The sequence below is a fragment of the Mustela lutreola genome, chromosome 9 (genome assembly GCF_030435805.1).
Source record: "Mustela lutreola isolate mMusLut2 chromosome 9, mMusLut2.pri, whole genome shotgun sequence".
Lineage (NCBI taxonomy): Eukaryota > Metazoa > Chordata > Mammalia > Carnivora > Mustelidae > Mustela > Mustela lutreola.
Genome location: NC_081298.1, coordinates 14949770 through 15020467, shown reverse-complemented (window position 1 = coordinate 15020467; position 70698 = coordinate 14949770). Strand labels below are relative to the sequence as shown.

The 70698-nt window shown below is 45.5% G+C and overlaps 2 protein-coding genes and 3 long non-coding RNA genes across 6 annotated transcripts; 3 read left to right on the top strand and 2 right to left on the bottom strand.

The window, feature by feature from the left end:
• The first annotated feature begins 10424 nt into the window (after positions 1–10424).
• On the top strand, positions 10425–12161 carry PI3 (peptidase inhibitor 3). Of its 2 annotated transcripts, none has more exons than XM_059133448.1 (3): positions 10425–10507; positions 11524–11757; positions 11993–12161. In XM_059133448.1, exons 1-2 carry the CDS (start codon positions 10429–10431, stop codon positions 11754–11756), a joined length of 312 nt encoding a protein of 103 aa, XP_058989431.1. In that variant the 5' UTR covers positions 10425–10428; the 3' UTR covers position 11757; positions 11993–12161. The 2 variants fall into 2 exon arrangements, with proteins under 2 accessions (XP_058989431.1, XP_058989430.1); XM_059133447.1 differs by having other exon boundaries at positions 11989–12161.
• Positions 12162–14164: 2003 nt separating this feature from the next.
• LOC131807564 (uncharacterized) lies at positions 14165–30796 on the bottom strand. Its single transcript, XR_009344544.1, has 3 exons — positions 30607–30796; positions 20776–20837; positions 14165–14883 (listed from the first exon to the last, which is right to left on the bottom strand). It is a non-coding gene; the product is annotated as an uncharacterized LOC131807564 (long non-coding RNA).
• A 114-nt stretch (positions 30797–30910) lies between these two features.
• LOC131807563 (uncharacterized) lies at positions 30911–32216 on the top strand. The gene is made up of 3 exons (XR_009344543.1): positions 30911–31157; positions 31286–31444; positions 32032–32216. It is a non-coding gene; the product is annotated as an uncharacterized LOC131807563 (long non-coding RNA).
• An 11688-nt stretch (positions 32217–43904) lies between these two features.
• Positions 43905–46785, top strand: LOC131808106 (uncharacterized). Its single transcript, XR_009344679.1, has 4 exons — positions 43905–44326; positions 45211–45365; positions 45760–45909; positions 46539–46785. It is a non-coding gene; the product is annotated as an uncharacterized LOC131808106 (long non-coding RNA).
• A 20072-nt stretch (positions 46786–66857) lies between these two features.
• Positions 66858–69288, bottom strand: LOC131807550 (antileukoproteinase-like). Its single transcript, XM_059133021.1, has 4 exons — positions 69129–69288; positions 68300–68461; positions 67652–67801; positions 66858–67064 (listed from the first exon to the last, which is right to left on the bottom strand). Exons 1-3 carry the CDS (start codon positions 69208–69210, stop codon positions 67653–67655), a joined length of 393 nt encoding a protein of 130 aa, XP_058989004.1. The 5' UTR covers positions 69211–69288; the 3' UTR covers positions 66858–67064; position 67652.
• Positions 69289–70698: the final 1410 nt, after the last annotated feature.

Below are 70698 nucleotides of genomic sequence, written 5' to 3'. Positions count from 1 at the left end.
CAAACCAATAAACAAAAAGAAATGCTAGGTCAAAAGGAGTGATTGCTTTTCAGGCTTTGAATATCCAGTCAAAATGCATCTCAGAAAGGAAGTAAATGAGTGTATGACAACCTCCAGCTTGCTTTTGTCTCTTGCTTTTGTCTGCCGGGGATCTCTTCCTTTTGGGGAGTCATTGCTCCCCAGTCCCGTGATTCTGGTTGGTTGCCAATCACCAAGTACTTCTCCAGTCACTGGTGAGGGCACTTGACTCCGGTTTGAGTAATTGGACTCTTCTCTTACCCAACCCGCTCCTCCATTCAAATACTTCAGGAGGAGGCAATGCTATAAAGAGAATAGTCTAAAATTCTGTTGTTGCTTACAACCAAAGATCCCTAACATATATACTCACTAAAGAAAGACAGGATGCTAAAAGAAAAGTATATAAAATCTTTGCCAATGGGAATGTATGTAATTTTATTTCTTTATTATTTTTAATGATTTTATTTATTTATTTATTTGTCAGAAGGAGAGAGAGTGAGCACAAACACTGGGAGCGGCAGGCAGAGGGAGAAGCAGGCTCTCCACTGAGCAGGGAGCCCGATGCGGGGCTCTATCCCAGGACCCTGGGGTCATGACCTGAGCCGAAGGCTGATGTTTAAATGACAGAGTCACCCAGGTGTCCCCCAAAGCCATGTTAATTCTTTAATCCATCTGACATTTATGTTGGCCCTGTGTGTGTGACATAGGGGAATATATGTTTTCTAAGTTCTAATACCCTTTTTCTCAGTTTTTTTCTAAGCAGCTGCCTTGGTATCATTTAGTGAATAATTCAAACTTTGGCCATTGGTTGGAAATCAGAACTTTATAAAAAATGGAAGTCTTATATGTAACAAGGGACATTTCTAGGTTTTCTGCTCTTTTCCCTCGACTAGTTATTCCTGGGCCAGTACACCTTTTATAACTGTAGCTTCTTCAAGACATCTTCAAGAGAGGTGGTGTCCATTACCCCTTGCTAATCTACCTCTTCAGTTGTCCCTGACACAAGGGTTCCATTCTTCCAAATGAACCTAATAATCTTTTTTTTAAAGTTACAGGAACAAATGTGTTGCTTTTTGTTAGACATTTTACCATAAAAATTTTCAAAACTACACAAAAGAACAGTAAGTACTTTTATGAAGCCTTGTCTTCCCATCACGCAGATTCAACAATGAACATTTTTCCCCCAGCTTTGGTGAGACATAATGGACCCATAGCTCTGTGTAAGCTTGAGGTGCCCAATGTGGGTGATGTGATACATCACGATATGCGGTACTTGTTGCAAAAGGCTTCCCAGGAAAAGATTAGTTAACACATCCTCTACTTCACCCAATTACAATTCTGTGGTTGTTATGGTGTGAACATTAAATTTTACTTTTTTTTGTATTTATATGAGATGATGGTGTTAACTTACTGTGGTCAACATTTCATGTTCTATGTAAGTCAAATCATTGTGCCATAAGCTTAAACTTCTATTGTGCTGCTTGTCAGTTGTATCTCACTAGAACTGCGGCGGCGGGGGGGGGGGGGGAGGGAAAAATGAGGAGAATTCAGCAAGGAAAAAGAAAAGCTCTACTCTCTTAGCAACTTCCAAGTATAGAATACAGGTATTGAGAGCTGTTGTCATTACATTACTCCCTGGAACGTAGTCATCTGATAAGTGGAAGACCCAACAATTAACATTCTCCGACACTTCCTTCCTGAATACCCAGCACCCCTTTCCTGGCTGGTGTATTTTAAAGTAAATCCAATGCGATGGGTGCCTGGGTGGCTCGTTGGTTGAGCCTCTGCCTGGTGATTTCAGTTCAGGTCATGATCTCATAGATTGTGGGGTCAAGCCCCTCATGGGGCTCTTCGCTCATTTGGGAATATGCTGGAGATTTTTCTTCTGTGCATGTGCACATATTAGCATTCTATCTCTCTCACTCATTAAAAAACAAACAAACAAAAAACCTTTAAAGTAAATCCAGCACATCTCACATTTTACCCTTAAATACTCCAGTATATGTCTCAAAGAAATAGACATTTTCTCACATAACCCTGATACTGTTGTCATACCTAACAAAATTAACAGTAATTTTTTAACATCTAACGTTCTGTTTGTATCCTGTTTTTCTTATCATCTCAGAAATGACTTTGTATGGTTGTTTAAGTCAGAACGCAAGCAAGGTGCTCATATTGCGTTGGCTATAGTGTCTTCTGTTTCTTTTAATGTAAGAACATTCTCTCCAAATCCTGTTCCTCCTCTTCCTTCCCTTTCTTCTTTTCCTTCTTCACACTATTTATTTGGTGAACAAAACAGATGAAGAGTTCTGTAGTGTGTCCCACACCACTTTCCTGTGATACCTTTCAACATACTTCTCTATCCTTTGTATTTCCCAGGGATGGACATTAGCTGTAGAGGCTTCATGGGGTTCAACTGTCAAGTTTGACTGTCAAAAATATTTCTCAGGTGGATGCTGTATGCTTCCTGTCACTTCACTTCAGGAGGAACACGGGCCTCGCTGACCCCTTTTAGTGTGGTGAAGATAGAGCAGTGCATTGTAGGAGATGTCTCCTAAGATTCCACTGAGAAGCTGTGCTCCCCAATTTAAGAACGGCAGACAGATTGTGGGGTCAGAGTTAGGCACCCTATAAATGTCTGGTCCCGGTCAAAAATTCACCTCATGATTTCAAAAACCATGGATGAATATCACCCGAATCAATGATTTCATTACGGGTTGCAGAAACCAACCAGGTTTTGGTTCATAATATAAATTATGGTGGCGAAGATGGACATCTTTACCTCACAGAGGCTTCATGTTTTGGGAAGAGCGTATGTTTAAAAAATGTCTTTTGTTATGGAAAATTTCAAAGAATGTATCTAGATCTTTTTTTTTTTTAAATGTCATGTAGTAAAGTTTTGTAAATTTTTTCCCCCAAAAAATTTCTGTACATTTCTAGATGAGTTTATTTGTAGGTGTTTTATAGATTTTGATAATGTTGGATAGGAATTTTTTTTTTTTTTTTGCTATTTTCTAACTAGTTCTTGGTAGTGTTTAATGATATGTGTTAATCCAACTTATTTTACCCAGAGAAGTCCTAGAATCCTTTAACCTCTTGATGTCTAAGCTGTGTGTTTGCAGGATGGGGAAAATAGGAAGCGCCCCCTAGGGGCTGCTAACGGGAAAATGAGATAGTGCATGTACAGTGTTTGGTACTGAGCCCGAGACAGAAAATATTTAAAAATATGAGTCAGGGTCAAGACTTACGCTAACTTTTTTTTGGCCAGGCCTGGAGGTCAGGCACTGGTCCTGGCTTGGACTCTAAGCTGCCCTGGTGTCAAGGTTCTTCCCCAGCCCAGCCCACCTTTTTCCCCTCTGTCCCCAGAGAACCTGGGGAAGAGTGGGACCAAGGCTTGTGTCTTCCCCGGGGCGGGGGTAGGGAGAGGCATGGGGTTCTTTGCTTGCCCAACCCCATCCTTCCACCTCTGCTACCCATCGGCCACCCACAGCAGGAAGCCAACCCCCCAAAGGTTAAATTTTTTTAAAAGTTAGCTTCAGAGAAATGCGAACACTTACGTTCACTTCCGTGTAAAATCTAAAAAACAAACAACAGCACCAAACTCAGAGAAAAAGAGATCAGACTTCTGGATCCCAGAGGTGGGGGTGGGGAGAAGAAAAATCAGAGGAAGGGGGTCCAAAGGTGTAAACTTCCAGTTACAAATAAATAAGCACCAGGAGTGGACTGGACAGCACGAGGACCACAGTTAACACTGTGTGTGACATACAAGGATATTGTAAAGAGAGTAGATCCTGAGAGTCCCCATCACAAGGAGAATTGTTTTTCTCTTTATTCTGTCAGAGAAGATGGATATTAACTAAACCAACAGTGGTGATCATTTCACAATAGATGTGAATCAGACTGCTATGCTGTGTACCTTAAACTTACATAGTGATGTGTATCAGCTATTTTTCAGTAAAACTTGGGTGGGGGTGGGAAGTCAACTTTACTCAGGTATAATTTCTTTCTCATTAACTTTTTTCTCAAGAGGAGTTAATTTTATTCTTAGTGGAGGAGTTAATGTATTCCGACCCCATAAAGACCCACGTTGCATCTAAATCCCTCAAGTTCGATGAAGAAAAAAACAAAAACTGAGGCTCAGGGAGGGAAAGCTATTTGTCTGAGGTCAGCCAGCAAGTTGGGGGTGGAGCTGAGACTAGAACTAATTTCCAGGCCAGTGTTTTTTCCACAGCTCTCCAAGCGGCTCCTCCTGGGGCTTTGGTCTTCCTTGGAGCTTCCATGGAACAGAGCACGGGACTGGTGCATAGGCGGCAGACGTCCAAGTCTGTCTAGGGAGCCTCTTTCCTGCTTTAGCTCCCGTCACCCCCCAAGTCTGTTCTGCCCCCAAGATATAGGTATCTGGGGGGACTGCTCACTCTATTGAATGACTCTAAGGTGTCAGGGACAGGGTGGCACCTCCTCATTTATTTCCCAAAAGAGACCACCGGAAGAGGTTTCTCTGTAATCAGGGGGATGGAGGCCCGTGGAGATTGAATCTCAGCCTCTAACAGGGGAGGCCAGGGGCCTCCCAGTGGCAGGTGCAGCATGACTTTCCTACTATTTCTGGGGCTTCCCTGGGCACTGGGAGTCCCTAGAGAAAGGAGGAAAGGGGACCGCAGAGTGGGACTCAGCATGTGTCTGGTGAGGAGGCAGGACCGGCAGAGAGGTGGTCAGGGTGAGAGTGGGTGTACCCGGTGGGGACCTGCCTGCAGAGGTGGAGGATGGATTTCCAGATGTCCAAGGGCCAGTGTGAAGACTTCAGTGTCCTCAGCTCCCTGTGTTCGTTCCTGTGCCTTAGAGAAAACAGCCACCTCCGCCAGTCCTCACAGAGCGCTCTCATGGAGCAGATGAACCACAGTGTTTGGCCAGGTCCCAGGTTACCTCTCAGACCTCTGGGACTGTTCATGCTGCCCCATTTTATCCTCACCTGGAGTACAAGGGCTCCAACTTCTCCACCTCCTCGCCAACACTCGTCTTTTTCCATTAAGATAAAAAATTGTATAGTTACACTAAGGCGTTTGAGGTGGTATCTTCTGATTTGGGTTTGCCTTTTCGCATTGGCTAATGATGTTGAGTATCTTTTCATAAGCTCACCGGCTTTTTGTGTATCTTCTTCTTCTTCTTTTTTTTTTTTTAAAATTTGACACAGAGAGAGAGAGATCGAGATCACAAGTAGGCAGAGAGGCAGGCAGAGAGGGGGGGGGGGAGAAGAAGGCTCCCCGCTGAGCAGAGAACCCAATGAGGGGCTCGATCCCAGGACCCTGAGATCATGACCTGAGCTAAAGGCAGAGGCTTAACCCACTGAGCCACCCAGGTGCCCCTTTTTGTGTATCTTCTTTAGAGAGAAGTTTATTCAAGGGTTTGGCCTATTTTAAAATTGGGTTGTTTATCTTGATATTAGTTGAATTGTATGTGTCCTTTATATATGCTGGATTCTAGGCCCTTATCAGATACTTGACTTGCAAATCTTTTCCCACCATTCTGCGGGTAGTCTTCTCACTATCTTGGTAGTGTCCTTTGATGCACAAAAGTGCTGAGTTCTGTTGAAGCTTATTGTTTTAAATATCCTTTGACTTGAAACTATTATGTATACATAGCAATCAGTGAGCTTACTCTCTTGTCCAAGTTCCTTCCCCTTCATCCTTCTATTTGATGGAAATTTTACTATTTCTACTTTTTCACAGCATGGTGTATTTACCTACCATTTGCTACTACTTTGTCTTTTTTTTCCCCACAGTTAAAAAGCCCAGTGCTCAATAGTCGTCATTTTAGTAATTCCCATAGATCTTCTGGGTTGGGTATATCTTGTCCCTTAGAAACTGCTCAGGAAAGGTCTTAGGAACAAGAACCGTTGAATTCTTGCATGTCCAGAAATAGATTCCTGTAGTCTTTTTTTTTTTTTTTTAAGATTTTATTTATTTATTTGACAGACAGAGATTACAAGTAGGCAGAGAGGCAGGCAGAGAGAGAGGGGGAAGCAGGCTCCCTGTTGAGCATTGAGCCCCGGGCTCAATCCCAGGACCCTGAGATCATGATCTGAGCCGAAGGCAGAAGCTTAACCCACTGAGCCACACAGGCACCCCCGATTCCTGTAGTCTTCTTACTTCCAGGGCAAATTAGTTGTGCCAAAAAAAAAAAAAAAAAAAAAAAAAATCATCAGTGTGCACTTTCTTTCCTTGAGTGACTTTAAGTTTTGCTGTTTTCTGACTCTCATTCCATCTGATTTTTTCTTCCAATTTTGTTTTTGTTTTTATTTTTTGAGAGAGTTGACTTCTTGGAAGCTTCTGGGTCTATCTTTACAGCCCGAAATTTTATTCATATGTGTCTTGTGTTTACCATGCTGTCAACTTCCAATATGTAGATTGGAGCCTGCTTTTAGTTCAGAAATATTTTCCTTGATTAGGGTTTTAAACAATTCTTTAATTTTGCTCCTTTGGTTTTCTTCTTTTGTTTGTGTGTTTTGGTTTTCTTCTTTGTGCAACTTGATTTACGTGTCTCTTACATCTCTACTGACTTTTATACTGAAGACTTTCTCTGAAATCATTTTCAAGCTATTTTTCATTTTCAGTTTGTGGTTCTTTGCTTTTCATATTTTCTTTCCTTTTGTCCTTACTTGGTCTTTATTTCTGGAATGTTTTTGTCCTTGTCTTCCATTTCTCCCCTGAGCTCTATCAGGTTTCACTTCACATCTTCCTGTTGTCTTGCTATTTCTTCTTTGAATTTCTATATTTCTGCTTTATGGTGGTTCTTATGGTTTTAATTGACTTCAATGATTTTAGACATTTATTTTAGAATATCCTTTTTTTTTTTGTTTCAGGTTTGCGGTGACATTTCACTGAAGATTGAAAAAATCCTGCTTTAGATGTTTTTAAGCATCGTTACTCATTTCTGCTATTAAAAAACCGGTATTTTTGCATGGCTTATGTGATTTTCACATTTCTTATTTTAAAATCCGTAGATTTTCACGGACCAGCTATAGAAGAGTATCTTACCTGAGCAGGAGGGGTGGGAAGTTAGACTGGGTTTCTTGCTTTCTTAGCTCAAGGGCTCCCTCCTCTGTTGCTACAATAATGGGTGGTTCCTCCAATACGTGGACTTGTCCTGATTCTTAGGTACTTCTCTGAAACAAGAGGGCTCCTCCTATGAGCCATGGCCAGAGAGATATGCTGCAGCATTTCAAGATGATAACTTCTCTCCTAAATATACCTCTTCCTTCTCCCTTGTGCATTTTCTTATTTATTTTCTCTCTTCAGGTGGGCACTTTTCCTTCTGGGAGGTGAATATTTGCTCATGTTTCAAGTGTACGTAGAGGATGGACCAGGGGGCATGAACAGTGACGTGATAAGAGTAGACGGCCGTGTGCTCTGTGCAGTTTCTTCAACAACGCGGATTCACTTGCTTCCAACATGTCTTTCTGAAGGGGCTGGCAACCGGGGGACTACCTGTCCCAGACTCTTCCACATCCAGACTGCAGATGGGACTCGAGTTCCTACAGTCACACGTGTTCATACAATAGCTGGATTCTTTTTCTGCTTGAACTACCTAGAGTGATTTCTTTCAACGACATCTGAGTTATTCCTGACACACTATTACATTTTCACATTATGACACTTCTTTTTTTTTTTTTTTTAAGATTTTATTTATTTATTTGACAGAGAGAGATCACAAGTAGGCAGAGAGTCAGGCAGAGAAAGAGGAGGAAGCAGGCTCCCTGCTGAGCAGAGCCTGATGCAGGTCTCGATCCCAGACCCCTGGGATCACGACCTGAGCCACCCAGGCACCCCATTTATGACTCTTCTATTTTAAGCATTCCTTCTCAACACTGAGACTACTGGTTACATATATCTCATTGTTTATTTAGGTATAACTGTCAATTATATTGTTTTCTTCATTCACATGATTCCTTGAGTTCTGTTTTCTCATTACTGATTATAATTTTCTTTGATATTTCAGATCATAATAGTGACTTTTTGTTGTGACAAGTGAAAAAATTAGAAACTAGTAGGTGTTAAGGAAAACCTACTCATCTGCTTTTTTTTCCCATATCCGTCACTGTGATGAAAGCAACGTTAAGAGCGTAGTATGTACTCTTTCAAACCTTTCTCCTAAATAAATAAAGGCATTTATAGCACTTTTATGTGTTTTTGCTGAAGTATTATCAAGCACATATATTATCCTCTAACATGTTTTCCTGTTGGTAAGATTTAATGAATATTTCTGGAATTCAGTATGCAGAGATTTAGTGATATTCATTATTTTCCCAATTTATTTATAAATATAACAGGATCACACCAGACATGATAAGCTTTTGGAGAAACAATACTTTTTTGTTTCTTCTTATTTGCCTTTTTCTCCCTCTATCTTCTTAACCTCTCTCTTCCCATCAACTCTCCAGTGACCCTGTATTAATAGGATGTGAAGCCTTCTGAATAAAATATCACCAGATTTGTTTAATATAACCATATTAAAACCATGCCCTCACTATGTGCAAAGTAGCCAAAAAATAGGAGGTAATGTCCAATAAGATGACAAAAGGAGGCTACCCCGAGCTGTTCTGAGCAGGTCTTAGAATGACATATAATTTTTTATTTGCAAACCCTACCACAAAGGACCTTTCTCCGTAATATATAAAGAGTTCTTAAAAATTAAGAAGAAAAAGGTTGATAAATCTATTAAAAAGTGGGCAAAGGAAAAGAAGCATTCAAAAAAGAAATGCAGGGGCACCTGGGTGGCTCAGTGGGTTAAAGCCTCTGCCTTCGGCTCATGTCATGATCCCAGGGTCCTGGGATCAAGCCCCATATCAGGCTCTCTGCTCGGCAGGGAGCCTGCTTCCTCCTCTCTCTCTGCCTGCTTCTGATCTCTGCCAAATAAATAAATAAAATCTTTAAAAAAAGAAAAAAGAAAAAGAAATGTAAGTGGCTTCTAAAATATGCAAAAATGAAAATGAGAGAAATGCTAACTAAAAACATCAGCGAGGCATGACTTCCCACCTATCAGATTGATAAAAACCCCCAAATTAGATACTGTCTGTACCAGAGCCTGGATGCACACAGATGCTTTCATTCACTGCTTGTGTGGATACAAAATGGTATAACCCCCATCAAGGGACATAAGACAAGAGTACAAACATTTCAAAAGCATTTGAAAGATGGTAACTATATGAGTTGATGGGTATGTTTATTAACTTGATGGTGGCCATCTTTTCATAATGTGCATTTATAGTAAAACATCATATTGTACACATTAAAATATATATATATATATAATTCATTTGTCAATCATACCATAATAAACTGGAAAAAAAATTCAGATGTGTTTAATCTTTGTACCAGCAAACCTACTTCTGGGACTCTAGCTTACAAGTTAATGCAAAAAACCACATGGGGCTACTTTGTAACAGTGAAAGGCTGAAAACCACCCAAGAGAGCAGCAGTTTGGGTTTCTGGAAAGTAAAGGTCATTCATAAATGATTTGCCCTGCAGCCTTGGAAATACGCACACACACACAGACACACACACACACACACACACACACACACCAAGGGAAGTCACCAATCAACCCAAGTACTAGCATGTTACCAAGAACCAAAAACTTAAACCAACCCAAGTCCTTCTCACCCATCCAAAATGTTTCTTGCCTCCGTTCTAGAGTTAACGGCTATCCTAGATTTCATGCTGATGGCTTCCTCATTTTCCTCCAACCGAGTAAATGAGCTGTACCACATATATAAACACTCCTAGACAATCTATTAGTGTTTCTTAGACTTGAACCTTATACACAAGCCTGTAATTCAAAATATTTTCTCTTGAGGCTTGAACTTTCCCCCAGCACTATTTTAATTAGTGTTGTTATGTAAGATCTAGAATCCCACCTTCCCGATGACTTAGGTGGTACATCACAGAGCTGACCCTTGTAGTGATGTGTCATTAGATTTTCAAGACAAATTTGTCTTTGAGAGTTTTCCTCAGGGCCAAGGGCCATGGAAGCGAAGCCCAACTTGATGCTGGGCGGGGTGAACTGTTAGGGAAGGCCTGGGTGGGCCTGCGGGAACAGGGAGTGATGGGAGAACGCCCGGCTTTGAAATCAGGAACGCTGGACCAACCAGTCAGTCCTGCTTCTCTGTGGGAAAGTGGGACAGCTCTTGGGGTTACCAGAGGTGATGTAACCCAGTGTCTGCCGTTTTTCTCTGTGAACAATCCTTGGGGACAGCCCCAAGTTGCCTCCCAGGATAGGGGTGGATCCTTCCTGGTAGAATTAGGAACTGTAGGTCTTGTCCCATAGCAAACCACAGACCCACCCCCCTGGCACCAGGCCACGCTGGGCTGCATAAAACAAGTCAGCTTCAGCTCTTAGCCATACACCTGAGACAACATGAGACCCAACAGCTTCTTGGTCCTGGCAGTGTTCCTTTTCCTGGGGATCCTGGTGGCACAGGCAGCCGTCAGTGGAGGTGAGTAGGCAAGTGGCCTGGGGGAGGCTGGGTTGGGCCCTGCCAGGGAGCATTCTCGGAAGGTCACAGGCAGGGCTGGATCTCACTTAAAAAAAAAAAAAAAAAAAAATCTTTTTATTTATGTATTTGAGAGAGTGAGAGAGAGAGATTGAGCGAGCAGGAAAGTGGGGAGGGGCCGAGGGAGAAGCAGACTCCCCACTGAGCAGGGAGCCTGATGCGGGACTCGATCCTGGGACCCCGGGATCACGACCTGAGTCCAAGGCAGTCAGTTAACCGGCTGAGCCACCCAGATGCCCATAGCTCGCACACCGTGGTCTGTGGCTGCTCCTGCTCTATCCGGAGAGAGCAGCAAGTGGTCCAGTGGCACCAGCAGTGCTTTCCACACCAGGACTGAGATAGCGGGACGACTGCTGGAAGGTGTGTTGCTACGTGGTCGTGGCCTTAAGTGTGGATACCTGCGCAGAATGTGCAGTGAAGTGAGAAGCCCCAGGAAGCTGGGCCTGGGTGTGGGGTCTGGCCCCTGCCTGTCGGCCCCCTGAAGGCACCTGGGTGATCGGCCTCTAAAAGGAGGTTCCACACTGACGAGATCTCAGAAGTCATGTGTGAAGACCCCCCATTTACAAGGAAGGACACTGATCGTCCAGACAGTCTTCAGACTGTCTTAGCTCGGGTCTCCTGGTGGGCGTCTCAGGCTCTTCCCCCTCCCTCAAGAGCACCGTGTGTCCTTTTCCTCTGCGAGTCACCCCAGTCTGGCCTTTCCTCCTGGGAGGACTTATCATGGAGGGTTGAGGGGAGAGACGGACACCCAAGGGAACCATGATCCTAGAGATCCTCCCCCCAAAGCCGGGGGCACAGCCTTCCCAGAGCACTGACCCCAGCTCGCCCAGATGACCCTGCCTGCCCTCAGGCAGAGTTTTCGGAAACATAGCAGCGAGCAGTGGCTGGCCGCGGGGGAAAGACCAGATAGTGAAGCAGGCACATGGGTCTACAAGTGATGACATTTGTTCTTTCAACAGTTCCTCCTAAAGGGCAAGGTCGTGTTCTGGTCAAAGGACAAGATCCCGTTAGAGGTCAAGATCCAGTCAAAGCCAAAGTTCCCGTGTCCACTAAGCCTGGCTCCTGCCCCCACATTCTGATCCAGTGCGCCATGTTGAACCCCCCAAACCGCTGTCTGAGAGACACCCAGTGCCCAGGGGCCAAGAAGTGCTGTAAGGGCGCTTGTGGGCTGGCCTGCTTGGATCCCCAGTGAGGTGAGAACCAGGGGAGGAAGAGGGGACCCTGAGGGCCCAGAGAAGGCTGAGCAATGGGGAATGACCCCAGCTGAGTGAGAGAGAGGTTGTGGGGAGGTCACTGAGAGACTGAGGGTCTCCGAGCCCATGACTGAGTCCAGAGGGGGCTGTCACCTGGACGTGACCCTGTCCCCTACTGCCTCCGAGTGCTCTGAGCTGCCGAGTCACCTCTCTGGCTCTCTTCTCTCCCAGCCAGGTGGAGCCTGTCCTTGCTGCACCTGAGACGTCCCCAGAGCTGCGGGTCCGGACCCTTGTCCCACAGGCCCATCCCTCCCTGGGCATTCTGCCTCCCGCCCAGGATGCCCAAGTCTGGGCTTGGTTGCTTCCCTTGTTGACCTTGCAATAAAAGATGACTTTCTGCTCCATTTGCTTCTGGCGCCCATGACGTCTGTGCTTCTGGAAGCCCCAGAGAGGTGGGTGGGGAGCTAAGACTCCCTCTCCCTGGTGAAGGAGAGCAGAAGGCGGTTACAAGAGATCCATTCCTAGGGCTTAATACTAGAAATCCACTAGTCGAGCCCATTTCCCTGGGGAATTTTGTCTTTGGCCTAAGACCAGAGAAATAAGAAACAAAACTCGGCACCAACTGCAGGCAGGTTCCTTTCTCTCCCATCAACCCAGTGTCCTGATCTGGTTATCACCAGCCCTCCTGGTGTGACCAGCCAACCCTAGTGGCTAAGTCTGTAGCTTCCTCCTGTCTTTCCTTTCATGTTCCCCAGGGAGCCACAGCCCCCCAAGAGGCCATAGAAAAAAGCAGGGAAATCCCTGCTTTGGAAGCATTTCACCTGTTGCTGCTGAGATGCCTCCATTAACAATCCATTCCTTTGGGTTAAGCCACACCCCGCCCCTGGCTTTCTATTTTGAGATGTGAACAAGGAGACAGGACACGCCAAGTCCTTGATCCTTTAATGTGGGTGGGGAATAGTGTCCTCTGGAGACGCACAGGGTGGGGACAGGCAGATTCGAATGGTGCAGATCGAGGAGGGTGTGTGTTAGGCAATCCCGAGTGACCTCATGGCTCTGCTCTTGACCCACCTGCCCTCCTGCCCTTGAACGAGACAGCTCTCACAGAAAGAGAATTTGGGCTGGAGTTGAAGAGCACAGGCCGAGGAGTCAGGGGACCTGTGTTCTAGCCCCAGCCTAGCCTCCCCACTTGTCGCATGACCTCAGACAAACATCTTGCCCTCTCTGAGCTTCCGTGGTCTATTCAGTTGGAGGGAGTTGGAGGTAATTACTCGGGAAGTGCAGTCTAGCCCTGAGACAGCTCTCCTTCTTGTGCTGGGCTGGCACTGCGAGCGGATGTGCGGGGCGGAACCTCGGGGCGAGAGAACAGGGTGTCCTTTGCCTCTTCCAGAAGCCTGCAAGCCAGGGCTCCCTCTTGTTCCCCGGGGGACTGTCTGCACTGCGCCGGACCCGTGGGACCAGGACATCCTGGAAAGTAGGCAAGAGCCACGCCCAAACTTCTGGCCTGACACACACACGATGTACCCCTGGCAGTAAGATTACTTTCCGTATCGACTGCTTCTCTGTTCCAGATCCCACTAACTGTGTTATATGTACTGTCTTATTTATTTCTCATGAGAACCCTCCCAAGTGGGTACCAGCTCATGTCTTTAATTTTGTCAAAAGCTTGAAGCCATGAGAGGCTCAGCAACCACCCACAGTCACAGTTAGTACATGTTAAATCCAATTTTTACGAAAACGAGGAATAACCCAAATAAAAGTTTTTTTTTTTTTTAAAGATTTTATTTATTTATTTGACAGAGAGAAATCACAAGTAGATGGAGAGGCAGGCAGAGAGAGAGAGAGGGAAGCAGGCTCCCTGCCGAGCAGAGAGCCCAATGCGGGACTCGATCCCAGGACCCCAAGATCATGACCTGAGCCGAAGGCAGCGGCTTAACCCACTGAGCCACCCAGGCGTCCCCCAAATAAAAGTTTTTAAATCCCGCTTCTATCAGTCAGAGAAAGACAAATCCCATATGATCTCACTCACGTGTGGAATTTAAGAAAGAAAACAGATGACTATATGGGAAGGGGGGAGAAAGGAGAGAGGGAAACAAACCCTAAGAGACTCTTGATGGAGGGTGGGGGTGGGGGATGGGCTGATGGGGGATGGGCATTAAGGAGGGCGCTTGCTGTGATGAGTCCTGGGTGTTGTATGTAAGGGATGAATCACTGAATCCCACTCCAGAAACCAATATTGCGCTGTATGTTAACTAACTCAAAGTTAAATAAAAAATAAAATAAAATAGAATAAAATCCCGCTTACAATATCAACAAAATCATACCATTCCTTTCAATCAATGTAACAAGAGGCAGGCAGAACCTTAAAAAAAAGAAACTGATGCAACTGTTCACGAGGTAGCTTAGAAAAGGCTTTATTGAGTAAATGCTGCTCCTGAGTGGGAAGACGGCGCATGGTGACGATGCCAACGTTTACTTCTTCAATTTGCTTTTTTTACCCAGCTTTGTGATAAAATTGACACTGGGTGTAATTTACGGTGTACATGTGCTCATGCAATTCACATATATATTGCAAAATGTTTATCATCATAAAGGTAGTGAACAAATCCTTCACATCATGTAATTACCATTTTGTTGTTATGGTGAAAACATTCAGGCTCTTCTTTGATAGGGACTTCCAAGGGTATAATACAGCCTTGTTGGCTATACTCAGCACGCTCCACGGGAGATCCCCAGAATGTGTTGGTCTTGTGACTAAGAGTTTGTGCCCTTTGACCAGCCCCTTTCTTCCACCCTCCCAGCCCCGCACCGCCGTTTCAGTCTGTGTTTCTGTGAGTTGATATTTTTAGATTCCACTTACGTGAAATTGTATAGGATCTGTCTTTCTCTGTCTGACTGGTTTCATTTAGCATAAAGCCCTCGAGGTCCATCTATGCTGCCAAAAACCCAGGAACTCCTGTTTCTATATGGCTGAATAATAGTGCTTCGTCTACACCACCTTTTCTTCATGCATTCATCTGTCAACGGACGTTCGTATCTCACTAAAGCTGGAAGAAGAAATTCACCAGACTTGCAGGGTAGCGGGTGTCCGTATCAACTTAAATCTTCAAGTACATTCTTTCACAACTATAGAATTCAACAAGAAGAAGAAAACCACATTAACCCTTTGACATCAATATAGTCAGAAATCAGGGAAGAGCAAAAACTTCAACTTTAAGTTTCTTTACTAAAAACTTTCTTTAAACTGTTTCAAGTGTCTTTACTGAAAAGACTCTTGATTTTCAGGGCGGTGTCTCTTGAGCTCTTGTCTCTGCCCTTTTCCGAGAGCAAAGTGAGGTCCGGAAATACCTCTGTCAAGAAGAGGAGAGGAATGGAGAGCTGGGACTGAACTAAAATCATTCCCAGAGAGGTTGTGTCCATTAAGTGTGAAAATACCAGAACGGTGGCTTAGCACACCATTCCTCCCAGTATTAACAAACACCCTACGATCCTCTGGTACAGGTGTCATGATTAATGAAGCCATATTGATGCATTAGTGTAACCTAAAGTCCCGACTTCCTTCATTTCGCCTTATGCTCTTTTTATTTTTTGGAGTCCCACCCAGGATACCATGCTACATTTAGCCCTTGGAAATCTTTTGGCTCCTCTTGGCTGGGACAGTTTCTCAGACCTTCCCCATGTTGATGACCTTGACAGTTTAGAGGGCCACTGATTAGGCAGTTGGGTAGGTCTGTGCTTCTGGAAGCCCCAGGGAGATGGGCGGGGAGCTAGGATTAGGTTAGACTAGGGTTATGGTTTTTTTGGAGGAAGACCACCGAGGGAGAGTGCCCTTCTCATCACATCATGTCAAGGGTACATACTGGCAACTTGACCAGTCCCTGGTGATACTAACCTGATCATTAGGCTGTTGGGTTCATCAGGTTTCTATGCTGTAAAAGTACCTTATTCCTCCCTCTTTCCATACTATTCTCTCAGGGAGAAAGTGATGGTGCATATCCCAAGCTTAAGATGCTCCTTGACATTGATATGTGGAATTCAAGAAACAAAACAGCGCATCACACGGGAAGAGAGGAAAAAATAAAACAAGGCGGAGTGTGTGTGGGGGGGAACAAACCGTAAGAGACTATTTTTTAAAAGATTTTATTTATTCATTTAACAGAGAGGGAGAGTACAACCAGGGAGAGTCGCAGGCAGAGTGGGAGGGAGAGGCAGGCTCTCTGTTGAGCCACGGGCCAGATGTGGGATTCGATCCCAGGACCGTAGAATCACGACCTGAGCCGAAGGCAGCCACTTAATGAACTGAGCCACCCAGGTGTCCCAAGAGACTTTTAAGCATAGGAAAGAAACTGAGGGTTGCTGGAGGGTTGCTGGAGGGGTGAAGGGATGGGGTAACTGGGTGATGGATATTAAGAGGGCATGTGATGTATTGAGGACTGACTGTTATATAAGACTGATAAATCGGGGCTCCTGGGTGGCTCAGTGAGTTAAAGCCTCTGCCTTCGGCTCAGGTCATGATCCCAGGGTCCTGGGATCGAGCCCCACATCAGGCTCTCTGCCTGGCGGGGAGCCTGCTTCCTCCTCTCTCTCTGCCTGCCTTTCTGCCTACTTGTGATCTCTGTCTGTCAAATAAATAAATAAATAAAATCTTTAAAAAAAAGAAAAAGACTGATAAATCACTGACCTCTGCCTCTGAAACCAAGAATACATTATACATTAATTGAATTAAAATAAAAAAATTAATTTAAAAAAGATACTCTTTGAGAGGGAGGAGACTCAAGACCTTATTTGGAATTAATCTCTAGGGGAGATCTGTCTATCCTCGCTGTTTTTTCACTTAACTATGTATATCACTGTGGACTTACAGACATTTTACACCATGGGTTGCGTTTTATTTTGTTGTTCAAGTTGTCAGAAGGGCACTTTTTTTTTTTTTAAGATTTTATTTATTTATTTGACAGAGAGAGAGCTTGAGCAAGAGCAGGAACATAGCAGGGGGAGTGGGAGAGGGAGAAGCAGGCTTCCTGCTGAGCAGGGAGTGAATTGTGAGGCTGGATCAGGACACTTTTAATGTTAATAACCACAATTCACAGTAAAGATGTACACTTACAATTAAGTGTATAAGCACTGCATAACACACACACACCCCTCTCCTTTACAAAGAAGGAACTACAGAAAAATAAACGGACAGACAAAAAATGGAAACCGACTCATAAATACAGAGAACAAACTGGTGTTGCCAGAGGGGAGGGGAGTGGCGGATGGGCAAAACAGGAAAAGAGGATGAAGAAGTGCAAACTTCCAGTTATAAAATAAATAAGTCACAGGGGTGAAAAGTATAGCATAGGGAATATCGTCAGTAACATTTTAGTAACACTGACAGGTGGTGACTGACCATGCTTACGCTGGGGAGCGCTACATAATGTACAGACCTGCCCACTCACTATGTTGTGCACCTGAAACTAACATGATGTTGTTTGTCAACCACACTTCGATTTAAAAAAAATAAAGAAGTAACTACAGGATATGCAAGGAGACATAGATTGCAGCCCGCCAACAGTAGAATTTAACACACTATCATTGTAAGATAGTTCATGTGAACAACAAAAAACAAGGATATAGAAGATCAGGGAGCATATCCTGAAATACTTACACCAAAAAACCCCAAGGAATGAAAATAAGTACATCAAAATTTACATCCAAAAAGCCAGGAAAAAAAAAAAAAAAAAGGACAGAGTAAACCAAGGGACACCTAAAAAAATAATAAGGTAAAGGTAAAATAATAAATTTATGAGGTTGAGACTAAGAAAACAGTAGCTGTAACTAATAAATCAGAATTTTATTTTAAAAATATTTATTGAATAGGCAAAACTCTACCTATTTAACCTAGATAAAAAGACAGGAAGCAGAAATAAGTAAAACGAAGCACCACAGTGGGACCCAATATTGGGAGAGACACAGTCATTCTGAGACCACTTGGAAGGCCAACTTCTTCACCCACCCCTTGGGGCTGCTGTCCTGAGGGTGTGGAGGCAGACGGAGGGAGAGAGGAGGCTTCTGGGTGTGCTGTGCCTGGGTGTTGTTAGTGGGAGGACAGAGGGGACCAGGCACTATCTTCCCCCATTCCCTGATGCACCACAGGGCTGTTATTTTCAAGGCTGGTGGGGAATGATACTTGAGCTTTACAGAGCCAGGCTGGGGACAAACATCAGGAAAATTCCAGTGCAGGCTCTTAAGGACGGGATCTGCAAAACTAATCCGAGAAGATTTTTCCTAAGTTTAGCCTGGATCTCAGAGAGGAAGGCCTGGCAGAGCCAGGAGACAGCAGGGAAGATGCCCAGAGGAAAGGCGTAGAGTTTCTCGGCAACCTGCCCTCCGACCTACCACGAAGGACAGGTGCAGCCCACCCGCCGCCCCCTACACAACCCAGCGAGGTGTGGTGACCTCTCAGAAGGAGGGTTTGGGAGGAGGAGGAGCAGCTGCGGGCCTGACACCAGCTGCACGGGCTGGTGCTGAAGTTTGCCCCACTTACTCCCATCCTCTGACTCTCCAGTAGGGAGAGCACATACATAGGGAAGCTGTACTCCCCAGTGTGTGCAGAGACGCGCTTCCCGCAGCACAAGGGCGGCACTAGGATCTGACTGGGACAGGTGCAGCTCAGACCCCCTTCAAGGAGCCCCCGGGGCACCCAGCTGCAGGGAGCATGCGCAGCGGAGCATGCCTGAGCTGGGGACCCCCAGCCAGGGACAGAGGAAGGCTGGGGTGCTTTCTGCCAGAAGGAAGCCTCCTCTAATGGAAAGTGCTTGCTCCAGAGCTCCGGGCTGGGCTGGCAGAGATGCTTAGGTCTGCACAGTGATGGCTCCCTGTCTGTGCCCAGTCCTGCTTCTCTCCGGTCCGTACTTTAACTGGTGGCCCTCTGCAGTAGAACTTGTCCCCTCACTGTCTCAGCTCCTGCTCCTCTAAGAGCCCAATCTGCAAAATGTGGCTCCAGGGATTATGAAAATTCAAGCTCAGGGGGTATCGTAAGAAAGAGAGCCTCCAGGCAGCGTGACCACAGCCAGAAGCACAGCCCCGCCACTATGTGACACGAAGGCGGACGACCGCACACTATGGCACCCAAGCCCCTGACTCGGGGGCTGCTGTGGACCAGGTTCCTGTGTGGCTCTGGGAACGGATACCCCTGCATGGAGTCACTCGGGGAGATGTAAAGTGCCGGGGGGAATATCAGATTTGCTGAGCTGCCCGAAGTGTTGGGGGTGAATGAAAAGTGAGCCTGTTTGTTCAGTTTCTAAGGCAGGACACCGTCTCTGTCTCTCATCAGACTCAAACAGAGAGGTGCCAAACCTAGAAGACAGGAATTCCAGTCGTGGGCAGTCAACAAACATTAAGTAGCCTCTCCTCTGTGGATTTCCATAAGGTTCCAAACTCCCCATGAAATTCTTTAGGGCGACACTGGCAAAGGGAACGGAATAAATGTTAAACAGCCTCTGCAACCGAGACCACCTCCCTTAGTACCCCCAGGGGAACATCCTGGGAAAGTGCCTTCTCATACTGAGCTCAACAGCAGACAGCTCCGTTACCCGTTTCTCCCACCGCAGTAAGCTATTTCACAAGGTCACTTTTAATAAGCCGGGATCACTTTCCTGCCCTGTTCTAATTCCAGCTTACATTCTCAACTTTTCCACACTACGTGAGGCGTGGTCCTCCCTAGTCCGCAGTCTAGTGTTTCTATGGGGACATGAATTCTTCAATAACACCTGTCTTTTACTTTTAAGACACCCAAGGTCTTTTACTGCCAAGTCACAATAAAGCATAGCCCGGAAGCTGATGTCACCTGCAGTCAGCCCACACTGCCGTGGCCTTGGCCATCACCTTCACTCGTCTCCCTGGCAGGGAGATGCTGCCTCCATTGGCTGCGGGAATAAGTTCTCGCTTCTTCCTGTCTCTCTGTCTGCTAGCCACCACTCGCCCTTGCGCCCATGACAGTCCACGTATGCATCGTTTGCGCTGGTTCCAGCACTCACGTGGTGGCCGCAGACAAGGCAGGGAGAGCAGGCATCTGGAGTTTCCATCATGTGTGGGGGACCCAGGCTTGGCCTCCCACTGCCAACCCTAGCCCGACAGGAGACTCCCTAATTATAGGAATGGTGTCTGTATGCTCAGCTGTCGAGAAATGAACATTGCCTCAGCCACCTCCATTCCCACTAGGAGCACCCTCCCTCCGTTCCGTGCCTGGCCCCGGCTTCTGGCCTGGAGTTTAACCGAATGTAAAAAGAAGGGGATCGGAGCAGTAGGGCCTCCGAGATCTCTTGGCTGGCATTCTCCAAACCACCTCCTGCCTCATAAAGACACCCTCCACTCTCTGCACGTAGTGGCAAGGAGAGGAAGCGAGCATGATGTGGGAGGCTGCGTGATATCAGTGAAATGACCCAGAGAGGCTGGCGGACACGCCCTAGATGCGTGGCACAATCAGAAGGCATGTGGTTAATCGGGAGCTGCTCAAGGGCTACCTTGTCTCTCCCAGCTGCAGCTTTGGGCTGAGATCAAATCCCGATGTCAAAGCTGCAGGCTCTGTGTGAGCTTCGGGGGCTGGGCAGCCAGGGTCCCTGATCATTTTTGCACATCCTTTGACCACTTCCGAGGCTCACTTTGTCCAGAAGTTCCTCAGATGAGGAGCTTCTGTTCCAGCCAGCCATGTGTGTCTGCCCCGAGGAGCTCAGCATGGCAGGGGTCATTCCCAGACACCGCATGCTTCTTAGCTTGTCACAGATGCCCTGAGCCACAAACCTTCCATGGTATGCGGAGTTGGAAATCCCCTTTAACACAGATAAACACCCTCATCCTGCAGATGGGAAAACTGAAGTCTAGGGGAGACATCAAAGTTCACACTAGGAGTCAAGGGCATAGCTGAGCCAGAAACTACCTATCCTGGTACTATGTTTTTTCTCTTTCCATAGGATACTCACTAACCCTTGAAGACGGGTAGCCTTTCAAAAAAGACTTGTGGATCATTCATTTTACCTGGACCAGAAATCAAGTTCCAAGCAGGCATTCCATGCTGATGGGAGGACTCAAGCCAAAGCCTAGAATCAAAGATAATGTTATGTTTTCATTTCTACTTCTTTAATTATGGGTGAGGTTTTATTTATTTTCATAGATGAACTATTCACTTGTATTATTTTCTCTGTAGACCATATATTCCTGGTCCGTGCTCATTGCTCTGTTTGGGCATCTGTTTTCTTTATTATGTTGTAAACAACCTTTTGATATATTACAGAATATATATTCCCATCATATGTGTTTACTCATATTTTTCCAATTTCTAATTGTTTTTCCTACTGAATGATTGATTTTTGCCTTACAAAAGTTTTTCATTTGTAGCTGGTTAGCTGTATCAGTGGCTTCTAGAAGATCATCCCCATGTCAGTATTATATGAGAATGAAGATATGTTTTCTCTGAATATTTTAATTTTTTTATATTAATTAATTTATTTGACAGAGATCACAAGTAGGCAGAGAGGCAGGCGGGGGTGGGGTGGGGAAGCAGGTTCCCTGCTTAGCAGAGAGCCCAATATGGGGCTCGATCCCAGGACCCTGAGACCATGACCTGAGCAGAGGCTTTACCCACTGAGCCACCCAGGCACCCCTCTCTGAGTAGTTTCATAGCTTAAATCCTTAATCATTTAAAATTTATTTTGAGTTAATGGTTGACACAGAAAACTAGTATTTCCCCCCTGAATTGCTGACAGTCTGTTTTGATATCATGTACTGAGTTTTCCAACATTTCTGTGGTGATGTGGAATTCTGCCTTTATTATCTGTAAACTCCCATAAGCACTGAGTTTCTCTTTTCCTCCGTTGATATGTGTGTGTATTCCCCCCCAATTCCTGTATGTTCTAATTATGTTGATACATTTATGATAAACTTCGTTGCATTAAAATGTGTCACTTAGGGGCACCTGAGTGGCTCAGTCGGTGAAGCCTCTGCCTTCGACTCAGGTCATGATCTCAGGGTCCTGAGATCGAGTCTCACATCAGTCTCTCTGCTCAGCAGGGAGCCTGTTTCCCCCTCTCCCTCTGCCTGCCTTTCTGCCTACTTGTGATCTCTTTCTCTCTGTCAAAAAAAATATTTTTTAAGATTTTATTTATTAACCCACTGAGCCATCCAGACACCCCTAAATAAAAATGTTTTTATAAAAATTAAAAATAAATAAAATGTGTCACTGGGCTTACTGTGGTCATCATTTCACAGTGTATATTTATAACAAATTGTTAAGTTGTACACCTGAAATTAATATAATGTTACATGTCAATTATACCTCAATAAAAATAAAATAAAAATTCCTGACAGTGTCTAGCTTGAGGCAGTGGGGGGAAATGTGTGTGGGGGAGAAGGTAGCTCATTCTCCCATGATAATTTATTATCAGGTTTTTTTTCCTGGCAAATCTTAAGTGCTTACTTTACTAGGTGATATTTACAACAATTTTAAATAATTTATCGACCCCAACTATTGGTTATTTCATCGCAATGTCTCAAATTCATAGCGTAAGAAATAGCATGTCTGTTTTTGTGAATGGATTCTTTTCTTTTACTGTGCTTTTTCACTGGTTATTGATTGTTAAAAAGTTACTTGATCTATGGTATACAGTAATTTATTATTTAAAATGTCCTTGAGAGCACTAGAAAAGCAGGAAACACACAGTAGGGCCATTTCAGAAGTCTTCTCTCAAGGGTAGATTGCACAAAGAATCAAAAGTATAATAAAGATAAAGAACTTTTAAAAATAGACTGAAAACTTTCAAACAATTTTGTGGATGGACTTAACAGCTGAATTGGGACTTGTCCTGTCTCTTCATAAATAAGTTTCTACTTAAAACAGGGCATCTGTTTTCAAAAAATAAATTGCAGTAGGGAAGTCCAATGACAAGATTTTGAGCACATTACAGAACATGTTCAATGGGCTCTAAAAACTAAACAAACTCTTGATTTAAAAAAAAAAATGACCTTCAAAATTAAACCAAGGGCTGAAGTTCTCCTGCTGAGAGTCTGTAATCTATGGGTTAGGAGACCTTGAGATGTTGTGATCAGGAGAGCCACTGGAAAAACCAATGTCTCATGAAGACTGAGATGCAGAAGGGCGGTTGACCAAAATCTGCTTGATGCAGTGTCTTTCAGAGAGAACTCAGTACCCAATCGTGTCCTTTCCTTAACTATCCTCACTGAACACAAGTGCTGGTCCATCATACCCAACCCAGGATTCTTCAGTCTTGGCACTAAAAACATTTTGTGTCAAATCCTACTTTTTTGTGGGGGTCAGCACTTTCCTGTGCACTGTAGGATGTTCGGCAGCCTTCCTGGCCTCTCCCAGACTAAATGTCTCCAGGAATTGCCCAGGGTCCTCAGCAGAGTAAAATTGCTCTGGTTGAGAACAGAACATTGGATCCCTCCAAATACTAAACACTCAAATACTGTAGGTTTCCAAGAAGCCTAAGTCCTTTCCCATGTCTCAGCCTGTGTGCCCCTTTAGGAAGATTATCACCAGTTTTCCTGGCTGTCTGTTAAGCTCTGTGGCTGTCAGCATCACACCCAGCTTGCAGGCCCCATGAAATTGTCAGTTGATCTATTTTTTTCCCAAACATTCCCTGTGGCAGAAATTGTTTTCCAGTTTTTTTCCAATAATTTGAGCACCTTTGCGGAGTAGTCTTTGAGATTTTTTTTTCCTATCCCAGGAGGGTTCTCCTTAGTTGTTTTTTTCTATGAATCGTTCTGGGAATTACTAGTTGTAAATTAGCAAATTATTTGGCTTATAGTTCAGCTTTTTGCTCTCATGGAGCTACCAACTTGTACTTACTTGTTTACCACCAAAATCTGCATTGTTTTCAAGAGTGCCTATAGGCTTGAGCTTTTCCATGCTCTGTTCCAAATAAACTCTGTTTTTAGGGGAAGAGCTTCAGAGGTCTCTGTTGATGCAGACTGCCTCTTACCCTGGACAACATCTCTGGGCTACTTCTATGGAGCTGTGTTGGAGATAGTGTTCAGTGTGGCTTGTGAGTAAAGAAACCAGAAAATAGGTCATTGTTTGACACCACCCTCCACCAGACACCCAGAGTTCTCTAGTACCACCCAGTTGTTGCTGAGACGAGGAACTGGATACCATCTCTTTGGGGTCTTTGCACACCCCAGGGGTAGAGCAATGAATGTCACTATAAGCTTAGATACACTTGAGCCACTTTCCAGGACCTTGCAGACTCTGTTCTAGCCATCCATGTGTGTCTGTCCCCAGGCTTGTAACAGATGCCCTGAGCCACAACCTTACACTTACATTTCAACTTTGGAGTTGAAATCCCTGTTCAAAGTGTCAGAAAACTGTCTCCATCTTACAGATAGGAAAAGGAGTTAGGAGTTTAGGAGTTAGGAGCAGAGCTGGGAAAGAGAACTATCTGTTCTGATTCCAAATCATTTTTCTTTCCGTAGGATGTAGGCCAAGGCAAGACTGGACACATTGGCATGCCTAACCCTGAATGAAAGTATAGGTTATACTTTCCAGTAGCAATTGCTACTTTTCCAGTAGCAATTCCAGACCAATAGAATAATATAAGTGAAAGTGTATAATTAAAATTCATGTCTCAATTGCAGCATTGTTTGTAAAAGCTAAATATTAGAAATGACCTAAGTGCCCACACACGGGAAGGAGAGTGATTGGATTAATGGTGATATGTGAACATGGTGAAATATTATGCAGCTGTAACAAGGAACATGGATGAAATATTTACCTTCACTTTTATTCTTTATTTCTTTTTATGGTTTGGAATTACTGTGTGGTATTCTTTTAGATCTCCTCAAGGACTCCATTTAGTATTTCTTGTAAGCATGTCTAGTAATGTTGAAATCCTTCAGTTTTTGTTTTTCTGGGAGTGTCTTAATTTCTTCTTCACTTTTGATAGGTAGTTTTGCTGGGTATAAAACTCTTGGAGATGAACAGTACTCCAAATACAAGTGATAGAGAGGAGTGGACTTTGTTCTACTAGCTAATCCAAATTAGCACCCCAGTGAACGTCCCTGTCCTCCATCCTGCTCCTGTATGGCTTAATGTGGGGCTTGTACTTTCTCCCCATCATTTCTTCTTCCATGGTCTTAAGGAAGTTTCTGCAGGAGATTTTTACCATGATTTTTCTCATCTTATTTCTCTATATTAAATTGTCTGGGCCTAGGCTTTTGTGGAGCTAAGGCAAGAGATAGTTAGGGGCACAGGTTGGGTTAGTTGTTAAGTGTGTGTCTTCAGCTCAGGTCATGATCCCAGGGTCCTGGGATTGAGCCCTGCATTGGGCTCTCTGCTAAGTGGGAAGCCTGCTTCTCCCTTTCCCTCTGCCTGCCCCTTCCTCCGCTTGTGCTCTCTCTCTCTCTCTGTCAAATAAATGATTAAATTTTTTTTTAAAAAAAGAGAGATAATTTTCTGTACATCTTTCATGATATTTGTACAGTTTGTGTTTTCTATCTATTCTTAAAGCAACAAGGTAGTTAATTCTGTTACATTTTCTATGTATTCTGTTACATTTTCTATGTTTCTGTGTTTTGCACTGAATTGGCAAAATACTAAAATTCCCCTCTTTTATTCTTTGGGCATATTATTTCCTCATTCTCATATGAAATTTTACACATCTTAATATTTTCCAAGCCTTTTCTTGATTTTTTCCAGAAGGAGCTCTTCCTTCCCCTATCAAGATATCATACCAAAGATTTAGTCACCAATCATACATTTTTTGCTTTTGAAAGCACTAATTGGGGTGCCTGGGTGGCTCAGTGTGTTAAATCCTCTGCCTTTGGCTCAGGTCATGATTCCAGTGTCCTGGGATCGAGCCCCACATTGGGCTCTCTGCTCAGCGGGGAGCCTGCTTCCTCCTCTCTCTCTGCCTACTTCTCTGCCTATTTGTGATCTCTGTCAAATAAATAAATAAAATCTTAAAAAAAAGAAAGCACTGATTGCTTCTTTCATTTTTATCAATACATTCATTTTTAATTTTGAAATGCCCCCCCCAACCTCACTGACTTATATTCTAATATGAGTATTATTATCTTGTGCTATTTTTGGCTTGCAATTACCTGGTTGTTTTTACAAATCTTCAGCCCCTTAGTTTTATCTGTACCTTCTGCACACAGGTTAGACAAAGGTTTTGTTCTTTGACCCATAAATAGGATTAATGCTGTCAGATCTTTCCTTCTACTAGTCAGCTTGGGATAGAGTGGTGTCTGAGATATTCTCGAGGAAATGGTGGGAAGGAGTGCATATATAATTAGAGCACAGTAGGCACTGTAGGCAATTATAGTTCAGGAACATTTCAACCTAATCTGTTCAGGTCTCTGCTTTTGATATTATCACCCTTGAAGCACACACATGACCTTGGTAGGCGCTCAGAATGGCTCGGTGAAACCATGTAGCTCCCGTGCCTTATGTCTGACAACTTTGTAATTTTTAATCTATGTTCTTTACATAAAAACTTTGTTACTCTTTCCCTTTTTATCTTACATATGGCATTCCCTATAGGTGGATTAGGATTTCAGTATAGAGCGATTAGAAATCGGTCTTCAAGCCACCCTTCCTCCAGAATCACCTCCCCTGGTGTTCTGAATGCATACAAGGTCACTATTGTCACTGGTCCTATGGTCTGCCCACAAGCCTAGTTTTCATGGGTCAAAGTAAAGGAATGCTCTTTGGACTATTCAGGACCTTTTCACATTTGGAGAAACATGTACTTCTCTAGATAAGTTGGAAATATTCTCTTTGTGTCCTCTGTCAATATATTAGTAAATTCACTGATGGTGGCAAGCAGTCTTCACAGACTTCTGGGCTATAGCTCTTTACTATTTATGCAGGAAATTTTTTTTTTTTGTTAAAAGTTAATTTTGTTGTTTAGGTAGATTAATTGAAAATAACTCCCTAAGGAAATCACCACTCTTCCTTCTTTATCCAACACTCATTCCCATCACCGTTAAAACATGTTAGGTTCCTCCCATCCTTTGAAAATGTCTCTGGAACTCCCCTTGCCAGCAAGTATGGCCCAGACTCCCACTTCATTGCAAATTCAGATTTTTTTTTTAAAGATTTTATTTATTTATCTGATAGACAGAGATCACAAGTAGGCAGAGAGGCAGGCAGAGAGAGATGAGGACACAGGCTCCCTGCTGAGCAGAGAGCCTGATGTGGGACTCAATCCCAGGATCCTGGGATCATGACCTGAGCCGAAGGCAGAGGCTTTAACCCACTGAGACACCCAGGAGCCCCACAAATTCAGATTTCTTGAAAGCACTACTCTGTTCTCTATTCTCCAACTGACAGCTCAACACAGCAAATGTATTAATCTTCTGTAATTAAAGTTAATAGCAGCAGCTGAAGAAAGTAAAGATTTGGGCACATGTTAGTCATTTTATTTTATTTTATTTTATTTTATTTATTTATTTGGAAGAGGGAGAGAGAGCACAAGAGAGAGTGAGGGATAGAGAGAGAAGCAGCGGGGCCAGGGGCGGGGTGGGCGGAGGCAGAGGAAGAGAGAGAGAAGGAGGCTCCCCGTTAATTAGGGAGCAGGTCTCTGGGCTCAATCCCAGGACTCTGGGCTCATGACCTGAGCCAAAAGCAGACACTTTACTGGCTGAGTCACCCAGGTGCCCTCACAAGTCAATCTTTATCATGATGAACCTCATAGCCAGTTTCGTAATTGGTGCATAGAGTTTGCTTCTTGAAATTGTCTTTATTTGGCTTCCATAAAGTTGCATTGTCTTCAGTGTCTTTCTACCCCTATGACTATTCCTTCTCGGGTAAAATAGAATGTTATCTCAAGCCCATTTTGAAACAAGGAGATGGACAGGGTTATATTGCTGATGGAGTATTTAAATGATGGCATTATGGAATAAGTAGTTTTTATAACCTGAAGTAAGTCTTTTCTCTCTGGGCTGAATTTCTTCTGTAAATACAGAAGGTTTAGCATGATGACCTATGAGTGTTAATAGACTTGCTGGAGCTTATAGGGGAAGACAAAGGCCTCTGATATTGTGTCCCTGTATAGACCCTGAGGATTATGTCCCCTACTAAGCAGGACTGAGGAAGTTGGCATTTATTGATAGGCTAAGAAGGGGCAGTGCCTTTTGTGACTTCAGCCAACCCCTGGCACATACAGTCAAGGAAGGCATATGTGAGAAACTCAATTCAGCTCTCAGCCAAGGTTTTCCTGGCAAGATGAAGTCCAATATCATTGTCCTTTTTCTACTCCTCATTTTCAAGAAGCAAGTAGCTATGATGGGACTCAGTGGTGAGTGTAGGAGGTGGGCTTGGAGAAAAGCTTTCAAGGAGAATCCTTTTAAGGATATTCTGGGTGCTAGCAGAGAACCTATTCAGACACATATTCTTCTTGTTGATGGGAACTAATTCCCTGCAATCCAAGCCACAGCCCTTTAGGAAACATCATGAGTTGGTGGAGGAGTAAGAGATGGAAGGGAACTTTGGAGATTATTGAGCCCAAACATCCTAATTATCAGTCACCAGATGGATCATACAGATTTCCAAACAGAGAAGGTCCACAGTCTTCTGGACAAAAACTGCCAACACTAGGCTGGCTCCAGAGGGAGTTCTTATACCCTCACTTTAAAACAAGTGTATGACAATGACCATAATCAGATACATCCTATCCTAATCAAGATCAAGGATGTGGTCCACATGCAATGATATGCCAGGCTAATATCAAGGTAGAGAACCATTCCATCATCTCCAACATGGCGGACACCAAGATACATCCCAAGAAAATGACTGTATCCAGCCCAAACAACAAATACTTGACATCAATCATAATCACCCATAAAATCCTAATCAGGATGAAGGAGGGAGCCAGTATGTGAATAGAGCAGCAGTTCTGTCCACAGAGCATATACAGAGCACTGCACCTAGACACACCCCCACATGTGTGTGCGGCCTTCCCCACTTCTTTTTATGGTTTTCAGTCAGCCTCTCACTAGCTCCGATTGGTCTCACTGTCTGAGATACCATACCGTCCAAAAATTGACCCAGGGAGAGGACTGACCACAAAGAGATCGCTCTGAGTTGGGTGAAACAAAATAAGCTCTTTTTATGAAGTTGTTAGGTCAAATAGTGACCCTTTTTTTGGCGATGGAGCTTTCAAGTAGCATCAGATGCCCTCTGTATCTCAGTGAGTGCTTTGCCTCTGGTTTTCACACCTGTGCAAGCTCCCTGGCCTCCAGGCCACCTCCCAGCCAGGAAGGGTTGCCAGTAGGGAGAGTCAGATTGCCACGAAGCTCTCTCCTCCTGCCCAGATGCACCTGATGGACCGTTACACGCCTTTGGTAAGTTCCAAAGTTCTGACAACATTTGTTCGTATCCTAACAGCTTGTATGGAAGGACAGCCCTTACTCCCCCCTTCTGGAAAGGATTACTTCTGCAGTAGGGACTCCACAGAAGCTTGCTAGTAAAGTAACTAAGTGAACTTCTAACCCTGTACCATTATATTCTTTTTTTTTAAAGATTTTATTTATTTATTTGACAGAGAGAGATCACAAGTAGGCAGAGAGGCAGGCAGAGAGAGAGAGAGAGAGAGAGAGAGGGAAGCAGGCTCCCTGCTGAGCAGAGAGCCCGATGTGGGACTCGATCCCAGGACCCTGAGATCATGACCCGAGCCGAAGGCAGCAGCTTAGCCCACTGAGCCACCCAGGTGCCCCCCATTATATTCTTTTATCACTAACGAATAAATAATTTTTTACATACTCTACTGCTGATGTAGAGATGATTGTATGAGCTTCCCTTTATTTCTTAGTAAGGAGTATTCCACTGGCTGACTTTTGAATGTTAAAACAACCATATATGGTGGAAACCGGTCCCCACTTGTTCATGAAACGTTACCATTTTTATATATGACAAAATTCACTAGTTAATATTGTGCTTAGGATTTTTGCCTTATGTTTATAGAAAGATTGGCATATAGTTTCCTTTGTGTGTCATAGTTTTGTCATGTTTTAGTAGCATAAAACTGCAGTGAATATCAAGGTTCTTTGAAAACAGAAATGTCATGAGTGGGTGCGTGGGACTGTGAAGAAAAATCTTGAGAATAAAAGTGCAGACACTTGAAGTTACTGCCCTGTTACACCCATCGGAAAGGATCTGTTTTCCTAAATTTGGACTGAACTTCACAGAGAACAGGACAAGCTAGAGCTAGAAAGGAAGATGCACAGTGGAAAAATGCCAGGAGGTAGCTAGGAGATGGTGCTGGAAAGAAAGGAACAGGTGGGCAGAGTTGATGCTCTGGGGACTGACCCTTTTTAGCAGCTCTCTGCCTCCCACAGGTGGTACCCAGTCTTCTGTGAGTATCCACACAGATGTTTCTCCCCGTTTCTTTCTTTCTTTCTTTTTTTTTTTTTTAAGATTTTATTTATTTCTTTGACAGAGATCACTAGTAGGCAGAGGCAGGCAAAGAGAGAGGGGCAAGCAGGCTCCCTGCTGAGCAGAGAGCCCAATTTGGGGCTTGATCCCAGGGCCCTGGGATCATGACCTGAGCCGAAAGCAGAGGCTTAACCCACTGAGCCACCCAGGCGCCCCCTCCCCGTTTCTAAAGATGGGTACGTTCTTTGCCACAGGCAAGCAGGAACAACACACAGTTAGGGGAGGGCAGGGGGAGCTAGCAGGGGCTCGGGGCCTGGGCTTCCCGTTCCAAAGTGACCTCCAGTTAGACCTGCTCAGCAAACGATGTGTATACAAGGTCCTCAAGGCATAAAGTCCTCGAGGCCAACATTCATACGACGTTGAGTTCTGTCCCCCATGCCCAACGCATTGATAGTCTCCATAAGCCTAGCTGTTACCTTGCCGATAGCGCCTTTTCTTGCCTTGTCCTTGAGCCCGTGTCCGTTTCAAACGCTCCTTTGTTCAAGGCAAGCGCCCCCGACGGACGCATTGCTGAGATCGGCCGCATTAAACGGTTCTGGATACACAGCGCGAAGGGCGGAGCGTGTCTGACCTCACGAGCGCCGCCCCCAAATCCACTCCACAAAGGAGGAAGAATTAAGGGCCAGGCCAGCCCCGACCCTCCCTGAAAAAGAGGGAGCCCTCGCGGGCTTTCGGAACTTCGGGCGACGGGTTACTGCCCGGCGTCTCCTGGGGTGGTGGGAAGGAAAACTGCCGCTACTTACTTCCAGCTTCGCGGGAGGCGCCCGTGACCTTGGACCCCGGGCACCACAGCGCCCCCTGCCGGCGGGCCCCCGCCAGTGGCGATATAAGCCAAGCATCACCCCGCACGTTGAGCGAACGCTCGGCGGCGCCATGAAGCTGCTGGGCCCGTCCGCGCTCATCGCGATGCTGGTCCTCCTCCTCGGCCTCCACACGGCGCAGGCCGGATGGGGGAGGCGGCGGAGGGGTGCGTGTACCCGCGTGGCCGGGGCGGGGGAACTTTCCTCGGAGCGGGTGGGGGCGCCCTGGCGGCCGCGCTGCCTGTGGCCACGACGCTCCGGGGCTCCCGGCTCACGCTGTGGCATTTCTCCTCAGCTGAGAAGAAACCTGGCTATTGTCCAGAGTTTTTTCTTGATTGCCCTTTCCACCTTTTACCTCTGTGCCGTCGCGACGGAGGCTGCAGGGGGGACGAGAAGTGTTGCTTCTACAACTGCAGGCAGCAGTGTACGGAGCCGTGGTTCACCTTGGATTGAGGTGAGCCCCTCCCCCACCCCCACCCCTCCCCCACCGCAGCCCCTTCGGCGACTCTGGGCTGTGCCCCCGGAATGTTCCAGAAGAACAAGGTGGCCCGGAGGGAGTCGAGAACTGGCAGTGCCCGGAGAAATCTTTGAGATCAGAGCTTTACCACCGGGGTCTGCCTTGAAATTTGGCCCGCGGGTCGGGCCATAGCGAGGGAGGCCCAAGACCCCTTCCTGAGGAGAAGGCACGGTGCCATTTCCTGTCGTGGGCATCCTCCTTTCAATGGGGTCACGGGGCCGTCCGGGCAGGAGGATCGCAAGCCCCTCGACCCTTAGGGAAGTTTTCTTAGGGCTATTTTCAACTGTTCTTGTATTTTTTTCTTGCAGCTTGTCATCATGAGTCCCTTTCCTCTGTGAGATTCTAATTCCTGAGGGTGGCTCTCCTAGAATTCCCCGGGCCCTGTCCCTGATTCCTGGGCAGCGCATCGCAGTGCTCCCGGGAGGACAGTACCCAGCGGGTCCAGACCCCCGCGGCGGGTCGGGGGAGCTTGGGACCCGCGGTTTGCACCCTCCCGCATCTCTGACTCCCTCCTCTCTCCCCAGGTAAAAGCCCTTCTTCACCAGACCTGAGAAGACCCCTCTGGCAGGCTCAGACTTGGATAACCGATCCCCAGTTCCTCCATGCTCTCCCCACTGCCCACGCTTTCTTATAGCAAAAGTTAAATGCTTTTTGACATGAGAACCACACAAAGAAATAAAGGGTTATATATTTAAAACTACCTGAAAATCTAAGACTGTTCGCTATCCACCCAACCCCGTCTCTCTGTCTTTCAGGCTTTTGGGGGGCATCCTTTAGAGTTCGGGGTTACTGGTTCACAGTTAATTTTGGTTGGTAGTGGTACTCCTCTTTTTCTGATGTTTCTCTCTTTCAATGTCTCCTGACCCTCAGATTTTCTGTTGGTCAGACTCCAGGGGAATCTTTGAGTCCTGTCTTGTGTGTGTGGATTCTATGAAAGGTGCCCAGGTTACCTGGAGATGGGGGAGGAAGCCTTTTTGCTACATTGTCTCTGGTACTGCTGCGGGCAGCCTTTCTCCATTTGTTGAAGTAGGAAGACCTAGAGCCAGGTCTGGAATTTAGGGCTGGAAATAGAACAGGCCATGCCTTACTTCTAAGCTACCTTAGGGTCTAAGCGTTAGGCCCATCATCAATCAGGAAAAGGAAAGGCTGTGACCCAGGTTAGCTACCTGGAGTGTTAGTTTGAGCGTCTAGCCCCTGATCTACCGAACAATGAAGTGTTATTTAGCGTTGCATTTTCCCACCTTCTGCTCTGTGAGTCCGTCTTGATTAGGGGTCACGTGAGGGTTTCAGGTCTGGCGGAGTGGGGAGAGTGGTCTTCAAAAAATTTATTTTGCCTTAACACATATATCTGAAGCAAAGTTCTGTAAAGTCTAGACTGCCTAGAAGGTTTTAAGTTGAGACTGAATATGTTTCGTCTTGGTTTACATGGCCGCAAGTGCTGAAATTTCAGGTATATGATGAATATAGTCATTTAAATAAAATGGGGACCTCACTTTTTCATGTTTCTTTCTTTTTTTTTTCTTTTAAAGATTTTATTTATTTATTTGACAGAGAGATCACAAGTAGGCAAAGAGAGGAGGAAGCAGGCACCCTGGCAAGCAGAGAGCCCGATGCGGCGCTCGATCCCAGGACCCTGAGATCATGACCTGAGCCAAAGGCAGAGGCTTTAACCCACTGAGCCACCCAGGCGCCCCTCTTTTTTTTTTTTTTTTTTAAGATTTTATTTATTTATTTGACAGAGAGAAAGAGAGATCACAAATAGGCAGAAAGGCAGGCAGAGAGAGGTGGGTGTCAGGGAAGCAGGCTCCCTGCTGAGCAGAGAGCCCGGATGTGGGGCTCTATCCCAGGACACTGGGATCATGACCTGAGCTGAAGGCAGAGGCTTAACCCACTGAGCCACCCAGGTGCCCCCTTTATCATGTTTCTAATGGAATCTAATTACCGTCTTCATTCAACAGTGACATGTATCAGAGAAAAACATGTTCTCTTTTCCAAAACTTCTGCCTGCCTACTTTCTTTTCCTTCACTGCTTGAATAATTCAAGCCCAGACAAATAGAAGCATGTGTTCTTTGCAGCCTCGGAAAAGCAGATGTTAAGACAGAGATTAGATCGAGAGTTTACTGGGGGAAATGCCTGGGGGACAAGGAGAGTCATCTGGCCACAAGGCAGGCTGCTTCCAGTGGAGGAACGGGCAGGATGGAGGAAGTCTCAGAAGACAGGGCAACAGAGAAAGTGTCAGTCATGCTGACAGGGAGTCACCTACCACAGGAGTCCTGTGTGTCTCTGAATAGTCAGTCAGAGATGGTGGGGTTCCTGGCTAGCTCGGGGGTGACCTCCTCTTCCTTTCCTAAGGCAGGAGTTCAATCAAGCCCTTCCACTGAGCCTAGCAGAAAAGAGAACTCAGACAAACACTGAGCAGATTCTTTGTGGGGACGTCATCTGAGAGCAGGTCTGGACAACCTGAAATCATCCCTTGACTAACGTTTGACTAAACATCCCTTGACTAAACAGCTCTGTCCGCCATATTGCCTCTGTCTTCCTGTTGTCCTTCACCTCACTCTCATGCTCTACATCTCCTCGTGCCCTTAGTCCTCACCTCGTTCCTTCTCGAGAGCCATCTGAATTTCTTTTAAGTTCTGGCTCATTTTAACTTTTATTACTGTATCTTTCTCTCTCCCTCTCTCTGTCCGAGTGAAACTCAGTTTCATCATCATGTTTCCAGATGTCTGTCTTTATTTTCTCCCTCTCTCTCTGTTTCTGTCCGTCCTTGTTCTGCATGTCTATCTTTTCCTGGGCCAGGAACACCTGAAAGTGTACCCTACGTGTTCCCTCCAGAGCCAGTGACTCTCACTGCCCACCTATCAGGCTGTCCCTGGCACTGTCCCCTTGCCTGTATCTGGATCATGACTTCCCACCTCCCCCACCTTCCTTTTGGCTTCTGGGGACTCCTTTCCCTTCCTGAGAAGATGATCTCTGTGCATTTGTCACAGCACTCCTTCCTTGTCTCTCTTCAGAGGAAGAGAAAGCGAGAACATGCTTCTCTATACCCCCCAACTGGCTCCAGGTCAGTCAGCCCGCAGGCTCACGCCAGGATGACCAGCCATGCTCAGAGAAGACACAGTGCTGGCTTAGCGCCTGTTGAGTAAGATGAGGCCATCTTGAAATCCTACAAGTGTTCTGAAGCTGGGCGAGACGGTCCTGTCTACAAGGAAGAGACAAAGGCTGAGACTTGAGGACAGAGAGTCTTGGGGTGCTGCAGGGCGCCCTCTGAATCTGGCTGGGGACCAGGCCTAGCTAGGGTTAACTTTGTAAATCTTATTGGTGGCTATTGATCGAAGGTCAGCCACCAGTTAGTCCACCAGGGGGCCCACTGGATTAAAGGAATCAGGCTTTCCCATAGGAGCTGGTTCAGTCTCAAGTTTGGGTCCTGGGGGCAGGGAGTGGGGTTCTCTAGGGAGCAGTGTGAGGTGGGGCTGGGGTCCTGGACAGCAGGATGCTGTGGAGCTCTGGGCCTGTTCTCTCCGGCTCCAGTGAAGCCTGGGAAGTCTCCAATGGCAAAAGGCACGTGTAGGATGCTCAGCCCTCTAAACTTCTGCAAACAGGGTGCTCTGGGCTGAGACAGCCTCCAGTGGGACAGGGACAAGAGCAGGAAGCGGTGTGTGGTCCCGAAGGAAGGTAAGATGAGCTAGGTTCAGATATCGGACCCTCTCACGTCCCCCTCCCCCAGTGTGGCCTAAATCCACTGACCTTCTGCCTTCCTTGGCAGGGGGCTGCCTCCCCTATCACAGGGGGAGGAGCTTCTTCCTTTCCACACTGCCTCCTGCTGTCCTCCAGGCACAGAGCCCAGGGGGTCTCCCATGCCAGTGCTTCTGTGCGTGATCTCTCTGAGCTGGGCCCTGGGAGGGAGAAGCTGGGAGAAGCCTGAAGGAGCAGCCCTGCTGCGGGGCTCAGGAGACCTCAGTTTGAACGTCAGCTTTGCCTCGCCTGGCTTATTGCCTCCAGCAGTGGCAGTACCTATTTCAGACTCCGCGACACTCAGTTTCTTCACTATTAAAATGGACGTAATCACATCCTTCATGCTACAGCGGTGCCTGCCAGGGAATTGGTCTGCTGTCAGGCACCCGTACATGGAGGACTGTTGCTACGGTTATTCCCCAGATTGAATGAATTCTAGCCTGATACCACTGGCCAAACCCAACAGGACCACCAGGATACAAAGAACAACTTGGATTAGTACAAAGGCCACATTTTACAGATGGGAGAACTGAGGCCCTGATGTAGTAAAAAGTCAGGATTTGAACCCTGGGTCCTGATCTCATGAACTGTGCTCATTTAACCCTGCCACCACCATTCTCCCTCTATGCACAGCAGAATCAGCAATCAACAAAAAGAAAAAGCAACCTACAGGATGGGAGAAAATATCTGTAAATCCTATGTCTGATAAGGGCGTTAATATCCAAAATATATAAAGAATTCCTGTAAGTCAATAGCAGAAAAGAAACCCAGACAACTTGAATAGACATTTTCCAAAGAAGACATAGAAATGGCCAACAGGTACATGAAAAGATACTCAGCATCACTAACCATCATGGAAATGCAAATCAAAGACACAAAGAGATACCACCTCACACCTGAATGAAATGACTATCAGCAAAAAGAAAAAAAAAAGAGAGAGAGAGAGCGAGAGCACAAATACTGGCAAGTTGCAGAGCAAAGGGAGCCTTTGTGCTCTGTTGGTTGGAATGCAAATTCGTGCATAGCCACTATGGAGCCCAGTAGGAGGGGTCCTAAAAGAATTAAAAATAGAACTACCACATGATCCAGTAATCTCAATTCTGGGTATATATCCAAAGAAGATTGAATCACTATCTCAAAAAGATACCTGCATTCCATGTTCCCTGCAGCATTATTCATTGTAGCCAAGGCCTAGAAATAACCTGAGGGTCCACTGACAGGTGAACGGAGGAAGAAAATGCGATACTTATATACAATGGAATATTACTCAGCCATTCTAAGAGATGGAAAACTTGCCATGTGTGATAACATGAATGGACCTTAAGGGCACTTTGTTAACTGGAATAAGCCAGACAGAGAAAGACAAATACTGTCTAATCTCACTTATGTATGGAATCTGAAAACATTAAACTCAGAAACAGAGATTTGAATGGTGGTTGCCAGGGCTGAGTGGTGGGTGAAATGGGAGATAGCCAAAGAGTACAAATCGTCAGCCATAAGATAACTGAATTTGGAAATAAAAGATGAGTTAACTTCCAGGGATCACTATATAGCATGGTGACTGTAGTTCACAAAACTGTATCATATACTTGAAAGTTGCTATAAGAGTAGGGCTTTAATGTTCTCACTATAACAATGACAACAAAATGGTAACTATTTGAGATAAAGATGTGTTAATTAAGGCTGATGTGGGAAATATTTATCAACATATACATGTATCCAATCATCACACTGTACACCTTAAACTTACACAATGTTATATGTCAATTACATCTCAATAAAGCGGCGGGACTCGGTCCCAGGACCCCAAGATCATGACCTGAGCCGAAGGCAGAGGCTTAACCCACTGAGCCACCCAGGCAACCCAATGCCTTACATTTTAGATATAATTAAAAAAAAAAAACACCTGCTTCTGACTTATAGTATGACTATGAAGGATGATTGTATCTCTTTGGACTCAGTTTTCTCATCTGTAAGGTAGACACAGTCACTTTGCTCAGGACAACATCCTACACAGGACTTTGTAATCCATAAAGCACTGAGGCAGTGAGGGCTCTTAGCTGATTGCTCCTCTGGGTCCTTGGCGGTGCCCTGATAAAAGGCCCTCAAAGACCACCAGTGTTGGGGAACTTGCCAGGGTCATCCAGTCAGTGTCCTGAATTTATGGGGGGCAGGGGGTGGGGAGTGAGTCGGTAAACAGCTAAGATTGCCACCGCATGCTCTTCTTTCCCTGCCTCAAGCAGCCTTCAAACATGGTCCCCCTCGAGGTGGAGGATCTGGTGGTTAGGTGTCCGCGCCAAGGGGTGGGAGTTCAGACCTGTTCTTCTGTCTGAAGGTGGGTGGCCACCAGCAGGGTGACACGGAGGATTCCCACTGTGAGGGTGCAGGGGGTCCATTCCCTGCACAAGGCCAGAATATCGGGCATTCCAAGCTGAAGTCTGGGTTCCACCACAGATAATTCTTTATGTCTGGTCCTTAGTGTACCCTTGGTGACCAGAAAAAGAGCTGGGCGTAGAGAATGGGTTTTGAGTAGAGAATGAATAAAACACGTGCTTCTCTCCACAAACCCTGAGTCTATCCGTGATTCAGAGTCTGACCTGGAGGCTGGGAGTCACTGGGAGCAAAGAGACTCCCGCAGCTTGAATCCACATACCCCTGGGCTTGTGTTCCCCTTAAGCTGTATACCTAGAATTCAAATTGTTTCTAGGTCTTTCCTTTTGGCAAGGCTAGGTGTCCTTATAGAAAAGGTCAACTAATTCTGCCAACTGAATGGGCCAATTTATATTTCTTCCAGTGCCATCTGAATCTCTTCTTGACTATAACTCAATTAATATGTGGTCAGACTTTTAGTCCCAGTGTAGCTCTATAGCAGAACTAACGTACTTTCCTTGAGATTTGCAGACCACTGGCCTTGAGGAGAGAAGGGCCAGACTTTCCCAGAAGATAAGGCTTGACTATATTTGAAAACAGCCCTCGCTGATGCCAGCAAGTCTGTTCAGGGTCACGGTGACATAGGACTCTCCAGCACGGAGCTCCCCTCCTTTTTTCCCTGCTCTCCTCTTTAAAGCCCTCTGGCTGCCCCTGGACTGGGAAGATGGTCTTTGAGACATTTGTCCACCATTTCTCAGGTTGCCAGCTTCCCAGATAAAGCAGACTCTGTTTTCCCACCATCATTTGTCTCTCGATTATCAATTTTCAAGTGGCAAGCAGCCAGACTTGAGTTCAGAACCAGTCCTCCGTCCAATAGCTCTCGTGACCATTAAACACCACGGCCTTAACCTCTCACAGAGGAACTCGGTTGAGAAAGGCTGTTAAGGGCTTCAAATATCTCTACCCATATTTGTATCTATATCCATCTCAGATTGAAATTAAAAAAATATCTATTGCCTTGAAGGGTAATGATAATATATGGGCAGACTTTGAGCTTTTATCAATTGGTGTATGAAAACTGATGCCCTCTTTCAATTTGCACACATGATTATTTAGGAGGCCAAAACTATATCCAAGCACTCAAATAATCATGATATAATTAATATCCATGTACTTAGTGCTGCATTAAAGTCTCCATGGCATAGGATGGTGCAAGCCTATTTCCATAGACTCAACAGATATGAGTTGGACAAACAGGATGGTTGAGAGAACATTCAAACCTTCTGTAAGTTTCAGAAGCTCTATCTAGGAAGAGGTGCATAGGGAAAACCCCAGTAGGGAGGAATCAACCGTGAGGCTCATTTCTAGTGGGAGGAGATCTGACAGCTACTGTTACCCATGAGATCGCTGATAGAGAAGGGTGTGGTTGACCGAACCCTCCCTTATTTTTACCCCATTTCCCAATCTCTGTCTTCTGGTTCAATCCAGTAGGTTTCTGTCCTGACGCCCACCATCAACTTGTCAGCACCATCTCAAGTGGCTGGCCTCATGGTGGAGGGATCCTCCATTCCCCTTGGAGATTGCTGGCGTATTTCAGAGAAACTGTTCCAAATATAAGAAAGGAACACTACAAACCTGGACATGAATGCGTGTCCCCCAGGACTCCCATGAATCGGGAAGGCGGGATCAAAACTTAGCTAATGACTCTTCCTGGCTTTCTTCTTTAGTTCATTCAGTGAATTTTTCATTGTTTCATTCATTCAACATGTAGTGTGTCAGGTTCCTGAACTAAACAGAGAGATATTGTCTTTCTCTGATGACAGCTGCAGTCTACACGTGCCAGTCATTGAGCTGAGTGCTGGGATATATCTTTTTGGTTAAGTTCTCCTGGAAGCAAGACCCTGGGGCAATAGTTTGAGGACAAGTAACTTACTTGGGAGTTGATCGAAGGAACACTAATCAGAGAATAGGTTTGTGAGACCAGGTGGAAAGAAACTGAAAAGGGTGCAGTACTGAGAATATTGCTGGTATGGGCAATTGGAGCTCAATACTGTTGGAGAATTCCGGAAGGAAGTATAGAATCTGTCTTGGAATTTCCCATCCAGGGTGAAAAAATGTGGTATTTATCCTCCAGCTCCCGTCTGTCACTGGCTGGCATTTGGTTTCCCTGAATTGGGCTGAGAGAAAGTCCTCAGGCAGGGTAGCCCAGGTGCTTCTATTAAAGGACACTGGCAGGTACTGGGATGGTGAGCGCCCTGAGATTATGGACAAGGCACAGCCAGGGTCAGCGATAAAGCCTAATGGTAAACCATAGCCACAACAATTTGGGCTGGAATCAAGATTTGCTATAAACCTCTGTGTCTTAATCTGCTCAGACTATTATAAGAAAATATCACCGACTGGGTGACTTAAGCAACTGAAATTTATTTCATACAGTTCTGGAGCCTGGGAAGTCCAAAATCATGGCACTGGTTGATTTGACATCTGGCAAGAGCCCTCTTACTCGTTTGTAGATGGACACATCTTTACTATGTCTTCACATGGCAGAGAGAACAAGAGTGGGAGAGATCATCTCTCTCATATCTCTTCTTATAACAGCACCAATACCATTCATGAAGGTTCACCCTCATGACCTCTGCATCTCTCAAAGGCCTCACCTCCTAATACCACCACAGCTGGAATTGGGGCTCCAACTGAAGGATTTTGAGGAAAAGCAAACATTCAGCCCATAGCAATACTGTAATGAAGGCATTGTGCTATTGGCCGAAGGACAGACAGATAGATCAGTGGGGAGTGTGAAAAGAGATTCATGCACATAAAATCAACTGACTTTGGCAAAAGTATGAAGAGAATTCACTGGAGAAAATAATTGTCTTTTCAGCAAATGATACCAGAACAACTGAACATCCATACATAAAATATGAACCTTGATCCATACTTCACATCATTTACAAAAATTAACTCAAAATCAATCACAGACATAATTGCAAGAACTAGAACTATAGAAAGAAATATAAGGAGAAAAATCTTTGTGACTTTGGGCTATGCAAAGATTTCTCAAATATGACACCAGAAACATGACGAAGAAGAAAATGATGAGTGGGATCCCATCAAAATTAAAAACTGCTCTTTGAAAACCACTGTTAAGAAAATAAGGACAGGCGGCGCCTGGGTGGTTCAGAGGGTTAAAGCCTCTGCCTTCAGCTCAGGTCATGATCCCACGGTCCTGGGATCGAGCCCTGCGTCGGGCTCTCTGCCCCACGTCAGAGAGCCTGCTTCCTCCTTTCTCTCTCTACCTGCCTCTCTGCCTATGTGTGATCTCTCTCTGTCAAATAAATAAATAAAATCTTAAAAAAAAATAAGGACAGGCCACCAATTGGAAAACTATTGGCCAAATGCATATCTGATAAAGTATTTGTATATAGAATATATAAAGAACTTCAAAAATCAATAACAAGAAAACGAACAACCCAATAAAAATGGGTAAAAGGTCTGAACAGACAATTCGCCAAAGAATATATACAGTGGCAAATAAGCACATAAAAATAATCATTTCATACACTATGTATTTATTAGAATGGCCAAAAGCAAGCAAACAGACAAAACCACACACACACATACCACACACAACATCAATACCAAGTATTGTTGCTAATGCAAATCAGTTAGAACTCTGATGAGAACCCACTGCTGATGGAAATGCAAAATGGTACAGCTACTCTGGACATTATTTGGCAGTTTATTAGAGTTAATGTATGTTACCATCTTACCTATCAATCCTACACTAGATATTGCCCAATAGAAATGTCAACCACATGCACACAAAAACCTATACATAAACACTTATAACAGTTTAATTCATAATCATGAAAAACTGGGAGCACCACCCAATTCCTCCAACTGGGGAATGCATAAACAAACCAGGACGTCTCTGCAAAGGCCCCTTTTAAGCAAACAGTCTTGAGCAGTGGAATCCAAACAGATCCATCAGGTGATTCACCTCGGAATAGCCATAGGTCCTGAGTAACCAATGCATTACTTACAACCAGACACAGTTACCAAAAGAAGGAAGATTCCATACATGGCCATACTTCCTCATTTCCCCCTCCTTTAAAAGCAACACCCATCCACTACCCAGTGGCAGACAGTCTCTCCTCTTCTGTCCTGCCCACTGATCCCTTGTGGTGTAATTCAATACTTTGCTCAGCTGTGGGTGAATTCTTTCACCACTGAACCATCGGCTTCCACCTGCTTATCACCCCACATTTGGGGGCCACCATCTGATCAAGAGAAACCCCATTTAGACATCATAACTTTTCCCTGAGCCACAGAACAAACTCCTGGGAATATAGACGTTCTGCTAAGTGTAAGAAGGTTCAACAGGTCGTGACCTGTTCGATCCCACTCATAGAACACCCTCAAAAAGGCAAAATTTATAGGGACAGGAAGCACATCGGTTGTTGCCAGGGGCTGAAGGTGGACCACAGGATCGACTTCAAAGGGTGCATGAGAATTTCAAGAGGGGGATGGAACGGTTCTCTCTCTTGGTTCAGGTGGTGGTTGTGGGGCTGCACACCTTTGTGACAACTCAGAACCGCACACTAAATTGGGTGACTTTTACAGACCATGTACACACAAGCTGTCCTATTTAGGACCTTATGTTCTCATGGAGAAGCATCTTCATGAACTGGCACTGACCATTCTCAGTGATCAATCTCAGTGCCAAGGGCAGGGCAACAGGGGAGGGGCTCCCAACTGGGAGAGAGAATCTTATGTCCTCAGGGATCCTACTGAAAGGGGAATAATGCTTAGTGCTTTACCTGGATGATTGTACATCTTCATGATAAGATAAGTGAGATAATGGGCTTTCTTTTTAAATATCTTTATTTTTATCAAAATGATACATGCAGATAAACTCAAGAGTCACATAATCTCACAAAACTTGTGACAAACAGCTTACCAACCCTCACCCTTCCATGCTCTCCCTTCCATTAGTTATGTGATAGGTTTTCTTTAATTAATTTATTTATTTTAGACAGAGAGTATGAGTGAGGGGAGGGCAGAAGGAGAGGGAGAAGCAGACTCCCCACTGAGCATGGAACCCAATGCAGGGCTCCATCCCGGGGCTCCAGGACCATGACCTGAACCAAAATCAAGAGTCAGATGTTCAACGGACTGAGCCACCCAGGCAGCCCATTTTTTAAAAAGCTGTATTTATTTATTTTTTTATTTAAGAGAGAGAGAGAGAGTTCTGTGATAATTTGGTCAGATCAGGACTCTTACTTACCTTATTATGACTCTGTGGACCCTCGTCACAGCTGAACTAGGTCATAAACCAAACTACTTTTCCTTTCTGGCACAACTTTTTATTTTTTAATTTTTTTGTCATGAAAAATTGTCAGGTTTTATGTTTGCTTGGTTTTCTACGTACATATCACTTTTCAACCACAAACTCTTTATTGTGTTGTCAAAACCTCCTCCCCATGTTCGTCTGTGCCAAATGTGCTGTGTTAACTTCACCTTTCAGAAGATGAATTTCCTGGAGCCCTGGGGCCCTTTCTGGTCTGAACTGGCCCCCCTGTGTTTCTGGCACTCTGCTGTCACTCTCAGATCTTCTGTCACCACATTGTGGTGGCTCCCTTCATTTTTCCCCTTCATTCTGACTTCTCTATCCCCTGCATTTTTTTTCTTGGTTACACCTTAATGGGCTTCCTTTTGATATTTGGAAATGTTCCACTCAAATTTCTTGCCACATAGCCAATGCTCGGTTAATGAGAACCTTCGTTATAATTATGAAAGCACAGTGGGGGTAACTTGGGGTGTGGGAAAACTTTTTGAGCATGTCGAACGGCACTCCTTGCACTCCTTGCTTATCGGCCCGTCCGGCTGACTGCTGGGAAGGGTCCTATCAGTTCATCTCAAAGAAAGGGGCTCAGATGTGGCTTCGCATTCACTTCACCTCCACCCGTCACTAAGGGGTGTGTGTTCACTCTGTTCAGTGTCCTTCCACCCCCTTTCTCTCTGATCCTGCTCAATGACCCAGGCAGGTAGCGCTACCCCCACCTCACAGCTGGGAAGTTGGAGGCCCCAAGTGGTTTGGGTTGCTCTCCCCTATCACCAGTCATGCCATTCAGGCTCTTTGAGAAAGCCCCGTGGGATTGGCAGAGTGCCCAGAACTCTGGGTATTATGTGGCCACAAGTCCAGTGTCGGCAGGTGAAGGCTTCACGTGAAGTCTGGGAGAGGGAGTGACCCTGGGTAATTGGCAGCCAGTCCAGGAGTGTGGGAAGGTCAAGGCACACAGAGAGGCTCCTTTGTAATGACTTCCAGTTCTGGCCTGTACGTTCCCCTCCAGGACCCTCGCCAACTCCACCGCAAAGGCCCAAGGCAGGTGCTTCCAGAATGGTCTCCTGACAAGCCTGCGGACACCTCCCCCTCCAAGTTCCATGCGTCCCTCCCCAGGCTCCTGCCAACGATACTCTGGGTGGTGGAGTTACTGTCCTCCCCTGAATTTCCGGCTTAGGACAGAACAGCGGGGAGGGCCCCGGGCACGTCTATAGGAACCACACCCTCCGTGGAAGGTATAAAGGGAAAGGCTGGCACTGACCACCCCCACCACCTGCTGTGACGATGAAACCCGGCAGCCTCCTCCCCTTCATGGTGCTCCTTGCCCTCCAAATCCTCAAATCCTGGGCTGCGGAAGATGCTAGCAAAGGTGAGTTGGAGTGTCTCTGGACATATCCAGGTACCAGGGTCCCTGATGGCTCAGCATGGTGGTACCTTCTTCTTAGTCCAGGAGCTGACCTTGAAGTCACCTTTCCCATGGTCTGGCCCATGGCCCTTAATTTCAGGCACCTCTCTGAGGACTTCAGCTAAGAGTTCCTAAGCATCCAGAAACCCACCTTTCCCCAGATGGACCCCATAACCCCAGCCCCGTGTATCGCTTGTCATTGTCTCTCTGCAACTCCTTCTCTGCTCTTTGCTCCATCACATTATTTGGGTCTCTGTTTCATTTTCCAAAATGTTCTCTTTTACTCTTACTGTTTCTTTTTTAATGGTCACTCTGTCTCAATTTACTTGCCAGTTGGTCTGCAATCTGTCCTGATGAGTTGCCTCTCCTACTACTGAGGTCCCTCTCCACCTCCTTCACAGTGAATGGTGGGCCAGGAGCACCTGACCATGAGCTCTGTCCAACCATGTACTGGAGCAGGCTTATACTGTTCACAACAGCTGAAGGTCACACTCTCAAGACTTTTGAGAGCCAGTGAACATCATGTTGGTAGCCTGGAATCAGCCACAGTGGTGATATTTACACCACAGAAATTGGCAAATGCCCAAAAGCTTCTCTAAAAACATTTGCCAGCACCCCACCGTCTATACCTTCTTTCTTGCATTGACTCCCTCTTGGTTGAGTGGCTGGCTGAGCCCGGCACCGCCCCTCACCTGCTTTCAGCCTGGAAACCCAAAAGCTCCCTTTCTTCCTTTGGGGTCGGCTGCCCGAGTTTGGTTTTTCTCCCATCCTGGGAAGGTGGTTCCTTGTCCAGGATTGTGGTTGTGACTCAGAATCAGCTTCCTCTTCTCCCTTGTTCTCACCCTTAGAAAACGCCAAGCACGGAGACTGCCCCTTCACACCTCCTGTGATGTGCTTGAACCCCCTCAGTGCCGGAGCGACTGGCAGTGTCCAAAGGAGCAGAAATGCTGTCGTGAATATTGTGGCATCAAATGTGTGGATCCTGTAGACCCATCAAAGCCTGGTGAGGCAACACAGCCCGGGAAGAGGGGACCAGGGAGATTATAGCTTAAGAACACATATCTTGGAGAAGTAGCGGGGAATCCCCAAAACTGGGCTGGAGGGTAGGGCCGAACCACAGCTGACTGACTCCTGTTCTCGGTGAGTCAGTCCATGAACTGGTGAGCTAGTCAATGAGTTAGCCACTCATTCAGCTACTGAGTCACTCTGTCTGTTGGACACTTATAACACTGGTTGTGTTCCCCTTGGTGGAACAGGCGCTCCATCAGGACATACACTGGCCTCAGTTTGGCTGCGGGTAGAGAGGAAGTGATTGGCATGTACAAATTAGAGATGGGGTAGGAGGTGGGGTGCTGTCTAGCGGGCAAGCCTCTGAGTTGTGCTCCCATTCTCACCAGTTATGGTCAATCCTGGGAAATGTCCAGTGGTCACTGAGCAGTGCAAGAGGCCCAACCCCAGGGACTTCTGCATGAATGACGGCCACTGCCTTCATGGTCTCAAGTGCTGCAAGGGGGTATGTGGGAAGTCCTGTGTTGAGCCAGTGAAAGGTAAGTTCTTGTACAGAGCCACATCCCCAGTGTCCTACCAGGGTGCCACACTGTGTGAATGAGGAAGTTGCTTGGAATCTCCCTTTACACCACTTGCCCCGCCCCTCCAAGTAGATCCACTGTCTGTCAACACCATTAACCCACAGTTTCCTAAGCAAGTGTTTCCCAGGGTCAGGTGTGAGTGACTGCTAGTGCTGGGCCTGGGAGGAAAGGCTTCTTGGAATGAGCCAGAAGAAAGGAGCCATGATACAAGAGGCAAGAATTTTATCTTTTCACATCACTTCTGCCTCTGACCCACCATGGGACTATGAGCGACTGACTGCACCTTCCTTAGCCTCAGTGTCCCCAGCTGTAAAATGGACACAAGTATTTCCACCGAGATACTAAATATAAAAGCAAAGTGCTGTGTGCGTGGAGAGAGTGTTGCTGTGGTGATGGCCTTGATTGGCTAGGTTGTCTGGAACCACAGGAAACCCCAGTACTGTTTTGACTATTCTAGCCCCGTGTTCTCTCTCTTCTTATCCCAAGGGATGTAGGGCCCACTGACAGGGGACCCTCTGGTTGGGAGGAAAGTAAAGGTCCCTGGGACTGTTCCTCTGGTGAGGCTCTATTTTATTTTCTTTCCACAGATGTATTCTTGCCAGTTCAACAAGATTAGGACTTCCCGGTACGTGTGGTCTGAGGATTCCTTTGTTCCCCAAGCCCAAGAAAAAGGAAAGTGTCTTGATGCAGGTGTGGCTCCATGACAAACACCTCCAGGGTGCTAATGTTGGGTCTGTTTTATCCGTGTATGCCCAGCATCCAACGTGAGGCTTGGCACACAAGAGGAAATGACAGTTCATTAGTGAATAAATAAAGACCCAATGTTTTCTCTGTGTTTCCATCTTCAATCTTCATCTGCAATCTTGACTCATTGCATCTGGTCTAGGATAGGAGGGGTGGGTGAAGAATGACATGTGTGCATGTATGGGGTTTCTCTCCTAAGCTAGGAGGTGAAAATAGAACATTTCAGAGCCTAGAAGATATGGTTTTGAATCCTGAGTCTGTAGAATACTGGCTCTGTAATTTGGGACACATTTGTGGGACTTTGTCCCACTGAGCCTCAGTTTTGCTATCTGTAACATAGGGAGAATAGCAGTGTGAAGTCGGTGGAGTGGAGCATGAGAGGCATAATGTGTGAACTGATGAGCCCGACAACTGTCACCTGGTGACAGGAAGAGGTGAAAAGCTGCTTGAGAATGGTGAGGTCCCCCAGCACCTCACCCTCACTCCCAACCTCACTGCGGGGATCCCCGAGTCAGGGGTAAAGCCATCAGGTAGAGAATGAGAGGCTCCTCATCTGGAAAAACTGAACTACTCCAAGGAAAGATCCTGCAGTGAGAGACAGATGGCGTTAAAGATAACTAACCTTAGCAATCACCAGTACCCGTGGTGTCTGCTTTTCCCTGATCACCAGTACCCGTAGTGTCCGCTTTTCCCTGGGCACGTGACTAGGCTGAGTTGTTCACCTCCCTTTTCAACTGAGTGTAGTTGGTTGTACGCTCTGGTCAGTGAAATGGGAGTGGGAGTGATGTGTTCCATTCTGGATCTGGCCTATAAAACTCCCTCAGCATCTGCGTGTGCCATGGAGAGGACATCAGGACCTGGAGGAAGGAGCCTGGGGTTCTGAATTTCTGGGTGGGTCCCAGCCACCCTCTGCACTTGCTGGGGACTATGCCATAAACAAAACAGCCCATGTGTACTGAGTTAAGGCACTGAGATTTGGAAATCGTGTGTGACATGAATGGTACAGTTCCTGACCACTGTTTGGAGTCCAATGTCAGCCCACTTGATGGCCTTGCTCCATTTCTTGCCTTTGGGTTCTTCATGATGCCTCATTTCATCATGGATCCCCTATGAACGTGTTTCTAGTCCATCTCTGGGTGGGGTTGGGGGTGGGAAATGAAGTGAGAAGAATCTGAAACCTCAGCTTTCCTCTCTTTGGCCAGATGGTCAGTTGTAGATGAAAAAAAAGTTCCCTGATGCTATTTTATAAGCAAGAGACCCTGATCAGGGTTAGACCTTCTCACCCAGGCATTTCCATCTGTAGCTCCGCCAGAGCTGCTGGAGGAGAGGCTGGTTCTCCCCTCCCTGCTCTCTTAGACTGCACAGTGATGTCCCTGCCCCTGCTCTGGGTGCCAGGCCTTTTGGGTATCCCTGCAGATCATCCCAGAACTCTGGAGGATTCCCCAGATGTTCCTTTCTTCCCAGCTCTCCCCCTTCTCTTTGAATCTTTTCCCTTCCTTATGCAACTCCTTTCCCTGTACCTCTATATTCCCTTTTCCTGGAATGTGCCAGCCCTTCACTACAGGAATACCGTGTATCAGTACATTATCTGCACTTCTGGCTTTTGGTGGGGCTGTGGGGGACTCAAATTTCAGTGTCTGTGGATTCTGTGTGGTGGAGCAGTGATGGTCTGGAAGAGGGGAGGGAGAAAGCAATCTTTTGGGTGGTGGTTAAAGGGAAAAGGTGGCAGTCTTCCACTCTGGCTCAAGCTTACTCTTAACCAGCTTATCTGAACTCAAGTATCTGGACCACAAGATTAATCTTTCCCTGCAAGTCTTTCAGGGTTTTTATGAATCTGATCTTATTACATGGGGTCTATTCATTCTGACCTTATTGTGTTAAAAGAGCATCTGGCCCTCCCCGACTCTGGATACATTTTGAACTTGACCTACATTGACTGACAGCTCTGTACCCAAGTCACTTCTTGCCTGTCCCTTGGTTTTTTTCCATTCTTAGGAAAAGGATGGAGAAAATACTCTCTCATCCTGATTCTTTTCAAATAGATCTCCCTTTGTGGAAGTTAGCTGACTCAGTCTCTCGAGGTACAGGCAGCAGGAGCATTGGGAAACCACCTGGCCGGGCTTCAGGAACAGTGGTTGTCCCCAGCTCGACTGTTGACTCAGCAGTGACACTGGGCATGACCTCTCATTTGTGTAATGAAAGGATGGATCAGCCAACTTCCAGTGTCCCACTTTATTCTGCTGTTTTACAAACTAATGACTCACAGGTTACTTTTGAAGGAAAGCCCTGGAAGGAAAACCTCATCCTGTTCTAGGAACTCCCTGAAGTCCATGAACTCTCTCCATCTCTTGGCCTTGGCTTAGCTTCATCTTCTCTGGTGGCTGCGACCACCTTCCAGAGCACCTGCTTGCCTGCTGATTGTGACTCAGGAGTGTCCCAGTCAGCCACAACTAGAAAGTCAGAGACCATCTGTCTAGTAACAACTTCTTAGGGTACAGATGGAGAAACTGAGGTCCAAGGAGACAATGTGCCCAAGATCCTTATAGCAAGTCAGTGGTGGGACTCAAAGCCCTGCATTCTTTTTCTTTATTTTCAGGTTTATGTTTTTCAGATGCTATAGTGGTTGCTGTGGTGTGCTGTCCAGTTCCTCCCACAGGACTGAGGCACCCAGGCCTTCGGGCGCTGAGAGCCTTGGCGGCTGACGCTCACAGCCGAGTCCCTCCCTGGGAATTTCCCTGACCAGAGGGAGGTGCTATGTCTGAGGGTACAACCCCTTCCCGGGCAACCTGGGGAACCTGTATCCACTGACTGGTGGATGTTGAGGCACAAAGGCCAAACTCCCCAGTTCGATGAGGGACACCTCTTGAAGGGGCCCTGCCACTCCCGAGGTCCTGGTGGAATCGACCGAGGCTTTGTTGTAACTGTGTCCCACGTCCGCTTCTCCTACACAACCAGCCTTTTGTACCTCTCACTGCTGTTCCTCTCCGAATACTCCCCAGGAAACCTCTTGCACATAAATCGCTGACTCGGACTCACTTCCTGGAGCATCTGACCTAAAGAAGAGAGTAAAAAAGACCACCCAATAAAGACATTTACCCAAAACATGCAAAGAACTCTTTAAAAATCAACAAGAAAACAACTCAATTAAAAAATAGGCCAAAGACCTGAACAGACATGTCACCAAAGACCATATACAGATGGCAAAGAAGCACAAGAAAAGATCCTCCACATCCTATGGCGTCAGGGGAATGCAAGTAAAAATGGGATACTCTAGACACCTGTTAGCGTGGCTGAAATCTGGGACACTGACCACAGCAAGTGCTGGTGAGGATGTGGAGCGATGGGACCTCTCATGCATCCCAGTCTGGGGGGGAGGGTGTGCCTTGTTCTTTCTGATTCAAGTGCATTTTTCCTTGATTGCGATTAAACCTGATATACAATTTCAAATATTTCTTTAATTTTTTAGAGGAGAGAGGGGCAGAGAGAGAGAGAGGAGAGAGACAGAGACTCTCAAGCAGGCTCCACACCCAGTCCATGAGTCCAAGCAGGGCTTGATCTCATGACCCTGAGATCATGAGCCAAAACCAAGAACTGGATACTTAATGAGCTGAGCCACCCAAGTGCCCTTGATATACAATTTTAGATTTTTTTTTGTTGTTTACATTATAACCCAGTCTCCCAGTGTTATACAAACTTCATAAATGTCTTCATCTTCATGACAGCAGAGGTCATGTCCATCTGCTCTATGAATGTTTGAACAGCACACACTTGGATGGACAGGAAAAGTATGGTTCAGCTGAACTCAGCCAATGGCCACATTGTTGCTCATTTCAAGGCTATGTCATCATTTCTGTAACTCCACAGGACAAACACTTTGTTCCCAGTCCTTGATTTCTATTGTAGATTACATACCTATGTCAATCTTTGTACGTGGATCATTTTTGTCTTTATTTCAGATTTTTCTGCTAGGACCGATGTCTAGAAGTGGAATGTACTGGGTCAAAGGGTTTAGATATTTTTAAGGCTGTCAACACAAATCATTCTCTCTGTCCGTTCCCTGCAAAGTCTTTATGAAAATCAAATGAGGCAGAGGATATAATTAATCGTGTTAGGCACTTATGGGGGTGCTTGGAGACAGTCAGCCCTCAGAAATTTTGCCCACCTTTGAACAAAAGACATATCACATTTACATACAGAGACACACAAGCGTGCCTATAAAACTCCTGAACTATAATACAAATGAACCCATTTTCTTGGTACAGACCTTCTTGCCTACATTAAGTACGTGCTCTCCTGAGCATCTACAAACGGGCATGATAGGCTGTTAAATACTAATGCGCACAAGAACCTTAAATGCAGATTTGGAGGCAGTGGGTCATGGACGGGGCCCAAGCTGCCATATGTCTCAAGCTCTCAGGTATCCCAATGCTACCAGCCTGGGGACCACCGTGTAGGTGGCAAGCAGGTATAGAACAAAGACACAACAGGCACAGAGAAACACACACATAGACATAAATAAAAACCCCCATATGGGCACTAATTTAAAATGTCTCAGAAATGCACTAGGAAACAGGGCTCGGACTTCCCAGGGCAGGGATCCACGCTTGATGGAAACAATCTGTTAGCACCTACCTAGAACCCAAGAAAAGCTATGCTCTGTGAGCTCATTGGGACTGCACTGAAATCCCACTGGTCCTTGCCAAGAGAGGAAGGAACAGATAAAGCGATGGTCAGTGTTCAGTAGTGCCAGCGTGGGGTGGGACAGAGAAAGACAGGACAATCGGGACATTCTCTCCCTGAAGTAGGTGCTATCCCCACAAATGGGGCTTGGATTCCTCCTGAAATGCCAGATCCAACCTCTTTGGAACCTGGCAGCCTTCCATTCCTCAGTACCATTCCTGAAACAGCAACAAGCTGACCAGCTGCCCCCAAGTCAGAAAGGCTGGCAGTGTCAGAAGGGGCACTTGGCACTGTGGCTCTGGTTCTATCCCACTCGTGATGTCCTGTGAACATGTGGGCAGGACCTTGCCCTTTCCTGATCCCTGGTCTGTCCACCTCTACACCAGGGTGAGACCCATCACCATCCCTTATCTATTTCTTTTTTTTTTTTAAGATTTTATTTATTTATTTGACAGACAGAGATCACAAGTAGGCAGAGAGGCAGGCAGAGAGAGAGAGGAGGGGAAGCAGGCTCCATGCTGAGCAGAGAGCCCGATGCAGGGCTCGATCCCAGGACCCTGGGATCATGACCTGAGCAAAGGCAGAGGCTTTAACCCACTGAGCCACCCAGGCGCCCCTCCTTACTCATTTCTTACTTCCTTTCTCTCACCCCCAACTCAGACACTCTGCACCTTTGTGTTTCATTCAGTTGAGAGCCCAGGGATCATTTAATCCAGTCTCTGCAGTGTATTCACAGGGAAACTGAGGACCTAAAAGGAGAAAGCGCCGGTCCCCACTTTTGGAACCTGTGTCCCTTCTCTCAGTTGACCTTGTAGCCCCAGCCGGTGGGTGAGTTCCCCTAAAATGAGTTTGTCTAACGAAGAGGCCAGCTCCAGATCAGCTCCTTTTTATGACCCTGAAACAACTTCTCACGCGGCAGAACACATTCAGGCTCTTGAGAGAATGCGTTCTCTTCGAGGGGGTGTGTCTGCCTGCTTCTAAGATTTTACCATATTTTTCCCACCAGTTTTTTCACTGAGTAGCTTCTTATTTCCTATACTTCCAATGTACAGACCTGGTATATAATTTGCCGATATACTCATAACACCTAGGTATATTTAACTAATCTGTTGTAAAATACGGCCCAGGGAGAAAAGTGCCTAAATCATAAAATGTGCAAATATAATGAATGGTTATAAAGCAAATCCCATGTAAACACCACTCAGATCAAGATGAAAAATAAGTTTGCTGTGACTTAGAAACATGTTCCCAGCCATAGCTTCCTTTCTCAGGCAAAGTGAACCAGTAAGCTGATTTCTGGGGTAATCACTTGTTTTCTTTTAGTTCTATGTTTAACTTTATGTAAATGTTTTCAAGGCAGTTGTATGCTTTCACTCATCATTATGCTGTGAAGTTCATTCAGGTTGTTGAGCGTAGCTGTGTACTGTCCATTTACACTTACAACCAATTGTAGGAATACACCACACTTTGTCCAACATTCTAGAGCATACTGATGGACAATCGGGTTGTTTGCAGATTTGGGCTATTTTGGATGATGCTACTAGGAACATTTCCATACCTGTCTCTTGCTCACATGTAAATGCATTTTTATTGGGGTTTGTTGCATCGGAAATGATGAGCTTTCTCAAATATATGAGATCACAACCAGTTGCTTTCCAAAGAATTGCCCCAGCTCAGTCTCTCACCAACAGTGGATGGGTCTTCCTGTTGTTCCTCATCCTTGTAAAAAACAGCTCAGTGTTACCAAACAATTCAGTGTTGGCCGATTTGGTGGATACATAGTAGTGTCTCATTTTTTTGTTCTAATTTGCATTTCCCTGAGCAGTAAATAAGGCTGTAGGCTTCCAGGATGTTTATTGGACGTTTGCGTTTCATTTTTGTGCGTGAGGAGGCCATTCGTGTATTTGGTAGATCTTTTTACTAGACCAATCATTCTTGACATTTATTTATAGGAATTCTTTCTATATATTCTGCTTGCAGATATCTTCCCCAACCTGTGGTTTGCCTTTTTGTTTTTTTACAGTATCTTTTATCAAACAGAAATTTTAATTTATTGTAGTTAAACTTATCTTTTCTATAAGTAGTATTTTTCTGTCCTCTTTAAATAATCTTTTTCTAAAGGGGAACCTTCTTACACTGTTGGTGGAAATGCAAACCGGTGCAGTTACTCTGGAAAACAGAGTGGAGATTCCTCAAAAATTTAAAAATAGAACTACCCTATCTCCCAGCAATTGCATTGCTAGGTATTTATCCAAAGGATACAAAAATACAGATTTGAAGGGACACATACACCCTGATGTGTATGGCAGCATTATCAACAATAACCAAACTATGGAGAGAGCCCAAATGTCCATTGGCTGATGAATGGATAAGGAAGAGGTGGTGTATATATACAATGAAATGTTACTCAGCCATCAAAAGAATGAAATCTTGCCATTTGCACAATGTGGATGGAACTAGAATGTATTGTGCTAAGCAAAATAAGTCGGAGAAAGATAAATACCGTATGATGTCACTCCCATGTGGAATTTAGGAAACAAAACAGAGGAACAGGGGAAGGGGGAAAAAGAGAGAGGGAGGGAAGCAAACCCTTAAAGACTCTCAATGACAGAGAACAAACTGAGGGTTGATGGAGGCGGTGGGTGTGGGATGGGCTGGATGGGTGACTTGCTGTAATTAGAACTGGGTATTACCTGTAAGTAATGCATCACCAAATTCTACACCTGAAGCCAATTTTACTGTATATGTTAATTACCTAGAATTTAAGTAGAAACTTGAAATTTAAAAAAATCTTTCTCTAGACTGAAGTCATGAGACTATTATCCTCTGTTACATTCTAAAATCTTTATGGTTTTGCTTTTTATATTAAGTCTACAACCAGTTAGAACTCTTCTTTTTCTTTTTCTCAAAAATACAGATATGGGGCACCTGGTGGCTCCATCAGCTAAGCATCTGACTCTTGATCTCAGCTCAGGTCTTGATCTCAGGGTCATGAGTTCAAGCCCTGAGTTGGGTTCCATTCTGGGTGTGGAGCCTACTTAAAAAATAAAAATAAAAATTTAAATACGGAATATGGATATTTGTCCCAGTGGCATTTATTGAAAAGTCTCTCTTTCCCCCTACTGGTTTGCAAAATAACCTGTGACATAAATCGACTTCCTGCATATATATAGGGCACTATTTGGGGGCTGTTTATCCTATTCTGTTTTTGCTGTTTTCCAACGTATTGACTCTCAGTTGCAAATCCATCCTTTATTGTTGGCTTGGAATATGAGAACGTATCTCCCTTGCCAGCTGGTGCATGGTTCATCTTTGTCAGTATCGGGTGCAGGACAGGTATTGGAGGAAGAAAGCTCTTCTCTTCTGCTACAGATGTGTTTTCCTTTTTCTTGCTTCTACACCGCTGCCTGGTGTGTGTGTGTGTGTGTGTGTGTGTGTGTGTGTGTGTGTGTGGTGTTACTGGACAGAGAACCGATTCTGAACTCAGGTTCAGCTGCCTGCGACTCAAAAATCAATACTTGAGAGATGAGTGATAGTGAGAAAGGAAAGGTTGCTTTATTCAGGAAGCTGGCAACCTGGGTAGATGGTGGACTAACATCTCAAAGACCATATTCCCTATCCAGGGGAAGCCGGAGGGTTGTAGAGGGCAAGATGTGGAAAGGGAGGAAAAGCAGGTGCTCAGAGGATTGTCCTATGTTGATGTGACCTTGAATAGACTTGCTGGCATTGGCGGCAGCCGCTTTTGAGTATGGTCAGGCCTTATCTTCTGGGAAAGTCTGGTCCTTCACTCCTCAAGGCCAGTGGTCTGCAAATCTCAAGGAAAGCTAGTTTTGCTACAGACCGAGGGATTTAGCTGAAGCAGCAGGAGCGTGATAAACTTGAAACAAGTAATCCCTTCAGACCCCTCGGAGTGCTGTTACAGCACTGCCCATGGAGTTCCTCCAGCAGGTGCATTCAGTGGAACCCCACACAGGAAGCTGCTAGACTTCCTAGGATAACCCTGCAGACTTCCTAAGCATGAGTCCTGTGGGTGCCTGAGCTTGCTTCCTGGTGACTTGCTGGTTACCGCTTCCCAGTTTAGTCTAAGTTTACCCCCATCAGGCATGCTTCTCAGAGCATTTCTCCAGCTCCCCAGCAAGGGTCTGCCCAGGACTGTGCACCAGCTCTGGTCTGGGACAACCCAGCCAACCTGTCTGCCAACCACACCCTCTCCAGTGAGTCTGAATCCTAACCTTGGAGAGGAGTCACTCTCCCGAAAATGTGTTCCTTCCTTGACTACCATTCCTTAGCTCTAGGGTTTTCTTTAGCCTACTCTTTCTTTCCCTTTTAGTTAATTCCCTGTAACTATTAATAATAGTCACATTCAGTGTGTCCTGTTTACATCACTGTGTTCTTTCCATCTTCTCACTGGATGCTAATATACCATTGGTCTGAGTCCAATCATGGCCAATATCACAATATTTTACTTACTCTAACTTAATAAAAATCTTAATAGCTTGTAGAGTAAGTATTTCTGCCTTATTCTTATATTCTTCTTCAAGGATATATCTTTGCTATTCTTGTCCCTTGGCTTTTCCAAGTGAACTTTTTAAAAAGCTTTTACTTATTTATTTGACAGAGAGAGAGATCACAAGTAGGCAGTGAGGCAGGCAGGGAGAGAAAGGGGGAAGCAGGCTCCCTGATGAGCAGAAAGCTTGATACGGGGCTCGATGCCAGGACCCTGGGATCATGAACTGAACCTAAGGCAAAGGCTTTAACCCACTGAGGCACCCAGGTGCCCCCTCAAATGAATTTTTAAAACAGCTTCTGCAAGGTGTGTACACTGGCACGCAAACAAGTCAACAAACTGTTGGGATTTGGATTGGGATTGCATTGACTCTACAAATAAATGTGGGGAGAAAGTACAACTTTACATTATTAGAGTTTCCAATCTGAATATAGTATAGCTCTCTTTCTACTTAGATCTTCTTTAATCTTCTACATAAAGATCATGAACTTCTTAGTTTTATTCTCTATTCATTTGAGTTTTTTTCTGTTACTGTAAGAAGTTTCATCTTCAATTTTTTCTTGCTGGAATATAGAAATATAAGGAATTTTTTCAATACTTGATTTTTTAAAAATACTGATTTTGTACTCAGGGACCTTAATAAACTTCCCAGTTAATTTTAATAATTTGTCTATAGGTATTTTGGGGTTTTTTTCATTATCATTTTGGATATGACAGCTTTATTTCTTTTTCCTTCCCAGTTCTTTTAACTCTAGTTTTGTTTACTTGTCCTAATGTACTGGTTGAACTTGGGACACAGTGTTGAAAGAATTGGTGATAACAGGAAACTGTTGTGTTCTTGCTTTCAAAAAAAAGAAAACCAACTCTTCAACATTTTGCCTTTAAGTATGATGGTTGTCAGGTTTCTAACAGATACCTTTTATCAGCTTAAGTTTCCATCTGTTCCTGGTTTGTTAAGAGGTTTTTTTTTTTTTTTTTTTCCTTTTAGATTGATTTATTTACCTTTGAGAGAGAGAGGGAGGGAGAATGCTAGTGGGGGGAGGGGCAGAAGGAAAGAGAATCTTCAAACTGACTCCCCGATGAGCAGAGGCTGATCTGGGGCTTGCTAGATCCTACCACCCATAAGGTTGTGACCTGAGTGGAAACCAAGAGTGGGACATTTAACCAACTGAGCCACCCAGGAACCTCTGGTTTGCTAAGAGTTTTGAGTTGGATGGCCACTGAATTATTTTATTATTTTTTCAGTGTTCCAAGATTCATTGTTTATGCACCACACCCAGTGCTCCATGCAGTCCATGCCCTCCTTAATACCCACCACCAGGCTCACCTAATCCCCCACTGCCCTCCCCTCCAAAACCCTCAGTTTGTTTCTCAGAGTCCACAGTCTCTCATGGTTCATCTCCCCCTCCGATTTCCCCCAATTCACTTTTCCTTTCCTTCTCCTAATGTCCTCTGTGTTATGCTCCACAAGTAAGTGAAACCAGATGATAATTGACTCTCTCTGCTTGATTTATTTCACTCAGCATAATCTCCTCCAGTCTTGTCCATGTTAATACAAAAGTTGGGTATTCATCCTTTCTGATGGAGGCACAATACTCCATTGTGTATATGGACCATATCTTCTTTATCCATTTGTCTGTTGAAGGGCATCTTGGCTCTTTCCACAGTTTGGCGACTGGGCCACTGCATTTTTATTAAGGGCATTTCCTGCAACTATTGAGATGATCGCATGATTTCCTCCTCTATTATGTTAGAGTGAAAATTTATAGTGATTGCTTTTCTAATGCAAAAACCACCTTCTATCTCTTGGATAAACACAGCTTGATCATTATCGTTTTTTGTAGATTGTTTCATTCTGTTTGCTAATGTCTTAAGATCTTTTTTTTCCGTGTTCATGAGTGGAAGTGGCCTGGACTTTCCGTTTCATAATGTTCTTGCTGCATGTTGGTATTAAGGTCACGCTAGCCTCATTAAATGAGTTGAGAAGTGTAGCTTTTCCGTAAGTTTGTGTAAGAATTAACATTATTTCTTCCTTTAATACTTGGTGAAACTTGCCAGCACAGCTGGGTCCAAATTTTTCTTTATCACAAATTTAATGTCTTTAATATCTATGGTAATATTCATGTTCCTCTTTTGTGTTGTGTTTGTTTGGGTAAGTTGAGTTTTTCTAATGAGAAAGTAAAAGTAACTCAGAAGTAAAAATCTGCTTAGCCATTCATCAGGCTGGAAACAGCGACAGAGAGAAATCTCGCTGCAGAGTTAACAAAAGCTGTTTCTCCCTATGACATTCTGTAGCTACCATGTGCCATGAAGGACCCACTCTTTGAACATCGTTTTCTTTTTTTTTTTTTTTACACTTTTAAAAAATGTATTTATTTGTTTTTATTAACATAAAAGATAATCGTTTTCTTTCTTTCTTTCTTTTTTTTTTTTTAAGACAATCGTTTCTGGGCACCTGGGTGGCTCAGTGGGTTGAGCCTCTCTCTGCCTTCGGCTCAGGTCGTGATCTCAGGGACCTGGAATCGAGACCCGCATCCGGCTCTCTGCTCAGCAGGGAGCCCGCTTCCCTCTCTCTCTGCCTGCCTCTCTGCCTACTTGTGATCTCTCTCTCTCTGTCAACTAAATAAATAAAAATCTTTAAAAAAAATAAAGACAATCATTTTCTTACTCCCCAGGAAAACAGGTGTTCTAAAAACCACAGACTATCGGAAACTATACCTGAAATTGTTTCTGTAAGAGTAAAACATCCCTTTCTTACCTGAGGGATCTAAGTTACTTTGACATTGACATTAGAGAGGCAGCCTTGATTTCCAATCCAGTCTGGGTACAAAGCTTCAGATAAGGGATTTCTTGTTTCCTTGGAAATGACTAAGTTAAGATAAATGTGAAATGTGCTAAGAAATCCCTTATTCACTTGAATTTTGCCCAATCCTTACCTTCCATTCAATCGTACGATAGCTCCATCTTCTCCTTTGCTGAGAAGCTGTGCTGTCCCTCAGTACCTGGTCCCCTAATTGCAAAGAACCTGCCTTTATGAGGACATGAGTTTGCCCTTGCCCATCTTGGGCTGGTTGTGTGAAGTACTAGGAATTTTTCCATTTCATCTCAATTTTTAAATTATCGACATGACACTATTCATTTGCCTTACGTGCCATCTCTGGTATCTGTAGTGATCTCCACTTTTTATTTCTGATAATGATTGCTTACCTTTTCTTTTTTTTTTTTAAGATTTTATGTATTTATTTGACAGATAGAGATCACAAGTAGGCAAAGAGGCAGGCAGAGAGAGAGGAGGAAGAAGGCTCCATGCTGAGCAGAGAGCCCGATGCGGGGCTCGATCCCAGGACCCTGAGACCATGACCTGAGCTGAAAGCAGAGGCTTTAACCCACTGAGCCACCCAGGCACCCCTGATTACTTACCTTTTCTATTATTTATTCAACCGGTGTTGCAAGAGGTTAATTTATTATGAGAACCTTTTTAAAGAACCAACTTCTGGGGTGCCTGGGTGGCTCAGTCAGTTAAGCATCTGCCTTTGGCTCAGGTCATGACTCAGGCTCTGGGGATCAAACCCTGCTTGGAACACCATGGCTAGCCCTGTGACCGGAGGCGTCTGTCTCTCTCTCTGCCCCTCCACCCACTAGGACTTTTTTTCTCTCTCTCTCTTCCTCTCTCTCGCACATGCTCTCTCTCTCTCTCTCAAATAAATAAAATCTTAAAAAAAAAATAGAGAACCAACTTCTGGCTCAGATTCTTTCTCAATTGATCTTCCTTGTTCTTTATTTCATTGTTTTCTGCTCTTCATCATTTCTTACCTTATGTTTTATGGTATCTTCTGTTGTTATTTTTGGAAATGCTTGAGATGGCTGCTTTGCTATCTGAATTTTACCTTTTCTTCTTTACTAATCTATGCATGTAAGATGATCCATTTCCATTTAATTTCTGCTTAGGTGCATCCCACTGGCCTTGATACCAAGTTTCATCATCATCATTTAGTTCAAAATATTTTCTCAATTTCATTTTCATTTCTTCTTTGACCCACAGGTTGTGTTGACTGCATTTTTTTAAAGATTTTTAAATTTATTTATTTGACACAGAGAGAGAGATCACAAGTAGGCAGAGAGGCAGGCAGAGAGAGAGGAGGAAGCAGGCTCCCTGCTGAGCAGAGAGCCCAATGATGGACTCGATCCCAGGACCCTGGGAATACGATCTGAGCCAAAGGCAGAGACTCAACCCACTGAGCCACCCAGGCGCCCCTGTTGAGTGCATTTTTAAAATTTCCAAGATAGCCTTCTGGCTATCTTTTTGTTGTTTATTTCTATACAATTGTGTTTTCATCAGAGAAAGTATCCCAAATGACTTCCATTCACAAAAATCTGAGTGACTGACTAAAATTAGTTTGACTGCGGATAGCCAGGCTATTTCCAAAATGGCTGCACGATCTATGTGCAGCATAGCCATCTCTACTGCCCCACGTTCTCACCAAACCTTGGTAGCATGTAACTTTCTAATGTTTGTCAGTACCTACATCCAACAGATGTAAGGGACATCTCTGGACAAGTCCTTCTTGTGAGGTCAGACCCATGTAACTTTCAGCTGCCAACAGTCCGAGCCGATGATGAGAAGATGGAAGATTCATGCTTCCTGCTGACCATTTGCTGTGCACTTTCATTTGTTTTACCTCTGCTTTTAAGCATCTGATAACACCTGCTTGGGGTCCACACCTTGTGGCATCTGGGTGGTCGCTTCACTTACTACTCCCCAGATCCACTGTGGATCTCCCACCACCATCCCCGTGGAGGACTAGCCCAGGTGGGAGACTTGCCCCACAGAGGCAGGGGGGAACATCACAGTCTTCTGGCTACAGATGTCCTGAAAGAGCTGATCATTTGGCTGAGCAGAAACCTCGATGATCAGGTAGCCACCTCTTCTGACAGCTGCTAGAGTCTCTGAGAGCAGGCGACTTGGAATTCAGAAAATTCACCATGAAAGGGGAATATGGAGTTGGAAGGAACGTGAGGATTAGAACATCGGTGACAAAGAAACCTGGAGAAGGGATATATGGATAGACCTCTCTGAATGGGCAAAAAAAAAAAAAAAAGTGAAGATATTTGTGTCCTATGTGAATGCTCACCAGACGGTGACCTCAGCAGGAGGATTGTCACATCAAGCGAATAGCATGATCTGTCCTGTGGATATTAATCAGTTTCTTTGCTGAGTTACCCCTGCCATAGCCCTGTGGGCTCATGCACAAAGTGGCCGCAGGGCAGGGATGGAGGTTAAGCACGGACGCAGTAGGTGGGACTCCACTCACCAAGGCCAACCCGGCTATGGCCACTGCTGGGTGCCCAGTTGGCCAGCCGCAGAGACCAACACTGATCCCCGATTCAGAGCCATTTACCGGTGTCATCAATCCATTGCATGGTGGCAAGATGATGACATTGGACCACTTTCATCATGTGAAGAGCAGGATTTTGTTGTTACTGGAATAGGTACTTTGGATATGGATTTGATTGGCCTGCATGTGATGCTTCTGCGCAAACTACCACCCGCATACTAACAGGGTGCCTTCTCCACCATCATGGTACTCCACACAACATTGCTTCTGATCAAGGACCTCGCTTCATAGCAAAAGAAGTGTTGCATGGACACGATGGGCTCATGGAATTCCCTGGTCTTACCATGTGTCCCACCCGGAAGCTGCTGGCTTCCTAGAACAGCGGAACGGCCTTTTGAAGACTCAGTTACAGCGTCCGCTAGGTGGCAGCACTTTGCAGGGCTGAGACAGGGTTACCCAGAAGGCTGTATAGGCTCTCAGTCAATTCCTAATATATAATGTTGCTTCTCCCCTAACCAGGATGCATGGGTTCAGGAATTGAGAAGTAGAAATGGGAGTGGTACTACTCACGATGACCGCGAGTCACCCATTAGCAAAATTTTTGTTTCCTGTTCCCATGATTCTGTGCACTGTTGGCAATTAACACTGTTGGCACAGTGTTAATTCCAGAGGGAGAAACGTTTCCAAGAGGAGACCTAACAATGATTCCATTGAACTGGAAGTTACGACTGCCACCTGGCCACTTTGGGCTCCTCGTGCTTCTAAATCAACAAAGAAGGGAGTTATGGTGTTGGCCAGGATGACCGATCTTGACTTCTAAGGGGAAATTGGAGAACTCTACCACAAGGGAAGTAAGGAAGAGTTTTTCTGGAATACACAGATCACTTAGGACACTTCTTAGTATTGCCTTGTTGTGTAAGTAAGGTCATTAGAAAAGTGCAACAACCCAATCCAAGCAACGCTGCTAATGGCCCAGGCCCTTCAGGAATGAAGGTTTGGGTCCCCCATCAGGTGATGGAGAACTACAGTCCGTTGAGGTGCTCGTGGAAGGCAAAGGAATATACAGTGGGTGGTAGAAGAGGGTAATTATAAATATCAGCTACAACCACATGACCAGTTACAGAAATGAGGACTGGAATTATTATGACATTTCCTCCTTATGTTGCTCTGAATACATGCATGTGTGTGTTCTCTCTTCCATCTCTCTTATTGCCTTATCATGCAACAGAAGCTGTAGAGACTTTATATCATAGTATTTGTTCATTTTACATTATAGTTACTGGATATCAAGGAGGAGATCAAACATTATTTAAGAACTTTACCTCCTCTCTTGGAAAGAGTTAGTGTGGTTTGGGTTGTAAAAATTATAACTGTCACTTTGGGCAGAATTATGACCTTGTTATTGTCTTTCTTTGGAACGTGAATATGGTTTAAGGAGATTCAAATGGCTGTCAGGTTGACATGGGCTGGGCCTGCCAATTCCTCATCATAAAGGAATGAAAGAAAAGAAAGAGAGGGAGGGGAGAGGGAGAGAGAGAGAGAAAGGAAGGAAGGAAAGCAGGCAGGCAGGCGGAAGAAAAGAAAGAAAGAGAGAGAGTCAGGAGAACCATATGTTAACAATTACTATTAAACTCAGTAAAAGTTGTTACTGTGAACTTTAAAAAAAAAAAAAAAAAAAAAAAAAAAAAGTCAGGGCGCCTGGGTGGCTCAGTGGTTAGGCCGCTGCCTTCGGCTCAGGTCATGATCTCTCGTCCCGGGATCGAGTCCCGCATCGGGCTCTCTGCTCGGCAGGGAGCCTGCTTCCTCCTCTCTCTCTCTCTGCCTGCCTCTCTGCCTACTTGTGATTTCTCTCTGTCAAATAAATAAATAAATAAATCTTTAAAAAAAAAAAAAAAGTCAATTTCAGTATTAGTTTGAGTTTTGCCTTTAATGATTATAAAAATTCCTCCTTATTGGGGCATCTGGTTGGTTCAGTTGGTTCAGCTCAGGTCATGATCTCAGGGGCCGGGGATCAAGCCTCACTTTGAGCTCCCTGCTGACAGGCGAGTCTGCTTCTCCCTCTCCCTCTGCCCCTCCCCACCCCTCATGCTCTTTGTCTCTGTCTCAAATAAATAAAATCTTTAAAAAAAAATTCCTCCTTGTTATACGACAAATTTCCATAAATGCACAGATTTCCTGTCAGACATTCTGTTCTGTTCCATTAGAGTATCTGTTTATTTTTGTACCAACATCATATTCCATTAATTATCATAATTAATATAATAAAAAAAACTTTGATACCTGGTCTGGATAACTCTTATTATTGTACTTTTAAAAAATGTTCTTGGTTCTTCTGCAAGCTTTCTATTAATATAATAATTAGAGGAACACTTTTTCAAGTTGTTTTTGAAAAATCATGTTGGGGGTTTTATTATGGTTACATTGAATTTATAAACGGTGTTTTTAATGAGCTGTAATCTTGGCCTTATTGAGTCTTCTCAAACATAAACATTGTCTCTCTGTTTATTCAGTTCTTATTTTAGACCTTCAGCAAATTTCTTCTTTAATCCACAAAGGTCTGGCATAATTTTAGGGTTCCTTCCTGGGTGTATTGTAGGATTTGTTTCTCTGATTATCTCTACCTTCTATTATTTCTGATTCATTATGAATAATGTGTAGAAATGCTGTAAAATTGTGTAGACCCAGCAACTCTGATGAAACTTAACTTCATCAACTTTATCGAACGTGTTCACTTGTTATATAGGAAATGATACTATCTGCAAATAATGACAATTTGGTATCTTTCTTTCCACTCTTATGCACCTTATTCCCTGATCTCATTTCGCTGTCTCATACACCCTTGAAAAAAAAGCAGTGATTCTTAGTCTATTTCTGACTTCAGTGATCATATCTCTGACAATTCAACTTGATGTAGGTTTTGCTATAGTTTCAGGTAGATTTTCTGTTGTTGTTGTTTTTTAATTTTTTTTAAATTTATTTATCAGAGAGAGAGAGGGGGAGAGAGTAAGCACAGGCAGACAGAATGGCAGGCAGAGGCAGAGGGAGAAGCAGGCTCCCTGCTGAGCAAGGAGCCCGATGTGGGACTCGATCCCAGGACGCTGGGACCATGACCTGAGCAGAAGGCAGCTGCTTAACCAACTGAGCCACCCAGGCGTCCCTTGTTGTTGTTTTTTAAATTAATTTCTATCCTTTGGTTTCTATTCTTAATTTTAATAAAGAATTCGTGTTGGGAGCACCTGGGGGGCTCAGTCAGTTAAGGGTCTACCTTTGGCTCAGATCATGATCCCAGGGTCCTGAGATCAAGCCCTCTGGAGTAGGGCTCCTTACTCGGCGGGAAGCCTGCTTCTTCCTCTCTGTCTGCCCTTCCCTTGCTTGTGTTCTCTCTGTCTCAAAAAGATACATTAAATCTTTAAAAAGTTTCACGCTGACCTTCTATGAAAGCTCATTAAGGCTTCATGAATTCTAATTTTAACATTTTACTTAGGGTGTCGTCAGCTTTGTTCAGAGAGGATGACTTCACCTTACAGCGATCTTTTCCCATCCTGTCCGTTATTTGGTGCCAGTGGCAGACTTTGCTGGCCTCACTGTAACAGGTGTCAGGGGCTGCATACAAATTGCCCCCAAACTTAGCGCCTTACAATCATGAACATCATCTCCCAGCTCGAGGGTCAGGAAGCCAGGAGTAGCTTCCCTGGATGGTTCTGCATCGTGGCCTGTCACCAGGTTATAATCAAGCTGTGTGCAGGGACTGTGCTCCTTTCAAGACTAGGCTGGGCCTGGAATTCTGCCTCCAAAGTCCTTCCGTGTTTGTTGGTGGGGTTCAGTTCCTCACAGGCTGTTGGCGGACCCGTAATCTCCTCACCCGACGGGCCACTCTGCAGATGGCTGAGGGTCCTCCTGACACGGCAGCTGAGTTCTGCCAGAGCAGGTGATCCGAGAGAGGGCCAGGATCCCCAGGTGGAGGGTGTCATCCTTGACTCTTCTCATCTCATCAGGACATAGCTACCTGTCACTCTGCGGTAGCTTCTTGGTCCTGTAGACCCACTGTGCAAAACCGCCGGGTGGGCCACACAAGGGCGGGGATCCCAAAAGGTGAGGGTCACGGGGAGGCAGCTCAGAGGATGGCTACCCTATCACCAAATAAATAAAATGCGCTCCCTCTTTTCCCTCTTCCCTCAAACGGTTAATTTAATCCATCCTGGTGCTGCTCTTGGAATATGGTTGAATGTAGTGTGTGGAATGTTTTCTTTAGATCAGTGATATTTTCCAGGAAGGGACTGAATGGCGGTTGTGTTTTGTCCTTTCTCTGTGCCACTATCCAATCGAGTTCTCTGCTTCCTTGGGAGTCCGAAGAGCGCAGAGAAACGGGGAGCCCGGTTCCCTGCTTGCTCTGGGCTCTGGGAGCCCAGCTCGTACTACTCTGTCTGCCCCATTGACTCAAGACCAGCATCACCCTCGTGTGGTTACTGGCCAGCAGCATGTCATGATGCAACCCACCCCTGCAATCCCCTCATCATGGGGAAGGGCAGCCGCGTGCATGCACTGCCCCCCCACCCCCGCCGCCGCCACTCGGCCGCCTAAGATTGGCCTTGGACCTGGAATACTTCCTTACCAAGAGATGAAGAGCTCACAGGCCTGTGTGGGAGTATCTTTCCCCCCTTCAAGCTTCTCTGTATGTTCCTCTGTTCTGTGCAGATGTGTGTGCCCAGTGGCATCTGAGCAACCCCATTGCTTGCTCTGTTCTCCTCGAGGTGGGAATGGGACCCCCTACTGTGGCCTGAGAGGGATGTGGTTGTGGTGGGGGGTTGGCAAATTGCCCTGCATTAGCTCCTGGGAGAGACTTGCGGGCCATGGGAAATGGAGGCCCAAGGTAGAAGATGATCTTTCTGGGTTTTTTTCTATGTAATAAAGCATTGTTTGGGGGTGTCTGGGTGGCTCAGTGGGTTAAAGCCTCTGCCTTCAGCTCAGGTCATGATCTCAGGGTCCTGGGATCAAGGCCTGCATTGGGCTCTCTGCTCAGCGGGGAGCCTACTTCCTCTCTCTCTCTGCCTGCCTCTCTGCCTACTTGTGATCTCTGTCTGTCAAATAAATACATAAAATCTTAAAAAAAATAAAGCATTGTTTTACCCAGTGCTTGACTGCACTGCGCTTTCTCTGGGGCCCCCGATACCAAGATGCCATGGGCAGACGTGTTTGGAGTCCTCTTTCAGGACTGATCATCAGTGCATGTGGTTCAGCTCAACACCTACTTTAAGACAGAAGAAATCGTGTCTTGGGAGAGAGAAGAGAAGTAAGAAGCTCCAAATCCCCACGGAAGGGCCAGTATCCACCACTTTTCAAGCCTGCTGTGGCCTAGCAACATTGCTACTCATTTCATACACACTGTATATATATCCCAGTGCTCCAAACACGGGGCCACTTTGTGGGTTAAGAAATGAAGATGTGTGAGATTGAGTCATTTGTCCAAAAATGCAGGGTCTGTATGTTCAGACTCATGATGGAGATTCATGTCTGTCCAGCCCTGAAGCCTCTTCCTCCTACTTTGTATCTGTAGGAGGGGGGCCATAGCCACACATTCCCTCATTACCTCCCACCCAATTCACAGCACCAGCAAACCACAGAAGCAGATGGACAAAAAGAAATGTGCACATTAATTTATTCACTAATCAACAGGCACTCCCTGAAAGCCTACTGTGTGTCAAGCCTTTCCCCAGTGGAGATACTGTGGTAGAACTAAGTCTTGACCACGGAGGGCTGCCCCATTTCTCCAAGACCAGGAGCAGAAAGCAGAATTCCCAGACCACAGAATAGGAATCCAGAGACTCTTCTAAATGGCAGGAATCAGGCTACGAGAGAAAATCAGGTTGGGGCTTCAATACAGGAACCAGCCAAATTATCTCCCCATTCTTCCCCCCCAAGAAATCCCCCAACACAGAGAAAATAGCAAGGTAGTGGTTTAATCGAAAAAGTCTTGGTATCAGGAGACTGAGTTCAAGTCTCAATTTTACTGTAGCACTCTAAACTCAGAGCATTGAGCTAGATTGTCCTCGAAATCCATGGCTCCTACGGGTTTTGACCCAAGACAACATGCTGGAGATGATCTTAATAAGACATACTTAGTGCACATGGTGCTTTACAAAGTACTTTAAATTTCATTATGTCCATTTTATAGGTAAGGAAACTGAGACTCAAAGAGCCATATGCTCAGGACCTCACCCAGAGAGGTTGGAATAAAACCAAAGCCATGAGTGATCCTGCAGAAATCCTGGCCCTGGGGCCTGGGGAACAGTGCCCTTGAACCACAAGGGGGCCAGGCAGAGGCTGTTTTGGGAAAGGGATCAGGAGTCCCCCTGCTCATATGCCACAGCTGCCAGAGGCTTGGGACAGAGAGGACTGGTGGGTGGGAGAAGGGTGGACCCAGGCCCCTCCTTACCTTACACAGGGGACACGCAGACTTTCCCGCACATGCCCCTACAACACTTGAAGTCACTCACACACTGGTGGTCTGTCTCACAGTGGTTGGGGGGGTTGAGCATCAGACACTGGCCAGTGACCACGGGACACCTGCCAGGCTTCACCCTAACTGGCAAGAGCAGAGTCACAGGTCAAAGACTTTGTGCCTTCTGTACCACCCCTACTTTCTGGACCCAGCCCCAGCCCCAGCCCAGCCCACCCAGGGAGAATCATCTTTTCTCTATCCCCATGGCCATGTCTTCCTTCCCAAGGCCTCTGTATCCGCTCAAGGCAGGATCCAGGTCTTCTCTCACATTAGGCACCCTTTCCACACAGGTGATCGGTTGTCTAGTCCTGACTGGACAGATGGCTGCCATCTGCCTGCTTATCTGAATGGCCAGGTGACTACTCCCCAAAAAACTGACCTCCGGACACACTGGCTGCTTCACCAACCTGGTGAGTAAATTCCTGTCTGGGTCAGTGTGACTCCCTGGCCAGATGACAAACTTGACTAGACAATTCCTAGAAAGGAGGAGACCTGGCAGGGCCAGCACCCAGTCCTGTCCCCCCCACAACATGCTGCATTCTCAGGCTCGCTCCCTCCCCATCAGCCCTTCCCCCTCCTCACTCCGGTTGAAGATGTTAATGGGGTCTTTGCATCTGAATCCGCAAATATCAGAGCAGCATATCTGCCTCTCTGGACACTGCCAGTCACTCTGGCATTCAGGTTCCTCATATCCAGAAAGGCACCGAGAAGATGGTATAAAAGGGCAGGTTCCAGCTTTCAACGCTGTTGAAGAGAATACCACAAGTTAAGGAAGGAGCTGGGTGCTAAGTAGCCATCATGACTCCTGGAACAAAGCACCACTCCTCAGGGGAGACCCTCCCCCAGGTGACTGCCCAAAAAACCCAGAGGGAAATGCCTGTCTGACCTCCATCAAGAGTAGACGGGCTTGAGTAAACCACACACATGGGCAGATCCTGGAAAAGGGCAGAGGACTCCCAGCCAAGGTTTCCTAACTCAGGGAAAACAAGGGTCCACAAATTCAAAGAGACAGTCCGGGAGTGAGGGAGATGGAGAGAGACAAACAAAGTAAACAGAGCCAACAGGACAGGACAGAGATAGAGCCAGAGGCAGAGACACAGAGACGGAAGGATGGAAACAGAGAGACGAGGACAGACAGACGACGGGCAGATTCACAGGGTGGAGAGAGAGAGAGCAGTAGGACCAGAGGGAGTGGGGCTTGGGCTGACCGGATTCTGGTAAAAGAGCACATCCCAATGCTCGGAAGCCCACAGAGAGACCTTGGAGCCCAGATGGACATGAACCCAGCCTCAGGGAGGTCTCTTGAAACTAAGCTGAGAGATCAGAGCCTCTAGAAGGAGACACCCCCCTCCACCAGGAGCCCTCACTTCTGCCCTGCAACCAACATTGTGCCAGGGTGGCTTTAACTCACCTGTTCCAACACCTTCTGCAGGCCCAGGTGCCAGGGTTCCCAGGACAAGAAGCACGAGAGGGAAGAGGCTGTTGGACTGCATGATGAGAGGAGGTGTGGCCCTGAAGGTCAACGCCAAACCTCATTATTTATACTTGCCACCAATGGGTGTGGCCCCAACAGAATTTCCTTGTTCCCTCCCAGCTGTGATTGCACACACAGGAAGCTGGTGAGACCAGCAATGCTAATATCAGGGAGACAGCGGCTCTTTCCTGTCCCAGGCAAGACTGGGAGGCTTGACAGTAACTGCCAGGGAAGAAGTGGAAGAGGCTGGTCTGGAAGATGTCACCAGGCTGATAAGGGGCCATCTCAGTAATGGGCTAGTATCCAAAAATCTATAAAGAACTTATCAAAGTCAGCACCCAAAAACCAAAAAATCCAGTCAAGAAATGGGCAGAAGATATGAACAGACATTTCTCTAAGGAAGACATCCAAATGGCCAACAGACACATGAAAAAGTGCTCAACATCAGTTGGCATCAGGAAACACAAATCAAAGCCACAATGAGATACCACCTCACACCAGTCAGAATGGTTAAAATTAACAAGTCAGGAAACTACAGATGTTGTTGAGGATGCCGAGAAAGGGGAACCCTCCTACACTGATGGTGGGAATGCACGCTGATGCAGCCACTCTGGAAAACAGTGTGGAGGTTCCTCAGGAATAGAATTACCCTACAACCCAGCAATTGTAATATTAGGTATTTATTCAAAGAATACAAATATAGTGATTCAAAGGAGCATAAGCACCCCAATGTTTATAGCAGCAATGTCCACAATAGCCAAACAATGGAAAGAGCCCAGATGTCCATTGACAGATGAATGGATAAAGAAGATGGGGTGTGGGGCGCCTGGGTGGCTCAGTGGGTTAAGCCGCTGCCTTCGGCTCAGGTCATGATCTCAGGGTCCTGGGATCGAGTCCCGCATCGGGCTCTCTGCTTGGCAGGGAGCCTGCTTCCTCCTCTCTCTCTCTCTGCCTGCCTCTCCATCTACTTGTGATTTCTCTCTGTCAAATAAATAAATAAAATCTTTAAAAAAAAAAAAAAAAAAAAAGAAGATGGGGTGTGTGTGTGTGTGTGTGTGTGTGTGTGTGTAATGGAATATTACTTGGCCATCAAAAAGAATGAAGTCTTACCATTTGCAACCATGTGGGTAGAACTAGAGGGTATTATGCTAAGTGAAAAAAGTCAGTCAGAGAAAGACAAATTATCAGATGATTTCACTTGTATGTGGAATTTAAGAAACAAAACAGATGAGCATAAGGGAATGGAAGGAAAAATAAGATGAAAACAGAGAAAGACAAACTGTAAGAGACTCAACTCTAGGAAACAAACAGAGTTGCTGGAGGGGAGGTGGGTGGGGAGATGGTGGGTGGGTGGGGAGCTGGGGTAACTGGGTGACGGGCATTAAGGAGGGCTTGTGACGGAATGAGCACTGCGTGTTCTATGCAACTGTTGAATCACTAAATTCGACTTCTGAAACTAATGATACAGTATATGTTAATTAAGTTGAATTAAAATTAAAAAAAAAAA

Coding starts and splice junctions, on each gene's coding strand:
- LOC131807550 (XM_059133021.1), bottom strand. CDS start 69,210: ATGCAGTCCAACAGCCTCTTCCCTCTCGTGCTTCTTGTCCTGGGAACC. Junction 68,462..69,128: donor TGCAGAAGGTGTTGGAACAG/GTGAGTTAAAGC, acceptor TCTCTTCAACAG/CGTTGAAAGCTGGAACCTGC. Junction 67,802..68,299: donor CATTAACATCTTCAACCGGA/GTGAGGAGGGGG, acceptor TGCTCTTGCCAG/TTAGGGTGAAGCCTGGCAGG.
- PI3 (XM_059133448.1), top strand. CDS start 10,429: ATGAGACCCAACAGCTTCTTGGTCCTGGCAGTGTTCCTTTTCCTGGGG. Junction 10,508..11,523: donor ACAGGCAGCCGTCAGTGGAG/GTGAGTAGGCAA, acceptor TTCTTTCAACAG/TTCCTCCTAAAGGGCAAGGT.